The sequence below is a fragment of the Grus americana genome, chromosome 1 (assembly GCF_028858705.1).
Source record: "Grus americana isolate bGruAme1 chromosome 1, bGruAme1.mat, whole genome shotgun sequence".
Classification (NCBI taxonomy): domain Eukaryota; kingdom Metazoa; phylum Chordata; class Aves; order Gruiformes; family Gruidae; genus Grus; species Grus americana.
Window position 1 is genome coordinate 41,165,544 of NC_072852.1, and position 72,089 is coordinate 41,237,632.

At 38.8% G+C, this 72,089-nt stretch overlaps 1 protein-coding gene and 1 long non-coding RNA gene across 13 annotated transcripts; one reads left to right on the forward strand and one right to left on the reverse strand.

The window, feature by feature from the left end:
* Positions 1-986: 986 nt before the first annotated feature.
* On the reverse strand, positions 987-49,430 carry ZFC3H1 (zinc finger C3H1-type containing). Of its 12 annotated transcripts, none has more exons than XM_054801733.1 (35): positions 48,705-49,403; positions 44,422-44,838; positions 41,390-41,448; positions 40,390-40,588; positions 39,948-40,174; positions 38,240-38,363; positions 36,580-36,677; positions 35,344-35,547; positions 34,506-34,670; positions 29,408-29,545; positions 28,880-28,998; positions 28,403-28,549; positions 26,116-26,290; positions 25,797-25,928; positions 24,540-25,088; positions 24,353-24,462; positions 22,943-23,074; positions 21,687-21,808; positions 20,994-21,095; positions 20,544-20,660; positions 17,791-17,974; positions 15,888-16,074; positions 15,221-15,412; positions 13,090-13,327; positions 11,841-11,946; positions 11,565-11,763; positions 11,023-11,117; positions 9,481-9,591; positions 7,169-7,273; positions 6,911-7,076; positions 6,121-6,221; positions 4,908-5,009; positions 4,272-4,311; positions 2,047-2,109; positions 987-1,921 (listed from the first exon to the last, which is right to left on the reverse strand). In XM_054801733.1, exons 1-35 carry the CDS (start codon positions 49,306-49,308, stop codon positions 1,784-1,786), a joined length of 5,967 nt encoding a protein of 1,988 aa, XP_054657708.1. In that variant the 5' UTR covers positions 49,309-49,403; the 3' UTR covers positions 987-1,783. The 12 variants fall into 12 exon arrangements, 7 of the variants coding, with proteins under 7 accessions (XP_054657708.1, XP_054657793.1, XP_054657627.1 ...); XM_054801818.1 differs by having other exon boundaries at positions 989-1,921; positions 40,390-40,585; positions 48,705-49,397; XM_054801652.1 differs by having other exon boundaries at positions 989-1,921; positions 40,390-40,585; positions 41,390-41,454; positions 48,705-49,397.
* A 4,886-nt stretch (positions 49,431-54,316) lies between these two features.
* On the forward strand, positions 54,317-56,157 carry LOC129196205 (uncharacterized). The gene is made up of 2 exons (XR_008574098.1): positions 54,317-54,729; positions 54,965-56,157. It is a non-coding gene; the product is annotated as an uncharacterized LOC129196205 (long non-coding RNA).
* The last annotated feature ends 15,932 nt before the right edge of the window (positions 56,158-72,089 follow it).

The following is a 72,089-nucleotide window of genomic DNA, read 5'->3' on the forward strand; positions in this document are numbered from 1 at the left end:
ATCCTTGATGAAAATTTGAAGCTTAAGGTCTCCTTAGAAAGGGACACTAGGCCTTTTGTTATCAAGTCACTGTACAGCCAGGCAAGAAAGGTAACAAAGTAACAGTCCTAAACATAAGACAAGCCTAAGCTAAGGAACATATAAGACAGCATTGGAAGTGCTGCAACTCCTGACAGGGTTAAGCTTTTCTAACAGCAGAATGGGTAAAATGGTGTCACACTAGAATAAACACCGCAGCCATTTAGGTGTTGCTACAGAAAGTTAAACTGTTTATCAGCAGAGTTTTAAAGACAAATTTTGAAAAGTTGAGCAACATGTCAAGTATGGTAAATGCTGGCTCACACATGTTTTTAATAAAAGTAGTAAATACTGCACTTAAATGGTCTATGACTTCTTAATTCTGATCCGTACCACAAGTCTGCAGAAATCAGGATACCACTCTACTACCATGAAGAATGGGTTTGAGTCAGCTTGTCTGACACCGGTTGTGTAGTCTGCAGGAAAAGCAGGCCTTTAAAAGGGGTAGTTGAAGTTTTACTTAAAATTCATGCTTAAATATAGTTGTCTACTTAAGGTGCAGAATCACCCTCCATCCCCCTGGATAAAACCCAGCATTTCCCACTTTCCTTCAAGAGGGCTGCTTCATGCGTAACTTCAGATGAAGTGTTTTGAAAGTTCCTGGAAGTTACATGTCACAAACCACCACTGTTTCAGTGGGCTGACAGTATCGTTCTGCAATGTACATGTAGTGACTTTGGAAAGTGGGCCTCATCCCATTAAAGGTGAAAAGGACAACACAGAAAATGTACTTTCCATTACTGAAGTGGTATTATTGACAGGAATAGTTGTTATGGGACAGACTTCTGTGTACCTGAGGCAAAAGGAAGAAAAAACCCATTGAGATGTAGTTATTCTACATCCACAACAGGTAGCTTAACCACATTTGCCTACCTTTTGATCAAAGTAACAAAAAGACAACACTTTTTTTAAAAAAAGGGCAGCTTGTATTGAAAATATCTCTGTAAAAACACCTGTAATGCTACAAGGTAGTACCAATACAAAACAGATCAATATTAACTTTCTTTAAATTGTTAAACTTTATTATAAATTAAAATTTCTTTACAAAAAATTGCACATAATTGACCACTCTTAGGTTCTGATGCACTGGCATTTGCAATAGTTTCTTTAATCTTCAAGTTTAATAGTCTCTGCCGTGAGTCCAATGCAGAAAAGGGCAGTAAGCAACCCTCTTAGAGCCTTCAAGTGCAAGAAGCATACTTGTGGCCACGGCAGTTACATTTTCCTTAAGAGCGGCTGCTTTTGTTTTAAATCCTGTAATGAAAAAGTCTCAAAAAAGGTTTAAAAAAGGAAAAACCCAAAATGGACTACTTGCTTTTTACTGTAAACACAGCCCAGTAAATTAATCCCAAACACAGATCTCTCAGGCATCAGTGAGAGTGTCAAGTGAATCAGGAACAGCAAAACAAAGAAAACAGAAAATAAAAACATAAAAAAATAATGTCTGTCATTTTGATTAACTATACTTACGTACATGACGTTATGAGAATCTGGCAGGGCCCAGAAGCAAGGCCAGACAGGGAGTTCATTTTTCCAGAGGAGGGTCATGTTAATTGTTTCCAGGTTCAAGGAAAGCAGATTGGAGACTCGATACGCTCAGCAATACTCATCTGCCTTACACAGATCTTAGGCATGGATCAGCCTGAAGAATCATTCAACTGATTTTGGCATTTAATAGGACTTATTGGCTGACCGTACCCAGCGTTCAGTGATTCTTGCTTTCTGTTCTGTAAGTGTTTAAATTTAAAAGCTCATCTAGGCTGACTCCAACCTCTTGGCACTTGGAAACTAGTTTTCTCAGGTTATCAGTTTTACCTCCTCCTGATGCTTCAAACAAGAGTTGCTGTAAGAGATGGGGAAGCAGATATAAGATTTAGCCAGAGCTTGAGCATCACCACATCTATGGATATGGGATATGCAGAAAATTTATATGAAACCTCAAACTGAATCATAAGGAGAAAACATTACATCTTTCCACAGTGTTGCACATAGAGGTAACTTCTGAAGGGCTCTCTGATATAAATGATGGACCTGTAAAATAAAAACAAGTATTAGAAGTCACCACAATTTCATGCACTCAAAAACGAGCGATGTGAAGCACAAATATTTTGCAATAATTTCTAAAATGTTTTTTTAAAAAGTTTCAAAGTTAAGCATTAAATTGCTACTAAATGCCAAGGCAAGTTAACATCTGACCTTAATTCTGACCCTTGTATGCACATGATTAACTACATGAGGACATTCTATTTTGCTTCACAAGACTCTTGCCTCATTCACTGCACAGGATGGAACTCTCAGGGAATGAAGCGGCTTACTGAATATTTCTCTTTAACCACTGAATATGTAGTCTCAAGGTCTTGCTTATTGCATACCATCCCAGCCCTGCAATGAAAATAACTTTCACAGGTTTTTCTTCTTCATCATCTAGCTGTGCTTTAATAATCAGTATGCATCTTTGCAACTCTCTAAAAAGAAAAAATGGGGGGTTTTATGGGTAGAAATAGAGGACCAAAATGTTTAATCCAAATATTTACTCAAGTCTCCTTCAGCCACTGGTATCTAAAGTACCAACTTCAATCAGAGAGTCATTAGGGGAGGTATGTGTTGGCATTTTAAATACTCATACTCATTTTTATATTCCTTTAGCAAACCTTTACATGACCTCTGAAGGGAATAAATGACAGGTTCTCCAGGAACAGGATATCCAGAATCTGAATCACAATTCAATTTTAAAACAATATCCTACTAGAAAATCCAGTTATCTGGAACAGTCACTGATTTGCATAAACAGTTTTAAGTGCTCACTACATCCCAAACTAAGCTGCCCTCACAAACACACACACAAACCCAACTACACTGTGTGTGCCTACCCAAGTGATTTTACTCCACACGATATAGTCAGGTGGTTGCAGAAGAAAACCGCAAGATTTCTTCTGGGTGTAATCCAGCTACGGTGTTTTACATATGCCTTCATTTTAATTGGTTCATTTTCTTTAAGGACCCTTTTTGATTCATTTGAGATATATTTTTTTAACTTTCTAACCAAACAAAGCAGCTATCTTTTAAGTCACCAGCCTCACTATAGGCAGTGCCTTAAAATGTAGTCCATCTAATACAACGACTGAAGCAGGGATCTGTGACTAATTACAGATTACACCAAACCATCAACACAGAGACAGAATTAAGGTTGAATAGGCAACCATGCCTTTGATATCTCCTGACTTTGAACCATTTGATCTTACAAACCAAATAACTGTCTGTTTGGGGGTGCATGTGTTCCCTTTAAACATTCTAGGAGACAGTAAAAAAGGAAAGAAAAGATTTCATATGTGAGTCTAACAATAGCCATGCTACCATTATGGATCAGTTAAAGCTTTAATATCATTTCAAAAGAAAGACCACTGACAGAAGAGAAGGATGCTGAGAATCAGCCACTACAAGAATGACACAAAACAAGATACAGCAGAGAAGTGGCTCAGAAACACCACAAACAAGTGGTGAGTCAAATCCAGGGCCTCATGATCCCCGCCAATGCACAGCATGTTTCCACATATTTTGAAGGTGACAGCTACAATACCAGTAAGATCCATTCTGTTTGAACTGAAAAGTGACTCAGTTGCTGTGCTGAAAACCTCTTGTATAGAGTGTGATAGAAATATTTCCCTCTCCAAAGTACCAATGAGTAAACTTGTTATTTTTGGAGAAAAAAAAACACTGATGTCTTTGGTGGGGTCAGGAGCTACTCAAACTCTACATGCATTGACTTGGCAGACCCACCCTTCCAACAACTTGTAAAGATAGTTGTTAGTGCCTTCCAGAAGAGCAATCCTTTCTTCCCTCTACTGTATTTTAAGTGCTAGCAATCCCCTCTAGGTTAAACAAAAAACCAAACCACCCCAAAAAACCCAAACCAAGAAAGTACCCCACCAAAAGTAGGAGAAGAATACAGTCCCCCTGGTAAGGGAAAGATACACACAACCAGTATGCACAAGTACTCATGATATAATCCATTCTACCTTGATTACCAAAGATATTTTTCACACTTGAGGCAAATGCTTCGCTGTTTGTTCATAGAGTATTTCAACTCTAGAAATCTTCGGTTTAAGAGATGACCATTGGTTTGGATAAAGCCAAGGTATGCAAGTTTTACAGAATGTTATAATTACTCATTTTAGTAAGCTGTATTGACTTACTTCTCTTTGTCCCATTAGAAAGCATTCGGCAGCAATGGCTCTGAGGAAAAGAAATATATACAAATATTTATTCTTGAATGACTTTAAATGCCATTAATGGCAGAATACTGACTGTGGAATGGAATTACAAATTCCTTGAGAAGAAACTGACTAACTTCCAATGATGTTACTCTACAGTGAAAAGATAAAATAGCCATTTTTTAAAAACAACCTTACATGAGCAAGACATTTCAGTGGTTCCCCATTATGAACAAACACTGAAGAAAAAGATCAGTTCAGCATCACTGGATAATGGAGATTACTGCTATTGTGATATATAAAGGGGAGGGTAGAGAGGGGGAGACAGAAGTCAATAATTGAATTAAAAAGACAACTTGTAAATACATCATTCATATTTATCTGCATAATATCCATCCACATAAGTTTCCCCAAGAGGGAAATTCCATTTCTCATTTTAAAGAAGTGACAGTACCTCTGTCTGTTGTAATGAACAGTTACCATTTAAATAATAAACTAACAAAAAAGAGACTTCCAGTACAAGCCCAATTGGAAGGACGTTTAAGATTTACCTTTGTGATGTAAACCTTATAAACAAAAGCAATATCTATGAAAACAGATGTATGACTGTTGCATTACATTTTCCAGATGGCCAGGCATGTTGGGATATTATATGTAAACATCTTGGCTTGCAGTTTCAGAATTTGAACATTGCTCTCCTCCCAGTATTGCAGAAGCAGTCTGTAAAAGGCATTCATGAGAAACACTGCTCTAATCACTGGGAACAGAAAAGCAATCCAAAGATACAAACACGTTAAACAAAATACATTCTACCTAAACTGAGCCAAGACTTGCAAGTAGGAAAAAACCCAAGCCACCATATACAATAATTGACTGAACACAGATACACTTTCACAAGAACAACTAAGTGTGAAATCAGAGAGAAAAGATGATCCATTTTTAGCATGCAAAAGGTAACAGTATATTTGAAAGGAGGCTAATTATAGTCATGTGGTTAGAAGATACTGTTCAGTCAGTTCTGCTCACCCATTTCATGTAGTATCAACATTGTCTAAGGAAGCTGCAAGTTCCATCTAGACAGAATCGCAACTTGGTTTAAGATGCAGCAATTCAACTTCATGTGCCAAAGGCAGGTGTGTCATACTCTCCCCTCGCCCCCAACCACACACACTTATTTCAAATCTTGCTTTGAATTCTTTGGGGTCACTGTTGATGATGAACAGTAAGTGTTTGGGGACTTTTCAAAATTACTCAATCAAATGTTCATGAGTTCACTGCAGCTGAATACAGTAAAACACGGACTCTCTAATCCTGAAAGAGTACATTTTGAAATACTGTTCAAGTAAGAATCAGTGTGATACTTACATTAACCGTTTTTGTTTCCAGTAAGATTTTTTTCAAAAACTAAGAATGGTTTATCTTTGCTAAATAAATGTCAAGTTAAGCCTTAAGGTAGCACTGTTATACACTGGTGTATCCATTTTTATTTGTTCTATGCTGGAACTATACTTTTAATACACCGTTAAGTAACAAGATTTTAATATATATTGACATTTGTCTACACACTTGAAATTTTGACCATTTGTACTCATCATTTACAATGCAGAGTTAATTCCTGTATAATTATAACCTTTCTGTAGATAGAACAGAACCCTGTCAAATACAAGAAAGATTGAGATTATGTCAGAAGGCACAATATGCCTCAAGCAACATGCAATAATAGAAGAAAAGTTTTACTTTTGTAGTAGAAAGCAAGTCATGCATGTCTTGCATAAAACCCAATAGTTTTGTTAACCAGCTATTTGTCTTGATTACCAGTATTTTTACATACCTCAGTGCAAGTCCAGGATTAGCAGGCATGGTAGAACAAAACCGTTCCAAGGTTTTGGAATGTTGAGATTTTGGAATGCAGCTCAAATAAAAAAGAATTACCTGTAGAATTTGAATTATAAACATTAATCCACTTTATAGCTGTCTAATTTTTCTAAGAATAATGGAATGACAAACTATGAACATTATGACTAAAGTGAGTTACCACCTACAAACCTTATCAACTATAAACCCTGTCCCTCAAGGGTACAGAAATCAATCTGTATAATAAAAAGTTAGTGTCAAGTTTCTAACACCACATATTTTAGTCCTTCTAGCCTGCATTTAATGAGTAAGGAGAAATGCACTGTCTACATAAGTGCTCAACTTGTTTTTAATCCTACTTCTACTTTATTTCTTCTGTTTCTCAACCACTGTAATTTCTATGATCAAAATTGACAGCTTAAATACAGTTTCCACCTGCCAGTGTTACAGCACTGCAGACCCCTCTTGCTCATTTTCTCTCTTCTCTAGGAAAGAACAGTTTGTTATTAACAGCTGTATTTACAGTATTAAGGATATTGTACTAAGTTTCTCTTTTCCTTACACACCCTTTCTTCAAAAGGTCACTGCTAGACAGTCTTCTGCTCAGAACACTACTGTTCTCAGATACTTGTTTCTTTTCCTATGAATTCCTAGCTCTCAGTGTTCCTACACTACTGGTGCATATTTGAACAAGTAAATTACAGGTACCTGCTAAAAGGTCATCCATCTCTCTGCTTAATTAATACTATCCACAGACACATTTTTACCTTATTATGAAACTCATAATTGGTCCAATAATCAGCAGTACTAAAAGGAATTGGGTATCGTGTGGGGACTGTAACCAGACATCTGTTCACTAGGTCAGTAAAAAGCTTGAATTCTTGAACTTTGTTGTTGGATCCAACAACTTTGCTATTGATAAAAACAAGGTAACTGGAAGAAAAAAAAAAAGAAAAAAAGATGGTTCTGGTAGCCTTCACTTAATAGTTTTGAGATTAATTTACTTTCCTCCCTTAAGAACTTACTCCAGCCAGATGTTCTGAACAGTTTCCTGCTGCATCACTGCCCCCAGAGCTGCTTCATAAGCATCCAGTGCTTCCCCAAAACTCGCATGAAGAGACTGGCACAAACTGTTTATATTAAAAGTTAAAAAGTTTTGCATGTCATAAACAATGCATGTTCTTACACATTAGGAGTAAGAAACAATGAAGAATTTCCCATTCTAAGATGCAAGAAAAAACAGTGGTTTCAGTTTAGCAGCATTATGGACTAATTTACCAGGTAATAAGGAATAATGCAGAAACCATGCAGTTTAAAATGCAACTCAAATAGAAATGAAATATTATGAATTGTCTTCTACTTTTGTAAAGTACCCTTTTACTAATCCTTTTAATAGGGATGCTCTGACTGCTACAGAATGGAGACAAGCCTTGAGTTTCCATTTGGAAAGCTCCAGAACAATAAATTTCAAAGTCAGATTACAACCACTTGAGAAATGGTATCAGACTGTAGCAACAAAATTAGTGTTCTGAAACAAATGCTACTGGGGATCTAGGGCAGAAATACGCTGATTATGTCAGGGGAAAAAAAATAGTAAAAAAAACCCTTAATGTTATTCCACAGGTCCTCAAAGAAACACATGGTCAGACCAATATATAGGACCTCGCCAAAGACAGAAGCAGACACATTTTTTGACTAAGATTCAGTGAACAATCCCTATTTCAAAGTGTAAGGTAACAGTGAAAAAATGGCAAAGTTTTCAGTAAGTAATAAGAGGGGGAAAAAAAGAAAAACCTCACGAAGAGGAACACTACAGAAATGCAAAATAAGGCAGGGCTGATGTTGCCACCTTACTACAGAATCCTTACACAGAGTGCCTGATTTTACCCCTGCTTTCCCCAAGAACTACAAACTAAATCACCGATTTGCTATTCTAAAAAACTGTGTATACATTTGTGCTCACACATACACATGTGTACACACACACAATGATCTTTCCAAGAAAACATTGTTCCTGAGCTTTGAGGCTTTGCTGATTTCAACCTGATGATTTTTACTTGGTAAAGGTGAACTTTTATGTCTTTTGTCCTCTGTACCGAAAAAAACCAGACAGATACATAGGCCCAAATACCTCTGCACTTAGTGTAACAAAACTCAACGACAGAAACACTCAATTATTAGCTCTGAAAGTAATTTTGGCCCTTATTTCAAGAGCACCAATTTTCTTCTTAGAAGCAGGTGCTAAAATACAGGTGCATCTGAGCTTAAGGTCCCTAACGTGTGACCTCAAGTGCCTTTCTAACAGTGTTTCTACTGTGCAAGTACCAAACTTAAAATTGAACTTTGAAAGAGTTATTTTCTAAAAAAAAAATTAAAAAATTAAATTCGTATTAATGGACAACATAAAAAGAAAACATTAGGATAACTTATCTAAACCTTATATAAAGATTTTCTTGAAAACCATACATTTTACCTGCTTATAAGTTGTCCACCAATTAAAAACTATAATCAACAGTGTTGGAGGAGTTCTGAGGAGTCCTCACTCAGTATCTGAAGCATTATCATCTTTGCCCCTTTACTTATCTGAAAGGCCAAATAGCTACTTGTGAAGATTGACAAACCCAGACCACAAAGTGGTAAACTTCTTAAACAGCTTAAATCAACATCTCAGTAACACAGTTATACTAGTATAAATTACAGATGACTAATACTTTGGTGCTTCCCAACCCTGGATATTGCTGCTATCAAAAGAAACAAAAAAAAAGGTGGAAGAAACAAAACAAAAAATATGTGTATACATGACAAGGATCTGTCACCTTTGCAATCTCTTGCAGAGCAAAAGGTCACTTTGCTGTATTACTTTGCTATGGAGGGGCATCTGTAGCTCGTTTCAACTTTTATAGTCTGTTGATGGTAGCTCCATAAACAGCTGAAACAGTGGGTCAAGAAAGGTGGGGGGACCAGGGCTAAACAAAGTTAAACACAGTGGGGGAAACTATCGTAAAATAAATGGGAGACAACTGAAAGCCAGAAGAAAGCAACCTAAAACAAAACAAAAAAATAATTTCTGAGATGAACACACCTGTTACTGTTCCCATAGGACAGAATTTCTGAAAGATTTCTCAAGTGGAGAATTTAAGTTGATGTGCAATTCACAGTTCCATGAAATTGTCTCTGTTGTGCAGCAGGCAGGTAGGTTCTCTAAGGACTGGCAGATCATTTATTGAAAGAACCCAAAGTGATATACCCTTAGGCAAATAATGAATGTTCTGCTGTTGAAAATGCAATTTACTCTGACCCAATAGCTGTTTCTCAGAAATACTTTAGAAAGTCTCACCAGTAGATCTGCCACAGATAAGGGATTTGCTGGTTTACAATATCATCTGTAAGATGTTCTTTATAGAGAGGTGATGTAAATTCAATTGGCATTGGAAAATTCAAGAGATATCTACAAGAAAAAAAGTATAATAAACGAGAATATCTCTCTACATGGAAAAGTGCTATGTGGATGTAACATTTACTTATGAAATTCAGTTTGTGGGATGTATTAAAAGGAGACACACTTTTCTTAGATCTTAGTTTAACTCTATCCAGACAGAATTTATACAGAAACCATTACATGTAACTATAGAGATAGTTAATATAGAAACCATTTACTCCGTTATGTACAAAGTTAAATGTTGCTTTGTATCTCAGACTTCCACCTCCCCACATAAAATACATTGAGTAAGGTACAGTCTATACAGTCAGCTAAGCTACATTGCCAGTACTAAATTTAATGTAAACAGCAATAAAACGTAGCACCTAACTTGGAGATAAAAGCATTTCAAAGTCTCATCTGCACAAGCATCAGCACAGAAAGTCTTCCTTTGAAGGCCTTGAGAGACATCTATTTTAACTTTTGTTGGAGTGAGCCTAAAGGAGGGCCACGAAGATGATCAGAGGGCTGGAGCACCTCTCCTATGAGGACAGGCTCAGAGAGTTGGGGTGGTTCAGCCTGGAGAAGAGAAGGCTCCGGAGAGACCTTACAGCAGCCTTCCAGTACCTAAATGGGGCCTACACGAAAGCTGGACAGGGACTGTTTACAAGGGCATATAGTGACAGGACAAGGAGTAATGGCCTTAAACTGAAGGAGGGTAGATTTAGATTAGATATCAAGAAGAAATTCTTCTCTGCGAGGGTGGTGAGACACCGGAACAGGCTGCCCAGAAGAGTTGTGGAGGCCCCCTCCCTAGAAGTTCAAGGCCAGGCTGGATCAGGCTTTGGGCAACCTGGTCTACTGGAGGGTGTCCCTGCCCATGGAACTAGATGGTCTTTGAGGCCCCTTCCAACCCAAACCAGTCTATGATTCTAAGACTATAGGGAACTTGTATATTTCAAAACTTCAATAAGTCTCTCAATTAGGTGCTAAAATTCAAGTGGAAAAATCAGCAGGTTAGATAGAAACCTGAGCCTTTTCAGCAATAATAATCTGCTGATTAATAGCATGCTGGACCTCTGGATTTAGGGCTTTTGCAAGTGCTTAAATGTAGTACTTTAGGTATGCAATTTTAGGCTCCTAGCTTTGAAAAAAAAAAACAGAAAACCAACAAAATCCACACCAATTTTGGCATACACGTGATTTGATTTTCATTCCCCAAATCCAGATGTTAAACTTGTTGGCTGTTTCATCTTTAAGTGCTCATGGTTTTACAATTTAGTGTATATGCACAAACAACAAGTACAAGCCTTTATAAACCACCAAATTATAATCCACTGAAGATTCAGCAAAACACTCCAAGCTAAAAATAGATGAGTTCAAAAGTTCTGGACTGTCTTGTTTTTTCAAGAAAATACCAGTATTACCAAAGTTTAAATAGAAAAAATATTCTAAATGTACCTTAAGAGATCCATAGGACCATGCTCTTGGCATGTATTCTCAAAGAAAGCTGCCACAAAATCTTGCAACAGTGGAAGAATACTGCTTGACCTTTCCTGTTTTGGTATTTTTTAAAAAGAAAAATATTAGACATCAATCTGAAAATGACAAGAACAATTTAAGCACAATAACTAGCAAGTGGCATGTCTATCTCTGCAATGCTCTTAACTCTCTCAAGAATGAAGTCTAACTGGGTCAGCAAGTAGCAGAAAAAAGCTGAAAACATTACAGGGTTTACTGTTAATGTCTATTTTCCTGCCTAAGGATATTAACACTGGATTAGAACAATCTGAACTGTAAGTTTATGATTTTATGTAATTTCTTTGACTATCTTTGACCACAGCACTAATCTTGCCAATTTATTTTTCCCATCTATATAAAGCAGTACTAGATGTTACAAAAATATCATGAGGATCACTTAATATGGTAAGTGTTTGAAACACCACACAAAACCGAAACTCTATTAAGCCAGCAGACCAACAAAATGAGTCGTGGACTATTACCTGTGAAACAAGGAATTTACACAACTGATAAAAGATTTCTGCATTCTGAGGATTCCTCTCAAAAGCTCCAATCCACACTTTGTAGGCATTGTCACTCTGATCCATCTGCAAATACAAGGTGGCCAAACTCTCCAAGAGCTGGCAGTTGTCAGGGCAGATCTCCAATAAAGATCTACAGAGTTCTGCAGCAGACTCCCACCTTAAAGAAAAGTAAAGGTAAGTTTTCAAAAGAACAGAGTTGAGTACTCCAATTAAAAATGTCTTGAAACAACTTACCTTTCAAGAAGTTTCAGCAAAGCTATCATGTTTCTATAGAGAGGAAAGCAGATAGCTATTCTTTTGTCAGCCTCAAGGCTTTCATCGGTACATGTTTTGACTGCATCTTCAAAACAGAAGTATAGAATCAAGCCTTTAGACCTCAAGCAATGTCAAAGTTATTTGAAGCCTTAACATAATAAAAAGTCTCATTTAACATACTAGAAATACTTAAGTGTGGAAAGATATTTCTGAGTGTGCTGCTTTTGCAAATTATTAAAAAAAGGAAGATGACCATCTTTGGAAAAGCTTTCTTAACACTTATCACCGCAGTGCAAAGACAAAAGTCTTTCAGAAGTTCCATCCCTCATTCGTTTAAAAAACAGGAAACATCCTACCAATTAAACATTCAAGCCACATTATAGGTAACAGTTATTACTATATTTAAAACTACATTCCAGGATTTCCAGCATAGCTGAAAGCTATTGAGACAAAAGCTAATACACGATATTATTTTTCTTCTTAGCCTAATAAAAAGTTACTCAACAATGAACACCTCACTATCATGGCTAGACTGCCTTCACTCCCACAACTGGGCTACTCAATTTATCTTTGATTACTTCCATACTGCATTACTACTTGCAGCACAGATATATTCTCAGTGGCAATTCAACATTGCTGCTAGCTAACACTGACATTTATACAATGCTATTATAAAGTCCACCTCTGGCAGCACAAGAATTCAATTTCTTCTAGTATCTTCATTTTACATCTTTTAAAAAATTAATCAGTTTACTTAAACTTTGAACGAAGACAAACACATGCATTGCTCTGCCTCTTCTAAGGCAACACACTAATCTTCCAGGAAAGTAATTTTCCAGTAGACACATCCCATTGCAGGGATGGAGGGTTAAGAGACAACTCCAACAGAAATTTGGCTTTACGCCTGCATAAGCCCAAGAAAACTAGCAGTGTCATACTGTCACAAGCCACCAGTCTTTATCTTGATAGAATATCCTATTTCAGAGAAAAAGCTATGGCTTTGAACCATAGATGAAAAACGTCAGTGTGTGTGTGTTGAGTACCCGAGAACACAGACTTTCCTTACTGCTCTGTTCAAATCCAGATGAAATATTCACTGGATTAATCCCAATGGCTTAACATAGTCATCAGCAATATTGCACTGCCTTGAAAATCCAAAAGTTGGATAATATTGCTTGACTTACAACACCTGAGTAATGTATTAAGTAGTTTACCTCCTTAATCTTACCTTCAAACATAGCTAATAGCATATCAGGATCAGTCTTCACATCTTGAACCGTTTGCCATGGTATCAAAAATGGCTCTTTATTCATGATCCTTGAAGGACTGACATTAGCTGGATCATAGAACTTGACTGGGAGAATGCCGAATTCAGTTAGATGTATGTAAGCCAGCCAAGCCAAGCAACGGTCACTTACAGTAAGGTGTTCTGATATTACCTTTTCATTTGCTGTTTTTAAAGCATTCTGTAAAGGTTAGAAGAAATATAATGTGTTTCAACCATAAAAATCTTTCAGACTTAAGAATGAAAAAAAGGAAACAGGAAAAATAAGTTTTAATATTCTCAAATCTTTTCCATAGAAAAGACAGGAACTAATTGTTACGTGAATCATGATTATATTTGGCTTACGTAAAAGTGTGACGGTATTCAAATTGCATGCATAATTTCTAGTAACAGGTTTAGAAAAACTGTAGAAGATTGTTATTTTGAAAAGTGAACAGAGATAGACTTTGATAGTGTCCCCCAACATGTGTTCCATTTTTCTACTTAATTCTTAGACAGTTACTTCTAGTTGCACAAGAATAATATGTTAGGCTTTAGAGACAACTCATCTACAAGTTGGATTCAGTGTGCTATGTCCTACTGGGTTTTAGGGGTCGGGGGTTTTTTTGTGTTTTGTTGTTGTTGTTGAGTTGGTTTTTATTGAGTTCTAGTTATCCAGCTACCAAGTTACAACTATCCAAGTTTACTGAAAGCACCACCATCTCTAGACATATTGTTTAAAAAAAAGTGTTGGAAATGTTACTGAGAATAAAGATATTGCTTCAAATTTTCCTACCAGTCATATACAAAACTAGAATAGCCCACTTAAATTGGCAGATCCCAAATAAAATCATTATAGCATACAATTAGACAAAGTCTAAACACAATTGCTCGTAAACCAGAACAGAATTTCATGGCTAGCGATGTGCCAACATTTTTCTGGATAAATGCAGTACTATCAAAGAATGTACTTTCAAGGGAACAAAAGTATTTGCAAATTTGGGCAAAATTCAGCAGGACGTTTGTCCCGTAGTAGGTGAAAACTGAACTGTCAAAAACATTGATTTACCCTTCAAAATATTTACTTCAGAAAATTTGCTTTCAAGTTTTCAAAGAGACACATTGCTACTTACTCTGAAGTAGCATTTACTTAGAAATTATATTCCTTAAATACGGTTAAATCTCTCCCCAAGACATTCTTTTCAACTACACATTTCAGACAAATATAAAAAACCTGGAACAGTCTGATTTTGTGATGATGCTCTAGAGAAAGGTAAGGGAAACCAGCCCATGTTATTCTCCCATATACACTGGATTTCCACATCAATTCGACACAAATTGAGTTTTTTCTCCCTCTGTTCTTTTTGTTTGCTCACTCAAGCATTCAGAGTTCCATTTATCAGTACTTCTGTGTTAAGAATAGCTTTTGGAGGAAGTCAACAGAGCATTACACTTTTTTATTTAAACTGGAGCTAGTAAAAAGCATTACAGCCTTAAAGCACACAACTGGGAAAAGTGTTTCAGGGTGTAGCAAGCAACAGGTGCCACCTGCTGGTAGGAATGAAAAAAACTTGCAGTTGAAACTACAGTAGCTCCCACTTTTAGTAGGAGCTGATGTCAGCACTTGATTTCTCACCCTCATCCACCACTTCTATTGCCTACAGACCTGTAACAGTAACCTAAATTCTTTCTACAGTCACAACAAAAGCCTGAGAACTCCATGACTTTGGAGCTGACGGAATCAATAAAGCCTGATTTAACAGTCTTCAAATTTCGGAGCAGGGCAATACTGTTAAATAACATCATACTATGCTCTTTCCCAAGGACTACTGGTTTGATAATTTCTGTAACAATAAACATTTGAGTATCTGAGGCAATACATTACTCAGAGGCCCTTGACTGCAGAAAAGCATTCTATGGCTTACCAGAAATCAAGTAAAGCAATTCCCTGGGAATTTAGAAACTTAGTAGTCTAGACTATTAGCTACAAAAGTAACACAGAACAGGTAACAAAAACCCCAAAGGTATATCCAACTTTTATAATGGCATCACATCTCAAAACAGAAGTCTCCTGGGGTGGTAACCTGGAAGTTACCTGCAGCAGAACAAGAGCATTCTGATGTCTTCCTGTAAACAGGCTTAAGTGAACCCTGTACAGGAGAGTCTCCAGCAGCTGAAAGGACACAAGATTTGGATTTCCTTCTCTCCCACTCGCTTCCATCAGGAACTGGAGCACCCTCCCACATACGTAGTCTTTTCCCTCAAAGGAATTCTCCAAATTCAAAAACTAGAGAAAAATAATTCATATTAATAATAATAATAATAACAACAACAACCAGAATACTAGTAAAGCTTCTAAGTTAAAGTTTAAAATCACATGAAACACAAACTTTGGATAATGTCTTTCAACACATTATGAACTGTATTTCCCTCCCTCACACCAAATTTTCACATTAAGCCTCAAAAACCCCTCTGTTTAAATACTAAAGATCAAATAGTCAAAGTTACTTTTTGTTACACTTAAATTTTGCAAGCTTAAGTAACATCTTGATTTTAAGTAACTTTTATTACCTGAGAAAAAATGATGATTTCTACAAATATCCTGCAAATAGAACTTTGAATCACTTCATTTTCTGAACAACTTTTGAGTTTTCAAAAAGCTGTAGTATTTTTCATTTCACACTTCCCCTGTCATACGTACTGGTCTCCTATAGTAGAAAATGCACACTTACATGAACATTTCATATATACTTTTAACTTACTGTCCACCAGATCTGATAAGAAGGAGCATATTCCACTGCTGTTTCACACATTTCCTGTATCTCCTCCTTGGTTCCTCTTTTTGAGAAGAGTCTGAGGTAATGACACCAAATTTCAGGATTTTCTTTGTTGTTCTCAAGGGCTCGAGCCAAAACATTTAAAGTAGAATCTAAACACTCAGATGATGAGCTGTAAAAATGAAAAAAGCACATCAACTGTGTTAGTATTATGACTTACACAATAACGAATATGAAAATGGCTGCTGACACAGTCAGCCATCTTTATTTTTTAACATGCACTGTCCTTTACTATGAAAATTTCAAAGTTCCAGTAAGTTTTCATCCTTCAAAGGTTATTAGGTGCAATTACCATAGTGCATGGAAAAATGTTTTCTAGGAAAAGAGCACCAATTCAAATAAGAATCTGATTTAATTGAAAAGGGTGAGGTTCACCTGTAAGCAGAAGTGTCAAGGTGTAATCACATGAAGGCATTTACATCATACAGACTTAAATAGAAATTTCAAAGGCTTCATAAAGTAACTTAGAATATTTGTGTTACATATTTAATTTACTTTCTACAGTCAAATACAAGCCTTTAGTTCAGGTTTCTATGTATGCCATACAGGTTTTCTCTGCCTTTAAACCATTAAAAAAGAAGATTTTACTTTTTGATATAACTATCATGAGATGATACCAGCAAAGTAATACAAGATTATATCAAATAACTGACCATAACCACAGAGCTGAGCTTTAATTCATAAACAAACTTCCATAAAACCACAGAAAGCTTCTGAGGTCACATTTATTCTGAAAACATCTTTAGAGATTACTTTGTATAGACATTTATGAGACAAAAAACACACATCCCAAAATAAAACTAACATAGTTAGCCATGTATAAATCTGAAGCTTTCCCAACCCCTTCTATCACCACAGCCACCTACTAAACCACTCAGTATCTCTGGCAGGGCGGAAGGCAGCTGCTTTAAGAAAAGGATGTACTGTCTTTCATTAGGTTTTCTCCCTTCTTTTCCTGATCTTTTTCCAAGTACACTTATTTGGATTTCCTTTAGAAAATGTGCTCTTCTCACCCTGCCATTTACTGGCAGTATTTTCTTTGAGTGTTGGCCTTTCCAGTTGTATCCCTTTTAGTGTTCAGGCAGGTGTTGATAAAGCTGAACTGATCTGCTGCTGCATTTTCCACTATCCACAGTTTACACAAGGCTTTCAAAAGAGATCTGCTCCTCTCCACATTCCTCCTCCTCCCTGCTGCCACTGCTTAAGCCAGTACCTCACTATTAAAAAAGTCAATCTCTAGAATGAAACCATCATGACAGAATTGCTACTGAATTCCCTGCAGAATAACTGAAACAGAAACTAGAGAAACTTATAAATCCCAAAGTTAAAAAACTACAAAATAAGAAACTGAGTGTTCAACTGGACCATTTCTACAGGGATAAAACCATAAAAACAGTTATGCTATATAACAAAGCTTTCTGATGAAAGTAATTTCAAACATTCTTCTAACCATTCACTCTGTAGAGGAGAAACTGATTTGAGTTTATTGGTCCACTACTTTATCACTGGATGTACAACATTCCACTGTAATCTTGGTAATACATTACGTTGCGCACTTTTCAAACACAAGAAATTATTCCTCCCACACTATTTTCCATCAATGTCCATTCTGAATCAGAACCTACCTAAAGATAAATCATCAGTGTAATTTATTACTTGCATACTATACTGCATATAGCAGAAAATCCAATCTATTTTATACACCTACTTTTAAATAATTTATTAATTTGTGGCATTGTTAAAGAAAGTTCTTTAACATCAGAAAGGAAACTTGATCGTAGCAGCACAGGTAAAGTACAAAATCAAGTCTAAAATGTAGCAGACTTACCCTTCATTTTGATTCAAGTATTTGTATGCAAGTTTAATCCAAAGCTGTACGTCACAGGGGTTTTCTTGAACACTTGCCTCCAAGTTGGAAATGTCATCAGTCTCACTTGTGAAATAACGGACATCATCGGGAGTCACTACGGTATCAAGAGCTGGAACTCTTTTTTTATGCTCTGTGGGATGAGCTGCAAATAAAAAAAAAATTAAAAAGATGTTTCTTTTCAAAACAGAAGTGACATGTAAGATTAGAACTCACACAAGGGGTGGCATTTATTCAAGCACAGCCATTGACCAGAGTAAAATCATTATTTCAACATCCTCTAATGCTTTAAACTGTGTAGCCTCATGCTGGTTTTTGTTGGGATAGAGTTAATTTTCTTCATAGTAAGTAGTATGGGGCTATGTTTTGGATTTATGCTGAAAACAGCATTGATAATATAGAGATGTTTTTGTTATTGCTGAGTAGTGCTCACACAGAGTCAAGTACCCCACCAGCGAGCAGACTGGGACTGCACAAGGAGTTGGGAGAGGACACAGCCAGGACAGCTGACCCCAACTGACCAAGGGGATATCCCATACCATATGATGTCATGCTCAGCATACACAGCTGAGGGAAGGGGGGGCAGGGAGCACATTTGGAGTGACAACCTTTGTCTCCCCAAGAAACCGTTACGCATGATGGAACCCCACTTTCCTGGAGATGGCTGAACACCTGCCTGCGATGGGAAGCGGTGAATTAATTCCTTGTTTTGCTTTGCTTGCATGAGCGGTTTTTCCTTTACTTATTAAACTGTCGTTATCTCAACCCACGAGTTTTCTCACTTTCACTCTTCCGATTCTCTTCCCCATCCCGCCAAGGATGGATTGAGCAGGCAGCTGCGTGGTGCTGAGCTGCCAACCGGGATTAAAGCACAACAGTCCTTTCTGGCGCCCAGCGTGGGGCTCAAAGGGTTTGAGATAACGACAGGTTTGATTGGAATGTGCTAGATCAAATTTATAGCTGTTATTGCTATTAATTGGCAGGCTCCTGTGCTTGCCGTGGGGCTTGTTTGCCTTACTGTACAGTAGAGTCTAGAGCTCATTAGTGGCTGCTCTTTGCTTTCATTGCTTGCCGTAGTGCTGTACTGCTGATCATCTTACTGTGCTGTGCCTGGGAACATTCTGATAACAGCGATGGTGATGCGCCTGGGCCGGCAGATGGCCAGGGCATCGCTGCTGTTCCTGTGCTGCTGTACTGGACAGGCTGGGACTCCTGTGTGAGCTCGAGTCAAAAGGGACTGTGACCTGTGGATGAGTCCACGTGGGAGCAGGACACCCCGAAGCATCTGTGGCCGTGAATAAGTCCACACCAGAGCAGGTACACCTCAAAGCGTCTGTGGCCGTGGTTATGCCTGTGCCACAGCAGGTATAGCTCTGAAGGGATTGTGGCCCAGGGATAAGTCCATGCTGGAGAAGGTACACCTTGAAGCATCTGCAGCTGTGGGTAAGTCCATGCTTCAACAGGTATACCCTGAAACATCAGTGGCTGCGCATGAGGTCATGCTGGAGCACCTCAAAGCATGTGGCCATTGATGAGCCCATGACAGAGCAGGTACACTCCTGGAGGGACTGCAGCTATGGGTAAGGCCATGTTGGAGCAGGTATATCTCTGAAGGCATTGTGGCCCATGGAGAAGGCCATGCTAGAACAGGTGCACCTCAAAGCACCTGTGGATAAGTCTGTGCTGCAGCAGGTGTACCCCTGGAGAGACTGTGGCTCATAGATAAGGCTCCTCTTGGAGCAGGTACACCCCTAAGGCACTGCAGCCTGCGGATAAGCCCCAGCTGGAGCAGGGGCAAGGGGAGGAGCTCATTGCAATGTTAAACCTGATGGTCTGGTCCAAAGGGACCAGGGGTGGAGACTGTAATGGTAATACCTTTAAATTGTTGTAACCCATGATTTGAGTTGCATGTTATGGGAATTACTGTAGCAGGAACCATCTGAACCAATGGAGGACAAGCCTTACAAGAAGCAGTGCAAGTGCAGCAATGACCTGACCTGGCTTTGGTTGCCAGTAACAAAGAAAACTGATTATAGTTCATATGTGAAGGCAAGAACTAAATAGCAGTAAAAGTAAAATAGATCTGCTTTGATCAACAGACACCAATTAAGGCAGTTCACTAGGCAGCATTAGGAAATAGCCACATCTGACAAGGAAAAAATTTGTCTCAATTCTAAAATTTGCTAACCAATCCTAAAGCTTCCACCTGCACGAGTCACATGTGAAACACTGTTGGGTTAGTGACACTCTAGCAAGATTCCAAGTCTCAAATGCCATTTCACAGCAGCTTTTAACTCCTGACCTCAACAACAAATTATAACTCTGTACAAATTTAAGACAACTGAACACATGAAGTTTTACTACTTATAGTTATGGGAGGGAAAAATAAAAACAAAAAACAATCCTAATGGTCTATGGGCAAAGCTGAAACATTCTAGAGAAATAGTTCCTTATACTCCTTTTAAGAACAGGTAAGTAGAAATTCCACCTTAACTTCCAGTCATACATTATACTAGATTATTTTTTTCCTTAAATACAACAAATTCAGGCCAAATTTTACCCAAAAATTTATGCAAAATGAAATTTGCAGGAAATAACAAGTCAAGAGAGCTATCAAAAGCATTGTTTTTCTTAGGAACCACTTCAAAAATTAGGTGTTGGTAGGTATTTCCCCCCCACACTCTTTTTTAATGGGTGCCACACATCCAGATTACCATATTTAATGGGTCCAACAGACTGTTCCTCTTCACTGCTGCTACTATCTAACAGAGGTTTTCTCCAGTACTTCGGTCTCCATTTCCTTTTATCTTTCCATGTTGTAAATGGAGGTGCTGTAAACAAGCAAAGTAGTAGTAGTAGTTGTTTTCTGTATTCAAGATTAAAACATCGTTACTAAAAAAGAATTTACATAAAAACATTCTGTAAGTAAGTTTCAACACTACTTATATTTTTTTAAAATAAGTCACTTTTCCAAATTGGACTCAAACTATTATATTGTTGCCTTAAAACAAACTCTGCTGCCTTTATTTTACCTTAAGTAGAATTTATAATACTGAGACAAATAAACTAAGCAACAACAAAAAATATTTTTTGTTTACAAAATCATGCAGGTACTAATATAATTAAAAAAGGTTGTATTGTATTTAATCTACCAAGTTACTTACTGTGACTTTTACTCTCATTGACATTGCTGGCCAGAAGAACAGCCATCTGATCCACTGACATACGATCTCTGTTTATACCAAAAAGTTTTTCAACATATTTTTCTGAAACAAGAATATTTGTTTCTTAGGTAAAAACAGAAACAAAAATGGATAGGTAACTTAACAGCAATTTAGCACAACCTCTGCTGAATTCATGAAACATGACTGCTTCAAGAGGTATGGTAATTTAACATACTAGAAGAAATGAAAAGCTGAGAAAGTTGTGTTTGGCAGCTTGCCTATATGGCAACAGCATTGTTACAAAATTCCAGCTCCACTGAAACAGATTGGTCCAGTAATTACAAAAAGTAGTGAGAAAGGGGAGAGGAAATGATTCCATGCCTATTGCTCCTCAATCCCCTAAATCCCAGCAATAGTTTGTTTTTATTTGGGTTTTTTGGAGGTTTTTTACTTGTTTGGGTTTGAGTAAGTGTTCCACAGATCAATCATTTTTTTCTTCCTGTAAAGACACCAAGGTAAACTACTCACTACAAAAGACTGAACTGGACAACAACAGAAATGTATTTTTTTCTTATAGCTGTATCTTATACATTGCTTTACATCAAAGACCTTGCACCCAGAGCTTTTAGTGACAGCCATTCTGTTCAGAAATGAATCTTCACATACAAAAGTGAACAAAAGACTCTTAAAAACCTGTGGCAGTGTTGATTTCCTCATCAGTGCTTTTTTCTGAACAGCCAATCAGTTCTAAATTGTAAGACAGAATATCCTGAAACAGCTGGTTACGGCTAAGAGTGCAGTCTTTCATGTGCTGCCTAAAACAAACAAACAAGCAATTAATCTATTTATCACAGCAACAATTTAATAAGGCTTGTAACTTGAAAGTTGGTTTTAGTACATACTAGGGTGAGGCATAAAGGAAATCATACACACAGAAAACACTATAGCCTGCTTCAAAATTTCCGCCAAATGTGTCTAGGTCTTCTCAAAACTTAATCCTACATCAGTAACTTAATTCTAGTTTTCATTATTTCACTATAGCCTTACTCTTTAAAATAAAATTCTACACACTTGCTTCATACTAACACAAAAACATAGTTTTTAGAACTTTCCAGTTCAAACAAGGTAGTTAAGAATTAGGTATCACTTTGTATTTAAAAGATTCAAACTACGGTTTGATGGTAACAGCTAAAAGCTGACCGCCACCAAAAAGGGCAAAAAAAGAGCTTAAGTCCACTCCTATTACAAGTTTCCAGTAATTAAAAATTTCCAAGTTGAGTTTATTCCTGACGAATTCATATCCATTTCCTCTTGTACCAACTTTTTAACTATATTGTACAACATTGTTTAACAAACTATTTTTAATGTAGTTTAACACCAGGCTTCAAAGAAACAAACTTAACCAGTATTTTCCCAGAAAACTAGAATTCCACTGCTACAATAGTTGTGGGGTTTTGGGTGTTGTTTTTTGTTTGATTGGTTTGGGGTTTTTTGCTTATTTATTTTTTACATAATCACATAATATCTGGTATATGCTTTATTGTGGTTAGCAGCACGATTCATCTCGAGCATGCTTAACAGTATCAACCACAACCTGAGATTCCATGATTGTCTGAAGTTATGCTGAAGTTATAAAGCAAGAGGAATCCTGTTCGAATTACAAGGCAACGAAAAAGTGAAGTATTCTTTAACAGTCTATATTGCTTTTCTAAATTTACATCTAAAGAGCCTCCTTTCTTCATGGCTTAGATGAAATGTGTTGGTTTTTTTCCTGCCAACCGAGTATCTGCAATCAGGTATTAAAAATAGCTTTGCTTTCTAGAACCTATGCATAGAATCATAAATCTTTTTAAAGAAATGAAACCTTTTTAAAGAAGTGAAAAACATGCCTATTTTGGTCTTTGAGACCAAAGAGAGGTTTAGTTCAAACAAAATTAAAGAGAACTCACCACTGACAGTCATCATCATTACATGTGCCTGTTAAATCAAAACGGCAGAAACACTGTTTTGGCTCAATCATATTGCTGTATGTTACTGAACTGAGGTACAGTTTTTCCTTGGTTCGAAAATACGGACTAAACCTAAAATGAAACAGTGAACTACTGTGACAAAGCATAGAAGGCAAGATATCTGTTTTACTAAACAAAACATTTTAAAAAATAATCACTTTCTTCTGTATTAAATATCATTATTTCCAAAACCCTACTGCTAACCAAAAGCATCGCTAGCTAACCTATGAGTTAAGAAGGTGAAAACGGTGAGAGAGAGGGAACAAAACTACTTCTCAATCTAAACAGATTCTGTTCTAGCATGTTCTGTACCTAAAACAGAAGAGATTCATTCATATAAAAGCACGAAGTTTAGCAGTGACCCAGTAGGGAAAGCAAACTACTGAAATGGATCTAATGCTGACTACAACATGAGTGCAGTTTTTCTAGAACTAAACTGAAATTTAGTGTCAGAGAGAAATATAAAGAGAACCATTAAAGGATAACCTGAAAAAAGTGAGAAAATCCACATCAGATTTTAGATTATATAAACAAGCAAAAACTGATCGGAGCTGAGCAGACTAATGCTTGTTTTAAATATTTTTAGCTAAAATTTGACTATATCAATTTTGGGATTTCTAGCTCCTCAAGGAATTGAAGCCATAACCTACAAGAAGTTAAAATGAATACTCCTGTGAACATAACATCCTCCATCTTTTGCTACTTAAGATTATAGAAATAAAAAACCTGAAGCACATGGTAGGATTCAACTGTTCATTTAAATTCCAGACTTTTGTTTTCTAAAATTTAATGTGTAGGAACAAAGTTCTCTTTAGTCAAAAAGCCAGATGCGTCAAATTGATTACACTTGCAGGTGCCTACTTTAAATCAAGATGAATCACTGCAGTCATGCCTCTTTCCACTGAGCAGGAATCCAAAAATAGGTGATTGGCTCAATCTTGACTCAATGTAAATCCTAGCCAAGTTTAAAGACTGCATTATTGAAATACAGTTCTGTTAATTTTTCCTGGATTTTAGCTTGCTTCATATTGGATGTAAAATCCTGTTTTCAAATGCTTAACTATTATTTTTTTAATTTGATTATACCAAACAACAATCCAGTTGCAGGGAACAGGATGCCATACAACGTAAAAGCAGCATACTGCACAAAAGCAAGGGACTCCTGCGTACCAGAAAAAGTAACTAAAATCATTAGGTTCCCTAAACTAGACAAAATTGTTTCAGGATAGTCAAGTTTCTCACTGCAACTTGTCTTCCTGTACACATCTGGGTATCAAGGAAAAGCAGTGAAGAATACTTGAACAAGCACACATACACACAGAAGTCAGAGAGCTACTACAGCCTTCATACCTGTAGGATTTAAACAGTAGAAGAGGACTATGATACGGTCCAAATGGAAATGGTTTTGTTTCGGTTTGTTTACTTTGCGATGTAACAAGATCTGCATCCACTGAAATTTCCTAGGAAACAGATAAACAGATATACAGCAATTGCAGTACCACCTAATAAAGACAACCTTCATATTTAAAGCATTTACCTGACCACACAGCAGATCTTCCTTCAGTACTATAAAGGCAGTGCTTTTCACTAGCAGCTCTTTCAAGCTGTCAGCTTTAGCATAAAGTTTTTTCAGTTCATCAATATTCAACCCAAGGAACAGCTCAGGCTCCTCTGATGCCTTTTTAGAAAGTTTGTTTATAGTTTCTTGTTTCGGTGTGTCCATATGTTTAAGATTTGGTTTAGTGAAAGAATTAGATTCTCTGAAAGATCTCCTTCGTTCTCGGTTTGAATTAGACAGAACTTCATCATCAAAGTAGTTTTCTCCACTGTCCAAAGACAATTTATCCTGTGTAAGATCATGAAGCGATGGCTGAGGTAACGCAAATTCAGATTCCTCTTCTGCATGAGGTGCAATGTTTGATTGTTCCTTGGTTTGAAGCGCACGGGCCTCTTTCAATTTCTGAATCTTTAGAGCATATTCATACTCTAGTTGCTGTAGTCGTTTTTTCTCTAGTGCAATCAATTCTGCTGAATGTTTTTTTGGACTTGATGCAGGGGAGTTCTCCAATTTCAACATTTTGCTTGGCTGAAAAGGAAAAAATTCCCTTTATTTCATTTTCACATTCACTGATCTATTTACAGGACGTAAATGAAACATGGGCAGGATATTTAATTCAGAGTTTATAAAAACATATTTTAAACTCTTGCCAGAAAGTTTGAGCAAACAGCAGGAAAACCACAAAAGAGTTTGCCACAATTCACCTGGCAGGTTTGTAGGTTTTTTGATAAAATTTACCCTACATCATGTATGGGGCTTCAACAGAAGTTCTGGCCACATTTAAAAGGTAAGCTATAAAACAGGTATACAGTGGTGTTGGAGGGGGTGGGGGGGAACACAACAAGAAGAGTTTACAGAAATGTTTTGAAAAATGAAATATAGAAAAAAGTGAACAAGATCAGATCCCCCCTTCAGCATCTTTGCTAGACAGTTTTAACAAGATCACTGATGTCCATAGACAGTAAAATATTTCCTTCATAGGCATATAGCTCCTCTTATTATTTATCCATTAATGACATTCCCCTGGCACAGACATGTAAGGCTTTGAACAATTTTTTAAATCATTAATGTTTTTTCTGTTGATTTCTCAGAAATACAGGAAACCAATAGGAAGATTCCTGCAGTGCTTTTGAAGTGTTTTCCTATTCTCCTGAAATCTCATTTGAACTAAAGTTTCCTGATCAAAATTGCTACTGCTTTTCAAGTACAGTATGGTTTAAAAGCATGCAGACTTACTCCAAGATGATCTTGCTCCAGTTTTCGTTTCCCAATTTCCTTACTCGCTACTGCTTTTGCTCGAGCAAGTTCTTCCCCATATTTTAATGCCAGAGCTTTTTTTACTGTAACTCGTTGTTGAACTTTATGAATCTGAAAAAGAAAAAAAAGATAGTAAGATGCAAATTTTCAGATATGACGACATAATAAAATATAATCAGAAAAGACATGGGAATTAATTATTAGTTAGCTGAAAGAAAGCCTACTGCCTCCAAAGATCAGGCTTCTCATTTCAAGATTTCAGCTCTAGGAAACAGAAACATTTCAAAATTCAAGTTACTTGTTCCTGAAGCTTCTTGAGAAATATTTTATTAGCATTCAAGATCTTCTCTGTTGCTTGTAGCTGTTCAGCCAGTTTGTTAATTTTATTTTCAGCAATTCGAACATTCTCTCTCCTCTTGGCCTCTTGTTGCAACAAATGTTTCAAGACAGATTCATCCTTCATCAACAGAAATCTAAAAGTAGAAAAGCCACATAAATTTTTTTTCCAAAGGGAAGTTTCTCAGAGCTATCACTGCTCCTCTGAAACTCTAGTTATTTAAGAACCCAGCTCTTTTTCCACTTATCAAGCAACATTCTACGTTTCTTCAGATAGTCTTAATATCCATGAGACAGTAAATACTGGTAGTTCATACAGATTTCAGTATCCCAAGTTCAGCATGTCAGTATAAACCAGATGAAAACATTCTAGTTATGAGGACTGGGGAAGGTAAGCAAGCAGCATATCTTTAATACTGCTTTTACATTGAGACATCCAAACCACACACGTTCTTGCTTTTTGTTAAGTAACAGCCCAATTCTTCCTTATGGTGCGTGCATACAGGAGCAGACTACAAGATGTAGTATTATGGCACAATAGCAGCGTAGTTAAATATAAAAAGCTATACATTAAAGGAAGCAAGATAGATGGGTGTGAATAAAGAGAGGGGGGAAGAATGTCCTTCAATTGATGTCTGACCACCAACCAGTTTGTTCACAAGACCACACAGAAATAATCAAGTGGCAATAGAAGCCGAGAAGAAGGATGTAAAGCACTTATTTTCCACAGTGACTTGGAAAAAGACTGAGAAACATGGAAGTGGCATGCTAAAAAGAGAACAGGCATACAGGAAAAGCTTCAAACAGCATACCTATTCTGCAGAAACATTCATTCATTTATATCGTATATATATACCAGGCATATCCCATTGAAACATGCCACCCTCAAAGTTTATCGAGTAATGAAGAAATGAGTGTGCTTTTCACGTTTCAGTTATTAGGTGGCACAGATGATATTCTAGTCACTGAACATAAACACTGCTGAAAATAGCTCGCATGACAAATCATACTGCGGTGGGTTGACCCTGGCTGAAGGCCAGGTGCCCACCAGAGCCGCTCTCTCACTCCCCTCATTCACTAAACAGGGGAGAAAAGGCATAACGAAATGCTTGCAGGTCGAGATAAGGACAGGGAGAGATCACTCACTAATTGTTGTCACGAGCAAAACAGACTGAACTTAGAGAGGGAATTCATCTAATTTATTACTAGGCAAAACAGAGTAGAGGAATGAGAAATAAAATCAACTCTTAAAACACCTCCCCCCACCCCTCCCATCTTCCCGGGCTCAACTTCACTCCCGGCTTCAACCTCCTCCCCCTCAGCGGCACAGGGGGACGGGGAGTGGGGATTACGGTCAGTTCATCTCACGGTGTTTCTGCCGCTTCTTCATCCTCAGGGGGAGGACTCCTCTCATCGTTCCCCTGCTCCAGCATGGAGTCCCTCTCACGGGGTGCAGACCTTCAGGAGCAAACTGCTCCAGCGTGGGGTCCCCCACGGGGTCACAAGTCCTGCCAGCAAACCTGCCCTGGCGTGGGCTCCCCTCTTCACGGGTCCACCGGTCCTGCCTGGAACTTGCTCCAACATGGGCTTCCCACGGGCCGCAGCCTCCTTCAGGTGCCTCCACCTGCTCCGGCGTGGGGTCCTCCATGGGCTGCAGGTGGAATCGCTATACCCCCTCATCCTTCCTCCATGAGCTGCAGGGGGACAGCCTGCTTCACCATGGCCTTCACCATGGGCTGCAGGGGGATCTCTGCTCTGGCACCTGGAGCTCCTCCTCCCCCTCCATCTGCACTGACCTTGGTGTCTGCAGAGTTTCTTACATCTTCTCACTCCTCTCTCCGGCTGCAAAAGCTCTCTCTAAGTGTTTTTCTACTTCTTAAATATGTTATCACAGAGGCGCTGATTGGCTTGGCCTTGGCCAGCGGCGGGCCCGTCTTAGAGCCGGCTGGCATTGGCTCCATCAGACACAGGGGGAGCTTCTAGCAGCTTCTCACAGAAGCCACCCCTGTAGCCCCCCCGCTACCAAAACCTTGCCACGCAAACCCAACACACATACTTAAAAGTTACCAAACACCACACTGGCACTACAACACAATTCCTTCTGTACAGCAATAGAATCCAAGACTGAATAGTTCAAGACAGAAAACCAATTGTTTGCTGTACTTCAAATGTTATATGCTCAAAAAAGTTATTTATATTTTCATCTTGCTAAGCAAACAAGCTAGGACTTACAACAGTGAAATACCTACCTGTTTTTCTTAAGCTTTGCTTCTGCTTCTGTAACTTGTTTTGTCACTACTGCTATTCTCCCAATTCCATCAACTTCAGCATCAGAATTTGCAGGGGACGAGTTGTTCCTCAGTGGATCAGATTTAATTAAACGCTGCTTCTCACGACTAAAACATAGATGTTGAAAGCAAAGATGTTCAGTAACTACAACATTCATTCTGTTGTGCACTCCCCATAGTTTTAAAATCTTCCAAGAAGCAGCAGGACAAGATTTCAAATTAAAAGAAAAAGAACTTTCCACAACTGCAATCAACTACTGTCAGTTCAAATCCAAGGACTCTTAGACTGCTACGTTGTCTTACTAAAAATTGAGTGGGGGGGGAAAACCTGAATGACAAATGTTTTCAAACTCGGATTTTCCTTCCAGTTACAAAAATAGACTAGTAAAGGACTACAAAGAATATATATTTTACTTTAATTGTTAAATTTAGTTGTACCTGGCAATCTCTTCTTTTAAGAGTCTGTATTCTATCTTCTTATCTTCTGGTAGAGCCTCTGGAGTTCTCATTGGATCATTTTCTTTTTCTGATTTTGGAGGGGCTTTGATTTTTGAGGCCTGTTACAACAAGGTTCAAGTCAATACTAGTCACACTAATTTAAAATACAGCTAATAAACACTATTTTTAGGAGGCATTTCAGCACAAACTTAAAGCTGTTCAAGGCTAATAAGATCTTTTAAGCCAAATTTTTTGGCTAGTAATTAAATACACATTGAATTTTAATTGAAAAAAATGGAACCAAAATACATTACAAATTCTATCTTCCGGATGCCATCTTAACCAAAAAATCATTTTGATTAGCTTGTGCAATCCCAATTACAACATAATGGTAAACAGGAGTAATGTACTCACTCTTGCCTGTTTCTGATGTAATACAGTATTTCTTGACCAAATTCTAAAGTTTAAATTCCATATACAAAGCAAAATCTTCACAAAATAAACCTATTAAATGCTGATAATGTTTACCTCAACATTTCTCCTTGCTTCTTTTATCATAGATTCTAGTCCTCCAAATACACTGTTAGTTGAGTTAGATGGCTCTCCATCAGACTCACTATCATCCGAATCATTTAATGTAACCACAACAGACTTATGTTTTGGAAGCTGTGGAGAGAACGAAAAAAGTTTATAGCAATAAGAAAAAGTTACAGAGACTGATAAAACTGAGCATATATTTACTGGAAGAGAAAAAGGAAATTAACTCCTTTTGTTATCATGGCATATCAATTCCACATTGCAAGAAAAAAATCTAAGCATTTGTGCATCTCCACTATAGACAGAAATATGGTACTCATTCATGATACAGTAACATGAAAGGAACTCCAACATTTTCAACCTATTCCCAAGTATCTGCAGCGTATTTACATCTCCATGGTCATTGTATATGAATCTCAAACCTTTGGCTCCTATAGTTCATGAATTATTTCAATTGTAATGAAAAGTATCATCTGCCATTTGCAAGCAGTTTTAAGTAACTGAGAGGTAACAATCAATCAAGTCTGCATTAGAAATGCTATAGCAGACATACCAGAACTCCTTCACCTTTCTGCCACACAGTTGCAATGCCTCTTGTCCCACAGTTATACTCAGCTGACCTTACAGTGAGCTGCTCAGGCAGTTAAACTGGCAGAACACAAATGGGACATAAAGAACAAATGAAACAAGATTAATCACTTTTTGCCAACATCACTAACTGAAACAGCTCACTGAAGATCAGATGACTGCCAATTCCAGCACAAAAAGATGGAGAAACAAGCAAACAATTTAGATTAACCCCAAATGTTCTGGAGTTACAGCCTGGAAAAAAAGCAACTTAGTTCACATTTCCAGGACTGCTCTTCCCATCTCCCAGTGTAGGTCTCGACAATTACAGTCATACATTTAACCTCTACTTCAGGACAGGACCTCTTCAAAGCTTTAAGTGTCTTTTAAAACACACACCCCACAGACACCCCTATACTTTTTAAAGTAAAAAATACCCAATTTCCAAATAATTTCTTTTTGATATTCTCTTTCTTAAAATAAGGACTGTCTCTACTACTTCTGAATGCTGCATCATTTTTGCACCACCACAGCACAGCTAAGTGAAATTCCAATGTACATTGGTACAAGAAAACAGAATAAGGCACTGGTCCTCTCCTCAAAAATATTCTCTGGCTGTAGCTCCATGGAAACCTGGATTAATCCGGCAAGGTACCCCACTCTCCTCCTTATCTTCAGATGCCCAATACACCCCTTCCCTATCACTGGCTCTCAGTATTAAAAGGCAATAGCTGCCAAGCTGCTTTTGGAACAGTTCTGCAGGCTAAACTGTCTCTAACTGCCTTCCCCATTTTTCTTCTAGGAAAAAGCTGATAGTGGGGAGGGTCAAAGTCAGCTTTTCTCCAGGTGTTTTTTCCAAGGTGTTATTTTTTGATGTGGTTCAGCAAAATGTTTAACAATCAGTAAAGTAACACCAAGCAACTACCATCACAGTGCCTTCAGTAAGATTAGCTGCTACTGCAGGGGAATCACAGCCCCAGCAGGATCTCCCCATAATGCTCTAAGACATATTTTCTATCTGTGGTGAACAGACCCCTCTGTGTCCATGACTACTTTGAAAAAGGGTTACAAGATGTCATTGAATGGGCAAACCATGTGTGTAAGCTATTTCACTATGCAGAGGTCCTCAACTCCACAGAAGAAATCCCAAGGTTTTTACATTTATAACCTCTTCTGAAGAATGGAACAGCATATTCAAACAGTCAAAAGCTACCACACCCTCAACACTATGAAATTAGATTTTTAAAAACTGAACAATTTGCATTTTATATACCTTTGATTTTTTTTTAATTTCTGGATATATCCAATAATGCTCACAAAAACCTATTAGTTCAAAATTAAATTCTCAAGAGTTCACTTTTTTTAGGCTCTAGTAAGAAATATCAAATACTACAAAAGTTAAAAAATAAGCATTCAATACGAATTATTTCTAAAAGCTTAAACTAACAGGAGTAATTGATATTGTTTTCACATCAAATTGTTTTTACAGAGGACAGAAATACCTTGTGACTGGTCTCCTGTGAGAATTATTTGGCAATAAGTTCTTTAAAACTGTCCTGGTTTCAGTTGAGATAGAGTTAATTTTCTTTCTAGTAGCTGGTATAGTGTTGGATTTTGGATTTAGCATGAGAATAATGTTGATAACACACATATTTTAGTTGTTGCTGGGTAGTTGCAGCATCTGCACCAAGTCAAGGACTTTTCAGCTTCCCACGCCCTGCCAGGTGCACAAGAAGCTGGGAAAGCACAGCCAGGACAGCTGACCCAGACTGGCCAGAGGGATATTCCCCAGCGTAGAATTTCATGCTCCATACGTAACTGGGGAAGCGAGCTGGGAGGTGAAATCACTGCTCAGAAACAGACTGGGCATCAGGTTGTTTTCATATCACATGTCATAAGCAATTTGTGCATCACTTGTTTTATATGCATTATTATTATTCTCTTCATTTGTTATGCTATTAAACTGTCTTTATCTTAACCTACGAGTTTGGGGTTTTTTCCATTCTCCTCCCCATCACCTTTGGCGAGGGGGCAGGGAGAGGTGAGCAAGCAGCTGTGTGGTGCTTAGTTACCCATTGGGGTTAAACCATGACAAAAACACACGTCTATTTTATACATAAATACTCTATATCCCAAGCTATTTAAAAAAAATTAACAAATGCAAAATGCTTTGTTTCCATAATAATTTTTGTAAAAAAGACACTAGCCAAGCTAGCTGATTCAAATGCAAGATATTAATCTGTCAGCTTTAACTAAGATAGCCATCATTAGCAACAGGCACTGAATTTCAGTTGCAGGTTTTAATATTTACATAATGCCTTTCAACAGCACAGCTGATAAGAGACATTTATTATGTTACTAAAACAAACCAACAGCTGCCTAGTAACATGTGTTCTCCCTCATTTATGCAACAGCAGTGAATGAAGTCTCAGAACAATAGAATATGTGGTAATTTAATTTTTCCAAATAGGTTTAGTATTTAAACATAAGAACACTTAAATGTAAGTAAACATGTAATAATTATAGAAAGGATATAAGCATGCCCAAATTGAACAATTATTTCTACCTATATCTAGAATTTAAAGTAGATTGTGAAGATGGGTATAGACAAATAACCATATCTACCTCAAACTTAACAGCACAATTTTCCTTCAGAAAGGAAAGCAGGCCTTAGAATGACCAAAAAAGGAACTTTTAGGTCTCTATCATCTTAAGCTTTTTTTTTCCATTATGGCATCAGGTGGCCAAGTGATCATACAGTCCATATTTATGAGCAAGAAAGCTGTTGGCCAGCTACAGCTAGATTGATAGTGATATGATAGTCTCAAAGATACTGTATATTCCTCCAAATATAGTAAAAAAATTAGTTTAGTAGAGACAGCATTCACTGACAGAAAGGCAAAGCAATGGATTGAAAGCAGCCCTGAGGAGAAGGACTTGGGGGTATTGATTGATGAGTAGCTCAACATGAGCCGGCAGTGTGCACTTGCAGCCCAGAAAGCCAACCGTGTCCTGGGCTGCATCAAAAGAGGCGTGACCAGCAGGTCGAGGGAGGTGATCCTGCCCCTCTACTCCGCTCTTGTGAGACCCCACCTGGAGTACTGCATCCAGCTCTGGGGGCCCCAGTACAGGAGAGACATGGAGCTGTTGGAGAGTCCAGAGGAGGGCCACAAAGCTGATCAGAGGGCTGGAGCACCTCTCTTATGAGGACAGGCTGAGAGAGTTGGGATTGTTCAGCCTGGAGAAAAAAAAGGATCTGGGGAGATCTAATTGCGGCTTACCAGTACCTGAAGGGGCCTACAGGAAAGATGGTGAGGGACTGTTTATCAGGGAGTGTAGTGACAGGACAAGGGGTAATGGGTTCAAGCTGAAGGAGGGTTAATTTAGATTAGATGTTAGGAAGAAATTCTTTACTGTTAGAGTGGTGAGGCACTGGAACAGGTTGCCCAGAGAGGTTGTAGAGGCCCCATCCCTGGAAGTGTTTAAGACAAGGTTGGATGGGGCTTTGGGCAATGTGGTCTAGTGGAGGGTGTCCCCGCCCATGGCAGGGAGGTTGGAACTAGATGATCTTTGAGTTCCCTTCCAACCCAAACCATTCTATGATTCAATCATACTGTTCGTTAGAGAATCCACTTGGTAAAGAGCTACAACAAACCAAGCTTTGTAAGATGTGTTGTTAAAATAATTGCAAACTATCCACTATATATGGTTCACTGCCATAAACAGTAGATCACATGGGCTTCCAGTCTGATATAACACAGGCAAATACGTTCTTATAACACGTTTCCAACAATCCAAGGAGACTGCAGACTTCACAAATCAAATGTTAGCTGCACATGACCATTCAAACAAAGGTCAAGTTACTGAATATGGCTTGAGCTAATGCAACGAAGTCTGTTGGCTGCCTGAAGAGAATACTCTTCTCTGTCTTCCACCTGCACTCACAGACATGCCATCTGCCACCACTTCTGTGCTAGCTCTGATGCTCACACACTGTTCACTGAAAAAAATTTAACTCCCCCCTAGAAGGAAAAGTACTTTTCCCCCCCCCAAGGCTGGTTTTCTAACCAGTTCAGCATGTTAAATAAGTTAAGCAACAGGACTGATACTCCAGACCCCAGTTTAAAAGGGAGACACCATTTGGCCAGGAGCAGGAGAAAGAGCAAGACCACCTCTTTTTTTGCAATGCACAGTTATTAGATTGGCTCAGCTACCACAGAACAGAACCCTTTAGTCTGTGCTAATCCGGAAAAGAGATTAATTCAATTATATCTACAGTCTCTTTTAGTTCAGATGAGTGCTGGTATATTTTAACCCTCTCTTAAGCCATAAATACTTACTTCAGTGTCAAATTCTTTCTAGAAGAGCATATGGATTATCAAAGTTACTAATAATTCAAATGTTTAATTGAAGCTCCACCGTTCTGTGCTGTGTCACTAGAAAGCCTTAAGCCTGCTATTCACTTGAACTGAGGAAAACTTCAACTCAGTCTTATTAATAGAAAGCACCAATATTTCCTTACTGTGATCACTGCTCGTGGAAGCCTCGGTACTCTAACAAACTTTGTATTTTGTACCCGTGGCTGAGACACAGTATTAATACTGACAGCGGACAGATTGCTTCTTGGCACAGATTGCAAATTATCTGGAACAGGAGGAGAAGGTGGACCACTGTTACTTGAAGTTTCCTAACAAAATAAAACAAAAATACGGTCATAAAAATACACACTACATACAGCTATTTTAAAAGACGTAAGCATAAATCAGATTGTTCAATGTGTGTCTGGGCACATGGAATTGTGATTTAGGCAGACTATCCAAATGTATTAGATCTTACAATTCCGCAATAGTATCAAAAAGGCACACAAGAATATGCCAGTTATTCACAGGTCAACTGCTAAAGATTTGTGACCTTTTAATAAGGTCAAAGACAATCTAAAACCATAAACTTCATTTCTCACCAAAAAACCAAAAAAAGTTAACCTCTAACTCCTTTTCCTAGAAGGCTGAAACAAAGTTTACTGTCTTGTTTTCTAACTGACAGCTAATAAACATTTTTTTCCAGAAAATAAAATCCCCATTGCCCTGAACATACTCAGTTTTCAGCACCTTGAAGTTTCATAATTTCTTCAGAAATAAAAGACAAGCTGCAAATTATAATTCAAGGAGGTGGCTTTTGCTTCAGTTTCTTTTGGGGGATAGAGGGTGATGGAAATTCAGGTTTTTTTTTTAAATACTGTTTTTTAAAGTCATTAGAAAGGCAGCATAAAAAAAGCCTGTAATGCTCACTTAGCAAGTCACATTTAAGTTTTGGTCAAGATTGCCATCTACAGGTTTACATTCAAAAAACCAATGGAGTACCTCAGATCTGAAAGCTCGTTTGTTGGCTAGAGACTTAAGTAATTCTTCTCTTAAGAGCATCTCCTCTTCTTCTTCCTCATCGGCAAATGGAGGTTTTGGTGGTTGTTCAGGCTCTTCAGGGGGAAGAGGTGGAAGAGGTGGAGGTGGCTCAAGAGAAACACAAGAAATACCCTCCACATAAAGATGGCTCAAAGATGGTACAGGCTGAGATAAAAAGGAAAACAAGGATTTGAAATGTGACAATTACTACTTTATGATTATTTCGCAGAGGTTGAGATCTAAATTGTTTCATGGCTTAAAACTAATTCAAACTGCAGTGGATTTAGATCACTGTCAAAAGCTGCTGCTAAATGGGTAGTAATTAATCAAAGAAGATAATGAAAACAACAAGGTTACATTTGGATAGTAAAGTAGTACAGACATACAAACTAAACATAAATGACAATTCAGAACCAGAGATAGTGTAGCCACAAAAATATGGCTGACCAGACAGGTTCACATTGCTTGGAGGAAAAACAATCAACCCCATCACACAACAACAAAGAAACCCCACCACACACACCCCCCACACCAAAAACTGTTCTTGAACAGTTTTATGAGTTTATCTTAGCCGAGACCATTACAATTTCCCTTTGCCAACAATTCAGAAGCTGTCATGGCAGGGAATGACAACTTTCTACTGCTTTATTAAGAAGGGTAACAATCATTCAGTGAAATGGTGGGAAAAAGCCACACAATTTCCACATGGACTCTCAGGTGAGAGGATAGACAGCATATAGTCAAAATACACAAAGTTTGAAAGAAGGACTGATGAGCTACATTTTTGGTTGTTTTTTCCCCTCTAGGTAACAAGTCAGAGAGTAAGCTTATCTGCACACATGGCCTAGAAATAAGAGGCAAAGTTGCCTTGTGCTAAGAATTCCAATTCATTACTTTTCTTTATGTGCTTCAGGCAATTTTTCTTTCTGTTATGAAACAGCATGGCTCTAACAGAAAAGAGAAAATTTTAGTTTGATAGGAAGAACCTCAGTTAAACATGAATTGGATCAGCCAAAAACCAGCTGAAATAGACTTTTAAAAAAGCAACCACAAGTTTATCAGATAGTTCCAGGGAATCACCAAATAGAGAATTTTATCAAAAGCAGAACCTAAATTTAACTTTAGCTTTAACATTAGAAGATACAAAGTGAGAATTATCAACATTTTCAAAAACTCACTCCTTCCAAGGTTACTTACTGGAATTGGAGGTGGCAGTGGCAAGGAAATTGGTGGGACTGGAGGCGGATAATATCCTATTGGACACTCAAAGAAAGGAGGCTGCACTGGAGAAGAAGCTGTAATTAAAAAAATTATCGAGTGTAAGAAATCTGGCAGGTAATTACTAAACACCAACTCATGCTTATACTTCAAATGATTTAATGCAGCAGGAGATGACAAATGTTTTTACTATGCACCAATTTGAAAGGTAACACCAAACATAGCACAGTGAATTTATTTCTTACTTATATGTTTATAAAGAGAACAGTTACCTGTCCTTTTTCTATTTTACATACAAAATGCAAGTACAGTCAAACAATACTACTAAGGTAATGATTCTGCCCTCATATTTGCTTTAACTTGCAAGAATCTACCTAGTTTAAGAAGGTATCTCAGAGACTTCTGATTACTGGCTACCACAAATACAATACGAATTAAGACAGAAGCAGACCAAATGCACAGCTGATTCAGAATTCTGAAACATAAGACTAGAGCTTGAGGTGCTTCATCAAGAGAAAATTCATGTAGCTTACATGTCCAAAACAGGAGGTGCAGTATTTTAGCAAACTAATGTATAAGGTAGGCTTACAAGAAAGAATAAAAAAGAAAAAGATGGAAGATGAAAAGCAAGAGAATAAAAATGGCCAATAAAGTAGGATGCTTAATGAAGCTTTCTCAACACTCCACAAATGGAGATGAAGCAAGAAAACCTGAATATCTTAAACACACCTCAAATTCAGAGTCAATAAATTATTTAAGCTGGAAGAGACCTCTGGAAGGCACATACCCCAGCACAGGTGCTCAAAGCAGAGCTGCTTCCAAAGTCAGGTTGCTAAGGGCCTTGTGCAACTCAAGTTGCAAGTTCCAAGTATATTTGAGGATGGGAATTCCACAACATTTCCATTTAACCTGTTCTAGTGTTTGACCATGTTCTGTGACAGTTTTCCCTTATACCTAACTACAATTTATTCTATTGTAATTTAAGTGTTGCACCTTGTCCTTCTGTTGCAAACTCCACAGAAGAGTTTGGGTCTGTCTTCCCTGTAAGTGCCCACTAGGCAGTTCAAGACAGCAGCAAAAGCCTTTCTTAGCCTTCTCAACAGAAACTCAGCTCTCCCAGCCTCTTTCCATAAATCAAGCGCTCCGGTCCCCAATGAACTTTATGAAAAACAGGCCTCGGTTTCCTTAAAAAAGGAACTTTATGAAAAACAGGCCTTAGTCAAAAAGGTCCTTTGCTGGATTCCTTCTAGCAGGTCACTACCTCTCTCCTACCATGAAACCAGAAAACTGATGAAGTCTCATCAGTGTTTAACCACCCCCTCCAAACACCCACCCATTGTAGTCACAGTGCTACAATCCAGGCTGCAGTTTGCCTTTACCACCCAAAGCCACACAGCTGGCTCACATTTCACTTAATGTCCATTGGGGCCCCCAGGCCCTTTTTTGCAAAGCTGCTGTCTGGCCAGTCAACACCCTGGGGCTCTTACTTTCTACACAGCTGCTTGGGAACATGAAAGAATAAACTCTACAGTACTGCAGTGACAACAGTGTAACCTTGAAGACTGTCAAGATACCACTACAGCAGAGATAGAGAGGCAAGAGTCAGCATTAAAACAAGAAAACTGTAAGTAAGTCTTACCTGGAGAGTTAGTTTCACTATCTGTATCCATAGCAACTTCATCATAATTATCATACTGATATATGCCTCCTGCACTATCTGTAGACTGCTTATCCAAAGACCATCTCAAGTCCATGTCTGAAGACTAAACACATAGAAAAGTATTTTATTTAGCTGGTCTTATGTTACCCTTTTAGAGCAAACCAACTAACAGTAAATTTTAGAAACAGGCCCTTATAATTTTGTCTTCTAATTATTTCATAAATACAATTTACTTAGCTTGTACAAAAAGAGCAAACTGAAGATTACCTTTTAACCACATCTACTGCAGGTAGTGACTTGACAAATTAACAGGCAGTTTTAAAACTGATCTCTTTGAGGAGGGAGGGCTGGAGGACTGTCATGATACACAGAAGCAATTTTTAAATACCTATTAGGTCATAATGTATCTGGTAAATTGCCATGGTTATATATTTCTGAAACACTGAAAGAAAATTAAATGCTTTATTACTTCTCTTAATCTGTCATGGCAACTACCAAGAGCACTTGAACTACTCGTTACAAAACGCAGTTTCACAAGGATCACCTTCACTATGACAAAGTTTGCATGTTTAGGTGAAACATGCTTTGAATTGTTCTAAGACTGATGTCTCAGGTGGAAAATCCTTTTATTGTCCCAGAAGGGACCACATACCACACTGAAACATGTCCAGAGACTGCCAACTAATAAATAAGATTGTTTAAAGAATGTCTAACACTGTATGGATCCCAATCAATGTTCAGTGAACACTGGAAATACACAGAACAACTAAGCATGAGTCCTTAGAGGCATACAGTAGACATTCTGGCAGCTTTTAGAATTTCTACTGTTTACTGTTAAACACTTCTAGCCTAAATTTTCCACTCATTATTACAAATGGGACTCTTCTATACCATGACCTCAAATAGGGAGTCCCAGTTCCCTTAGCTGCACTTTCATTTCTCCTTACAGCATCAGTAGCTCCAAGCATTTGAAGCTTCTAGCTGCAGCAGCAGTACTGCTTCCACGAAGAAAGTATTAAAGCTGAAGAAACACTGTCATTTTTTCTGTAACGAACCAATGTTTTAGAGACAACAATAGCAATTCAAGTGCCTTTTGCTAATCTCAAGATGAGAGAATGAAGACAGCCTGCAAGTGCAACATGACAACCACTGCAGTAATTCTATTCGTTCATAAATTTGACACAATTATGTCATCCTGTAATCAGGATAAAGTAAATTAATTATCTTTTGTGTCTGGGCATATTTTGTACCTTGACAAATGAACAAATACTACAAAGAAAACAAACCTCAGATGACGCTTTGAAAGAAGCAGGCCACTGAAGTGGTATAGACACAAAAAGTTTGAAAGTATGGAAATAACACTGCAATCCAAGAGAAAAAAGCCCAAAAAAGCTTGGTTGATTGGTTTGTGTTAAGTTACAGACTGCTCTTTGATCATCACATTCAAAATATCTTTAGGAGGAAAATGCTTTACCACTGACTTGCAAATGTACAACTCATACAGATCTGATCTTACTAAACCCAAAGGCAATGCTTGCCTAGCATGGGAGTAAACCACTGTAAACACTGAAATACTTTGAGCTTTTCTTTTTTTTTTTAAGGGGAAAAAGGGGGGGAAAGGAAGGACAAGACAGAAATCACTCAAACCCCAAATATAACACCTGAACACATATAACAAATTTGTTACCCTGTTTCTCGATCTCCTCTTTCCTCCAACTAGCTTCATAAATCGATTGTACTGCTCTTCTTGATTTGAGAGGTCCCTAATTTTTCTGATTTCTTCTTCTCTCTTTCTTCTCTCCTCTTCCTCTTCTTGTTTCCTCTGGTCTTCCTCTTTCTGACGCCTGTCTTGTTCCTTTTGCTGCTGCATCTTCTTTGATGTCTTTGTCGGTTGTTTCCTCAAAGCTTGCTTGGCTTTAAGTAAAAAAAAAAAAAAAATATGTGATTAACTCTACCTTACCTAAATGGCTCCCCCTAATTCTAGATTCTTCAAGAGTTTTTAGTAGATGTATGGGGTTTTAGAAGGTTTAAGGGTCATTGCCCAACATTTCACATAACATACTATGGGGGGTTTTTTGTTTCAGAGATTATACCATTGATAGCTAGTTCAGTAACATTAAACTTATTACCTGTAGCACTTGGCTTTTTTGTTGAATATGCTTTTGTACTGGCTTTGACTTTCTGTGTCACACTTCTTGTTTTTGTTAATTTTTCCTTGCTTTCCTTCATCACCTGTTGTTCCTTTTGCTGCCATTTTTTACTAGCAGACTGAAGTGCAAGAAGCCTAAGCTGCAATTCAGACATCTCCTCCTCATCATCAAGCAGCTTCTTGAGAAGAAAAAAGAAGAAAGGATATGACAAAAAGTCATTAAGAAACATCATTTAATAACTAAATTTTTTTCAAAAAAGTCTCTTGAAGTCTGTCCTAAAAGCTTGAAAAACCTACTATACTGGAAAGTGTATTCCTTACACATGGACTGTTTCTATTACTGAAACATTTCTGCACTGCAATTTGGAAAAAGCCAGAGTATCGCAATGCAATTATGCCTCATTGTCCTGTTTTTGGCTGGGATAGAGTTAATTTTCTTCCTAGCAGCTGGTACAGTGATATGTTTCAGATTTAGGATGAGAATAACGTTGATAACACACCGGTATTTTAGTTGTTACCAAGCAGTCAAGAATTTTTCAGCTTCTTTTACTGCCCTGCCAATGAGAAGCTGAGGGAGGTGGGCGGGGGTGCCCAAGAAGCTGGGAAGGGACACGGCCAGGACAGCTGATCCACACTGGCCAAAGGGATATTCCATACCACATTATGTCATGCTCAGTATATAAGTTTGGGGAGTTGGCTGGGAGGCGGTGCAGCTCAGGAACTAGCTGAGCATCGGTTCCAGGTAGTGAGCAACAGTGCTGTGCATCGCTTCATACATTCTTTTATCATTGTTATTATTCTCTTCCTTTTCTGTCGTATTAAACTGCCTTTACCTCAACCTACACATTTTACTTTTTTTCTTCTCAATTCTCTCCCCCATCCCACTTAGGGGGCAGGAATTGAATGAACAGCTGTGTGGTTGTTTTAACTGCTAGCAGAGTTAAACCATGATGCTCATCGACAGAGGAATACTTTCTTACCTTTTCAGATGTAACTTCTGAACCGCTAAGCTTTCGCACTGATGTTGGTTCTTTGTCTTCTGTACCTTCCGAAAGAAAAATACAATACCTTTGAGCGAACTGTTTCTCATAAGACAGAGCTACATTAAAATGATGTGCAGAATTTAATCCAAACATTTTTTATCAGTATCGTTGGTACACAGTATAACACAGAATAGCAGTTGTATGTATAAGATCACGTTAACAAATATTAATATAAGCTTGGCATGTCTGATAAAATCCACATCACCATGATGCCATAAGCCTAAGACTAGATTTGTCATTTTTTAATAATTCTCTGTCTTAAGGTTGACACGTACTTCCTCAAGAAGCAGAGAAAAACAGATTTGGAGACAAGGGGAAAAAACAACTTCTTGCCATCTGTTTTATGCTACCATCTCATATCAGCTGCTGTCCTGAGCATCTCGGATTCCAGTGGCAGCTATTTTGAGTAACTGGTCAGTCTTTTGCAGAATTAAATATAAAGGCCCAAAGCTGCAGTAAGAACACACTTGCTCCATTTCATGCCGAAGGAAAACAGAAGAGAGTTATCCTATGAAGAGTAAATAATAATGCTTTCCTGCTACTTAAGATGTTGACACATTGTTAGACTGACCAAAAGCCATATATACATCTAATTATTATATAATGTATGTGTAAAATATACATTACTGTGTATAAATAATATACATAATGCTGTATATACAAGTACACAATTTAATTATATCTAATAATGTTATTGATAGCAAAATTATAATGATATAATTTCTATATAACTACACATGTATATGTTTATCTGCATCAGAGGAAGGAAATAAACATTAAGAGTGAAGCTTGGAGATCTTTTCCTGTATCAGCCTTTCTTCAAAGACAGATTCATTCCCACAATTCAGATTGGTAGAAAATAAATTTGCACTCCATACATCTTTTACTCTTCCTAGCATTTTATAAGAAGTCACATGCAGAAAGGCGCTGTTTAAAATATCCCAAGACCTTATATCTACACAAAAATGGTACATAGCAACTGTTGAAGGTCTTCCTGCTTGCACATGCCCGCATTTTCTAAAAGCACACATACAAGAAGAAAAAACTAACATGTAATACCCATATGTATTCTCAAAGAAAAATAAAAAGTTATTACACTGTGCAAAGTTCCTAACCACACAGTCCATAGGATGAAAGTAGGGAGACACAGCTAGTACAGTAGTTTCTGTGATGCGGACAGACATATGCAGGGATATACCACACAAACTAAAACACTCTTTCAAACCAGAAGGGGACAACACAGGCAGAACAGACTAATGGTCAACAAGGGAAGGAAAGCAGGGAATACTGTAAAGCCTTTATCAGAGTAGTTGAACCATAGGGAATTCATTCTACCAAGACACACAAACTTCCCTGAGTTTTAAGCCAAGCTCTTCAATTTGAACAGGTCTGAAGAAACATCTAGTACACCACTTAAATATTATGGAAAAAACAATTTTTTCTTGTTTCCTAATATATGTATAATCACATAGTATACACTCACTTGATAAATATAAATCTGCAATAACTGAAATCAGCTGGGTTTTTCTACTTTGGAAGCCTGTATTACACTGTCATAAACGGTCTCTCATGCATAATCTGTCAGCTTTCTGATCATTTTTATGTCATGCATTTAAGAACATCCTAATCTTTGCACACCACTCAATGTGCATTCTATAGCATCTATTTCCACTAGCATATGAACTATATCTTCAGTTCTTCCAAGTTTTGAAGCAAGAATTTTTTTTGAGACTGTTTTGCTTTTTAAATAACCTTCCTATGTTCTCTTCCTGCGGATTACTGATTCTATGGTCAAGACCTGTTGTTTTTCCTCGTGTCTCCCATTAAAAGCTACACTACCTCTTAAAGAATACCAGAACTTTTTTTTAATTACTATTATTATTAATAGGAAAGACAAGGGGGGGGAATCTTAGAACGAGGTAGTTTGACTACTAATTATCAATTTTCTCTGTTTCTTTACAGGCTTTATCTTCTAAATTCTCATTCTGAAGTTACATAAGTCATTATCACTTCCACTGTTCTAGTCCTACCTTTCTTCATGTTCCTACTAATTACTCACCTGTGTTCTTAATCCATTCATTTACTACTTTGCCTCTTCCCACTCAAATTGATAGTTTACACACATTAACAAATTAGCTAACATAAGATGACAAGTGATATCCATGAGCACACCCTCAGCCACAGCAAACACTTATTAGAACTAGATGAAGCCTCAGAATAGGAAGTTTAAGCCAGCTGCCTTATTTTGCTGCACACTTAAAAGTGAGCTCAAGGACTTTTACCCCAAGTCAGCTGAACACAATAACTTGTTTCTCACTAACTGCTTCATGCATCTGAGCAATTATGCTCTTTGGCCCACAGTCCAGAACCACCTGGACAAGATACTTATTATACTCTTCAGCTACATTTCTTCTACAAATCCTTTCTATTTCTGGCCCATGATCTCTTCACGATTCATGAATATTAATTATGACCAAAATAACTCTGGTGAAAATCTCATACAGGCTTGTTACACTGAAGAAACACGTAACAAAGATGAAATGCAGAAAGAGATGTCACTAAATGTTATCTTTTCAGCTAAAAAACACCCCCACATTTTACTTCTGCGAAAAAGAACAAGAGAAAAAAAGAAGGAAGACTAAGTGAAAGCCAGTAATTTCTGCTGTCAACAGCAATTAAAACCTTCAAGTCTTGTCCTTGCACTTTCTGGCAAACTATCAGTTAGTCTAAGAAAATACATTAGTTAAAAAAACCCAAACTAAACATACTTGGAAGCATGTTTTTATGTAATTCCTTGAATTACATAAAACAGGAATTAAGTACATTAAATCTACAACTTAACAAGTCTAATTTGAATGCTAATTTTAATTAAAATGTTAAAGTAAAGTTTTCCCCACACCTAATAAATGTGACAGATAATGGCAAGCAAAAAGAGCTTTACAAGCTAGAACAACTTTACAATTATTTACCTTGGCCGGATTCTGTGACTTCAGATTTTTGTGATGACTGTTTCGTTCCTTCTTTGCCTTTTTTTAATCTGCTCCTCTCAGCTGGTGTAGGTAGTTTTTGTCTGAGAGGTTTCAGTTCAAATGCCTGAAAGGCTATAACCGGATTTTTCTCCTCAGGAGATACTTCTTTTATAGCATCCGTTGTAATACTGTTATTTTCTACAGTTATTTGGTCCTCAGTGTCCACTGTTTTATCATCTTGGTGTTCGTTTTCTTCCCTGTTGCTCAAAGCCAGTCTTTCATCTTTATTTATGTATTCAAGCTCTAACTGTATCTGCTTATACTTCAAGAGCAGATCCTCAAAACTTTCTTCCACAGAGTTTTCGTTTTTTGAAGAGTAGTTCTGCTTTCTAGATGGGGACTTTCCAAAAGTTTTGGCTGAATTACTGGTCAAGAAAACTGAGACAAGAACACGTACACCCTTAAAACAGTGGCGATATTACCACTGAAGACTACATTATGACAAACAGAACAAAAACAAACAAACATTCTCATATATTTTACCTTAAGGCTAGCTTGAAAAATATCCCTTATAAATATGAATAGCATGCAAAAGATTTATCCATTATTATATACTGACAGCTTAAATAAACATTTCCTCAAATCAACAATTTAAAATATCCTACTTATGACAAGAATTTCATGAATTACTGAGAAGTCTTGTCCCTTGCTCCCACCATCCTCCCAGAAACAACAGCTGTAATGCTGAGAAGGTTCCCTATCACAAAGGGTAAGTCAGACCTGCAAAGTTCTCAAGTATTGACTCTCCATTTGACATTCTGGAAAAAAAACAGGTTAAATTCATCCTCACTCATTTTATCCTTTCATAAAATGCTAAGTCTAGCCACGCCACAATTACACACTGAAGTAGCTGTAGCTCAACAATTGAGGTAAGGCACACAATAATCAGCAACTGAAGGAAATAAAAAAAAGTGGCTAAAGACTTGTAATCAAAACATTCAAAAATGCTCAAAGAGGATTGGGAATTACTAATTACTCAGAAAAGGCTGTCTAGGCATGCCCAAGGGATAGATTTTCTTGACAACATGTTGTCTAAGGCAGGCAATGGAAATATTCTTAGGCAACTATATCCAGAATAAAAGTTCTCACAATTACAGATTCACTTCCTCTTACGTTAACCTGACACTTGAAAAGTTAAACTATCCTGTAAAACAATCATGCTTGAGGGGAAATCTTTTAGGACACCGAGTCAGGTTTGACTCATTCGACTTTCAGTATCAATCCCGCTGTGCTAACAGCTGACTCACACCCAATTATGTGAAATGCTTTTTCATCAACATCATCTCTTAAAACAACAAATGGAGTAAAACTAAAAGCTAAAATAGGTGTCCTTTGAATGCAGACACACTGAATCCAGAGGAAGATAACTTCTTATTTGTCTTCTGCTCACAACAGGCATCAACAACTTGGATGTTTTGCTATAGCAGCTTCTAACATAAGTATGAAGAATCTTGGTAAGTATCCTACAAAATCAACCTCAGTAATATGAGGAAATGTTTTGCTATACAATGCTTGCTTTAAGCTTCAGCACAAAAAGCAGAAACTATTAAACTAGATAAAATCCAGAAGGTAATCAAACAAGCTATAAATACGCTGAAAATACCAAGAGCTGTGTGCAGTACACCATCAAATTATGTAATAAGCGTATTTGCCAAATTCACTTCCAACACATTTTGACTTCCAAAAAGACAACCACATTAGCAATTTTGTGAGTCACAGAAAAGTGTGAAGCTAAGTGATTTAACATCATTTATAAAAATAATCAACTATTATTTGATACTGAAATACCTCTATAGCTTCTGGAGTTGGGTAACAAGACAAAGCTTTGAGATGTTTTTTGTGTTCAGGATAAAAAAATTGCTAGAGCTCCCACAATGAGAATTAGTTAGAAATTCTGTTTTTCACATATGTAGAAATTGTTTTTATATGTGGTTCTACACACAGAATCCAAGACTTAACGGAGTGCTAGGAAAGGCAGACAGGCACATATACATTAAAAATTATATCAATTGAAGAGAAACTTCAACCTACAACCAAAAAAAGAGACCAACTGAAGAAACTGGGAGGGCTTAAAAGTGAAGAAAAATGTACAAGGAAAGAGTTTAGCATTCAATGGAAACAAAGTCACATTTTGGTCCCATATTTCAGACTCAAAATTCCACAATTCTCTATGCAAGAATTCCTGCAGAATGACTATCCAACAGCTACGTTGGATACTACGTATTAAGAGAGAAAAGTCTATTAAAAGCTAATACCCAAAGTAACAAGAATTCTTGAACGGTTCCACTGCATTATTTACTCCATTTATACATACACTTCTACACAACACTGTGCAAAGTACTAGTTCTAATGATAAAGAAAAAACCCGTCTCACTCTCTTAGCAGACACTTAAACATTTCACTTTCCTGGGGGAATTCCAAATACCACTCCAGGCCACAAGCCTCCTTGTAGGAGCTAATGTGAAGGTCTCTTCTGAAGTCACATGCCCGTGAACTACGCCCCAACTCCATTAATATTAGCAACATTAGGAATACTATAATAATGACCCCTTTTGGTGGCAAGGAGATGAAAAATACAGAAAAGAACTTACATTGAGAGAAAATTGTGGGCCTTTCTTAACTATATGATCCATAAACAATTGAATGGCACTTACTAAAGAGCAATAGTATTCAAACCTCTACCATGTTTAAACAGAAGAGTGCATCTTAAGTATCAGGGAAATAAAAAATTCCTCATGTTCTGCTTTTGTTTTGAAATAGAATTATCAGTTTCTGAATGCTCTTTTAATTAAAAGCAAGAAGGAGACACTCTCTCTCTCAATATTAAGAAGCATGGCAAGGTCTGTTTAGGATGACTGATGTTTGCCCTGCAAATTCCTCATTACACAGAAAGTAACCATTTTCTGGTACTCAGAGTAACACTGCAAATTAAGAGATTTAAAACCCATTTTCAGCACTACAGAACCATCTTACTGTGCAACCTTGGGCAAATCACATCTTCACTTGCTGCCTCTCAAGATAAAATCCTTGAATCAAGAGTTCTTATGAAGACTTCAGTAATGCTGTGATGTTACCAGATGAGATTAAAATGAAAGCATCTCTTTATCAGTAGCTTACATATTCAATCCACATTAAAAAAAAAAAATAATTGCATGGATAAATAATCTTGTAGTTAAATAACACAAGGACCCAGTGAGTACCTTTCAAAGTTTTAAGTTTTGGCACAAGCAGGAAAACTTCCTGTTCCTAGGATCAACCAACACAGTGAAACAAATGCACATCCTTTGACTACTGGTACAGAGGACAATAAAACACTAAGATTCTGGAGAATAGGTTTTAACCACTAGTTCTCTTGCTCAGTGTTTTGGGGTTTTTCACACTTGTCTCAGTTACATCAATTTTCAGTACCAGGCTTACACTTGGCATCAGTTCTTTCATGTTTTTTTTCTATATCAAACCTAGAAAATGTAAGGAGCTTTTTCCATCACTTTTGCAGCTCCTATTCCAAGAAGGAGGAAATATTAGAACTCTACTAAAAGTCACTTAACTCTAAGAGCAGCAGAGAACATCCTACCAGGAATGCTGGGTATGGCTTTATAGAGAAGTAGAGCTTTCCTATGTTACTCAAACTCCCATATAAACCACCCTCTGTGCGTACGGTCCCAGTTCAACTTAGGTTTAGCTTTAACAGATGTGTTAGCTGTGTGCAATAGCCTCTGAAGGGCTGGAAGCAAAAATGAAAAAAACAGTGGATCCTTCATTGCCCAATAAGGGAAATTAACAAGCTTAGGGTTTTAGTTTTACAACAGTGACACTTTTAATTATATACATTAAAACTGCCGCACCAAAGACTGACCCCACTTCACAATATTCACACTTGAGGCTAGAAAAGCAGCCACCTACGATCCAACAGACTAAGGCTTTGTTTCAGGCTACACTTTTCCCCTACACGGGACTGATGGGCCAGGTTGCAAACCAGGTCACGGCAGTAATCCGGCTTCCCAGTAGCCTCTCCTTGAGAAGCAGGACCCGCTGCCCCAGCCAAGCCGGGAGACTGGCAGGGGAGCCTCCCTCTCCGTTAGCCCTACGGGAGCCCTGGTGCCCTGGCGGGAGGGCAAAGCGCCCCTTCCCAGGGCTTTCGGCCACGTAACGCGGCTCTGACACACTCAGGCCCACCCCAGCAGTACGGCCTCCCCACCTCCGCTCCCACGTCTCAAGGATACATTTCCGAGGCGATGGCTCCCTCCAGCCCTGGCTGCTACTGAATCCGGCACCGCCTCCCCCTCCGGGCGGCCGCCCCGGAGGGCTGCCTCCCCGATCACCGCCGCCGCGGCTCCTACCCCAGCGCCCTCCGCCCCTGTAGGGCCAACCACGGAAGCGGAATCGGTCCAGGGCATTGTGGCTGCGCTCCCAGAAGGAGAGCCGGGGACCCGTCTCGGAGTGCGACCCCGACGGCATCCGCGGCGCCGGCATGGGCGGCGGATGGGAGCGGAACGAGTCCTTGGGCCGATACCCGCCGTGGCCGTGCAGGTGCCCCATCTCCGGCGGGGGCTGGTGCCGCGAGCGGGGGAAGCGCCGACCGGAGGAGGAGAGGGAGGTACCCCCGCGGAGGCCGGGAGGCGACCTGCGCCTCGAGTAGGGCCTGCTGCTGACGAGGCCGCCGCCGGGCTCGGAGCCGCCGCCGCCGCCACAGGGCCCGAAGCCGTTGTTGTCATCGTCGCTGATTTCGCTGTCTTCCAGCTCCCCTTCTTCCTTCGGAGAGAGCCCGCTAGGATCCAGCGCCGCCTCCACAGGCGCGGCCGCGGCCACCGCCTCCGCGGCCGCCATAGGGCCCAAGCCAACGGTCTCGGCGAGGCACAGCGCGGCCCGCCCCGGCCACTCGAGCGGTTTCGTTTCCTGCGCAGGGCGGCCCCGCCTCGCCCCCTCCCCGCCGCCCGCCCGGCTCTGCCCCACCCCGCACAGGGTCTCGCGAGACCACACCCCACTCCCTCCGTGCTCGGGAGGGGCGTTACATAAGAAAAAAGGGAAAAAGGGGGGGAAGGGGGCCGCCCCGAGCGCGGGGTATCCTGGGTAATGTAGTTCTCAGCTCGGGGCGAGGCCGCGTAAGGCAGTGGGCGGGGAAAGTCGATGGCTCAGCCTATAGAGGGGCGGTGGAGGGGGGCGGGCGCCAATGAGGGTTCGACCCGCCATGTTGGTAGAGGAGGTCAGTGGGAAGGCCGCCATCTTGTTGACGGGACGGAGTGTGGTGAAGCGATGCTGAGCCGCTGCATGGCGGCGGGCTGCCCTGCTTTCAACTACAAAAGTATCAATGGCAACTGCCCTTCGCACCGCCCGGGGCAGCGCCAACCACGGCCCTTCTGGGCCTCTCTGGGGCGCGATGTTGGGGGCTTGTTCTTCTGAGCCACAGACTTGTTTCTTTTGGTGGGGCCTGTGTCCTGCCACCCCCCAAATGCTGCACAAGCTTCTAAAGAAGGAAAAGCAGTGGGTGTCCTGGCAGCGCCCAGCACCACCGTAGACATTGTTACCCCATATTAAGAGGGAGGTTTCTGGGAAACTCTCCCAACCTGTAATTGCTTTGGAGTTCAGATTGGCCCTAATGACTTCTGTGACAGGAGTGAAAAGCATTGGAGAGGGTAAAGCAATTACATAAACTCCTTAAATAATTTGGTTTCATTTCTTTGAGTATTCTGGTGCTACCTTGTCTGTTTCAGGGACTTGGCTTCCTACTGAAGTGGTGTCAGGGAAGCGGTGATGGCTTTCTTAGGTAGAAGAAACCTGATTTTAATTAAAGCATTTCAGCCTTTCTGAGACAAATTGGTGTCTCCTGGAAAACTCAGAAAACTTGACTTTTAAAACTTACAACACAGTCCCTGAGAATTTATTCACAGTGATCATGCATCTTTAATGTCATTGCAGACTTGCCCTGGTTCTAAAACTTGGAGAAAAACTGCTGCCTTTTTGTGTTTTTCCTGACAGTGAATTATGAAGGGGTTCTTAATCAGTGAAAAATATGCTATGAAAGCACATGTTTATGGCGAGGTTGGGTGGGGCTTTGAGCAACCCGGTCTAGTGAAGGGTGTCCCTGCCCATGGCAGGGGGGTTGGAACCAGATGGTCCTTGAGGTCCCCAAACCACTCTGTGATTCTAAGTACCAAAAATAAAACTCAGTATTGTGTCTAGTGGGTTGACCCTGGCTGGTGGACAGGTGCCCCCCAAAGCCGCTCTATCACTCCCCTCCTCAGCTGGACAGGGGAGAGAAAATACAATGAAAGGCTCATGGGTCAAGATAAGGACAGGGAGAGATCATTCACCAATTACTGTCATGGGCAAAACAAATGCAACGTGGGGAAATCAATTTAATTAATTTTTTCCCCTTCTTATCCCCGAGGCACTACCACTGTCACTGATGGGCTCAGCCTTGCCCATGAGTGGGTCCATCTTGGAGCCAGCTGGCATTGGCTCTATTGGACATGGGGGAAGCTCCTAGCACCTTCTCACAAAAGCCACCTCTGTAGCCCCACCACCACCAAAACCTTGCCACATAAACTCAATACAATCATGTTGCTATTTATTTTTCTTCTTTGCCTTTCCAGGTTTTCTTTAGATCCAACAAGGATAGGAGAGCAGATAATGGATATGCTTTGTAAAGTCCAAAATGTTGTGCCAACCAAATTACTTTTTTTTGCTCAAAATACTTTGCATCTTCTTGTTTGGACCTAACTGGACAAACAACATGACTTAGAATAGATACTGTTCTGATTACTTGACTTCATTGAAAATCAGGGTAGAGTAATGGAATGTGTATATCATGTCCTAAATTTCTCTAATTTCTTCTATTTAAACCAGTGTGGATTCTATTAAGATATTTACAAGGAAGAATGAAGCAAGTTAAAAGTTTGTTGCTTTTTTTTTTTTTAACAGGTATCCATCATACTACAGTAATGCATTATTTGTTTCAGTTCTTCTATTCAAATAGATGTTGCCTCTAGAAATTGTGCTTTATCGATGGCTTATACTACTTTATGTATCCCACAGTACTAAAAACATCCACAAAGGACCTGCAGATATGACACAGGACCTACTGAAAACTTTCTGAAGTAGCAGCTGGAGGTCAGGCAGGTTTCTTAAACGGTGCTAGGTGCCTATGTCCGTGTCTGAAATCTGATCTGCTGTAGTTACAAAGAAGTTTGAATACCACTACATGTCAGCTGCAGAAATTTCCCTCCCAGCAGTCGTTTGCTTACTCAGGTATCTCAGAGCTTTGCATATATTTGATTTCCGTTTCCTTTGTACAATTATCTTTCTTTCTAAGTGTTTTCCCACACCAGTAGGAAATTAGGATCTTTTAGAGTGGGAAGTAAAATGTTCATAGAACTGTGAGGTATTGGCAAAGAAGCAGCAGCTCTGTGGGAAATTAATCTGATGTGGCTATTCCCACTCTGTTAATTGTTACTGTATGTTTGCCTGCAGTTCATCCAACAAGTGTGCTGAATTTATTCAACAATGCTATATGATCTGTATTATAAATTTCTAGCTGAGATACTTAATCACCTGAAAAAGAAGATCCTGAGAACCTTCCAGTGGTTTTGCGCATCATATGTCCCTTCTTTTATTTCAGTCATCTGATACTGCCTGCTTTTTTCTCTTGTCTAGGGTTATCAGACAAGTAATTTCATGTCTGAATTTTCAGGTGGAAGTGAATTCATCAACTGTATTCATCACTTAATAAACAGGCAAATTGATAGTGTTAAATTCTAGTCTGTAAAGGGAGGAAAATGGCATGTGTAAAAAGAATGTTTTGATTTGGTCTGGTGGTTTTGGTATCTACACATTTGAACAAGAGGCTGTAAACATTTGAAAACTGTGGGGAAGCTGCCATTCAGAGAGAACACATTACAAAACTTCCTTGTTTATGGCATGAATAATAGATGAAGAAATTTTTTTTGCGAGGTTTCATTTCAATTTGTAAATTTAAGATAAAATCCTAAGTACAGAGATGTTTTTAGCTGCATTTGACTTCATTGCTCTTTGAAAAAAATCTGATATTGCTGCTGGAGCACAAATTTTTGTGTTAAATACTGATTATGTTTTCAGTAAAATACAAATTGAATAATTTAAAATATAGGAAAGCATACATCTTAATACTGGCACACAGAAATTGATTTATTCTTTATCATATTCCCTGAATATTATCTACATCTCTAGACATGGGCAAAAAAGCACTGGAGAAATAGCCTGTTTGTGAAGATGTACTTGAATTACTGAAATTTGTGTACATAAACAGCTAAGACTCACTGATTTAAAAGATATCTTCAAGATCTCTTCCTGTGACTCAGCTCATGCAGTTGGTAACAAGTTCTGTATTTAAAGGTAAATAGCAAAGGTCACAGGATGGTTACACAGGTTTACTGCAACTAAGATTCATTTGCGTATTTTACAAATGTGAACTATGACCATTAGTGCAGCTATCCTAATCCTAGCAGTATTATTTCTGTTGAAGTTTTAAATATTGCTGGTATAAAAAATTACCATGTTCTCATTTTCTCAAGATATGTGTCTCAAGCTCTCTATCCAGGGCTGAAAACCAATACTGGAGTTAGTGGTCTCAGTAATGTTTTTGCTTTAAGTGCCCTCATTTCTGGTCCACAAAACATTAAAAAAGTGAAATTTTCAAAGTGTGAGTCAGAAAATTAGTAACATGTTTACCACATAAATTAAATGATTACAAGTAAAGTGGAATCTTGTTTTTCAGAAGCACAATCTGAGCTTTAAGGACCGGGCCACAATTTCAGAATACAGAAGACATTCGGTATCTTTTGGTACTATAATGCTTGGCTGAGGCTAATTACATGATTATTTTTGTTCCATTCCTGCTTTGTAAGCATCAATTACAATTGTCTGATACCAACACAAGACTTAAGTAATCAATTGAAACTTGTATTGTTGTATTTGGTCTGGCTGGAATGGAGTTTCTTCATTGCAGCCTGTATGGTGCTGTGTTTTGGGTCTGTGGCTAAAACAGCGTAGCTCACACCCGGGTGTTGGGGCTGTGCTGCACCCTGCCTGCACAGCCTCAAGGCTCTTCTTTCCGCTCTGCCCGTGCCCCCACTAGTCGGCTAGGGTGGGCAGGAGATGGGAAGGGGACACAGCCAGGACAGCTGAACCAAACCAGCCAAAGGGATATTTCACACCATCTAACCTTGTGCTCAGCAATAAAAACCAGTCGAGGAAGAAGAAGGGTGGTGGGGGACTTGTCTTCCAAGTTGATGGCTGCTCAAAGACTGGCTGGGCATCAGTCTGCTTGTGGGAGGTGGCAAGTGATTCCCTTTCTGGTGCTTGGGGTTTTTTTCTCTTTACCTCACCTTTTAAACTGTTTTTTATCTCAGACCATGAATTCTCTTGCTTTTGTTCTTCCTATGAACTCCCCCATCTCGCTGGTGGGGGGAAGTGAGCAGCTGTGTGGATACTTAGCTGCTGGCAAGGGTCAGCACAGCACAGCTGGATACATCAACTATGTGCTGCTAGTTAGTGCTTATTCATACTCATTGGTTTTTCCCACCCAAACTTCTGAGAGGTTGAACTGTAATAACTTTTATATGATTCTACAATAAACCTTTCTGGAACTATGAAACTTCAATGCTGTTTGTTTATTTGTTTTCTTCTTGGTATTCAAACAACTATAATTTTAAATACAATGGACTCTAAATAATGTGATTTTTTTTTTTTTTTCTATTCAAGAAAACATGAAGAGGTTAAAAGTTGAATGTGGAGAAACGATGAGGACAAAGCATGGGACTGTGAAATGCTGCTTCATAGGTTCAGCGGGGGTGTCAAATTTTATGATGAAGGCATTCTACAGCAATAGTTGAACACTGTGAGAAAATAACAGAAGATTGGCAAGGAGGAATCTAAACATGCTCAAGTGACTTGCAGCTGGGGTGTAGCAAGACACATCTATCATACTAATTGTTGTTTAGCCTTGTGTATTGGAGGAGTAGAACATCTGTGTTTAGATAACACAGGCCTGTGACAGACTGAGAGGCACGCTATTGAACATGCTTGAGATTCCTGCCCTGCTGTGGGAAAGATCAAAGCACAGCAGTGACCTATGCCTGTGCGGATCCTTGGGGTACAGGCAAAACCAGCAGGTTCGGTGATCCTCCAGCAAGGACCAAGCTCCACGGTGCCTGCGTCCCTGCTGGCATGCCTCTGCCCAGGTGCTGCTCCAGGGATCCCCTGGCTGGCGAGGTAATGAAAATAAATTTACTCTTTGCATTTCATCCGTGGGTTTGTGGTTGTTCCTGCATCCTGCCTGTGCTGGCTCATACAAGCACTGTATAGATTGTATTTGAATTTCTGAGAATTATGTTCAATTAATACATAATTTGACAGTATGCAAGTTACACAATTTCACATAATTTGCTTTTCTGTTTCCTAACTAATTTCTTCTGTGGTTTTTTGTCTTTTTTTTTTTTTTTAACAGAAATGTGTGTGAAATCTTCCTAGGAAGAAAGAGGTTTCTATCCAGGAAGGAACATCCAACTTCAAAATAAACAATAAGTGCAAACAAATTCTTACTGAACACAGTTAATGCCTTCAGAAGACATGTGAAAGTAAAAAGTAGAGGAGACAGTAAGATTGAGAAAAAGAATGAAGAATCGCATTCAAACAGAAGGCAGAGCTGCAGTATTTGATAGATCAAAATACTTGCCTCATCAGAGGCTTAAAATCAAATAATATTTCACCAAGAGAGGGATCTGAGCAAATTACATTAAATGCCTTAAGGAATCTTCCCTTGGATGAGTTAAAAATACAAGATAAAAATACGAGATATTTGTATGAGATTAAAAGGAGATATTTTGCAGAAGATGATTTAGAAAAGCTTTTCGAATCAAAAAGTCTCTGTAATCTTTACTTTGGTATTTATGCTGAGTTAATGCTAATATATGAATCAGTCACATTGCTATGCTCTCAGACATTCACTCAGTGATGAGAAAAATCTCCTTTTTATGACCGTTTAATTATTCAATACCTGTCAGTTACTAGTGACAAATTTTAAAATCTGGAAGATGTTAAAATGTGATTTTAGATTTTCACCTCAGGTAATAATAGCATCTGATGGAAGAGCTGGTTCTGTGAGTTCTGTCTTTCCCAAAGTGGATACAAGAAGCTTTTTTCTTTTGGAAGACACTCTGTTTTTAGGAACATAAAATAATAGCTGCAGATAACTTCAGGTAGAAGACACTTACTCAAGTAGCAGTTAACTTCCTCCTGTCAGATGTTCCTAAAAAAGAATTGCAGTTTCCTCTAGGCAGCCTCAGCGCCCTTTCCTTTATTCCCTGAGATTTACAGCTGAGGGTCCTGTATCAGTACGTGAGACTTCACACAAGCCTTTCTGTAAGGACCCATAGAAATGAACGGCATGTTGAGAAGTAAGCAAGCAAGGTCAGAAACTGAACCATGGAACTCATGCCCTCTTTAAGGCAAAGAAAACTGCAGGCTTTTTCTGTTGAGTTTGTATTGTACTTGGCTTGTACTTGTGCATCTAGCTCAAGGTTAACCCCAAAGGCTGTGGCAAGTGTATAATGCTTTTTTTTTGCCCTTTGATGGGATGATTGGTGTTCCTTAATTCTTCAGATTGTTTACATGGTTGGTCAATATAAAGAACTAGAAGATCTTGTAGTCTTCTTCTTTCACTTCCCTTTCTACCACATGTATGTATTTTTACTAAGCAAAATTATATTGGAGTTTAATTCCTCTTCAGTTTCCCATGTGGTCTGAAACAAGACATGTGCTAATATTCTTACCCTCCCTGTCCTGGTTTCAGCTGGGATAGAGTTCTTTTTCTTCCTACCAGCTGGTATAGTGCTGTGTTTTGGATTTAGGATGAGGATAACGTTGATAACACACTGATTGTTGCTAGGCAATGTTTACACCAAGTCAAGCACTTTTCGCCTTCTCATACTGCCCTACCAGCGAGGAGGCTGGAGGTGCACAAGAAGCTGGGAGGAGACACAGCCAGGGCAGCTGAACCCAACTGACCAAAGGGATATTCCATGCCATAAGACATCATGCTCCATATATGACTTGGGGGAAACTGGCCAGGGATTTAGACCATGGCTCAGGAACTAGCTGGGCATCAGTGATCTGCAGGTGGTGAGCAAGTGTGCTGCTGTTGTTGTTGTTGATGATGATGATATGATGATGATGATTATTAATATTAATCTTCCTTTTCTGTCTTATTAAACTGTCTTTATCTCAACCCACGAGTTTTACTTTTTTTTTCCCAATTCTGTCCTCCATCTTACTGCAGCAGGGCAGGGAGGAGGAGTGACTGGATTGTTGTGTGGTTGTTTTAGCTGCCATCCAGATTAAACCACAAGGATTAAAATAGTCATTATTTATAGTATGTGGATGCTACAGTCAATTTAATGTTAGAGATTTTTAACAGATTAAATGTCTGTGGTCACTTTTTACACTTTAATAGGTATGCAAGTATATAAGTAGATTATTAAGTGGAACAATTTCCATTATTTTGGTATTTTCATGTTTTTCCTACATGCTTTTTAAATACTTCAAATATTCCTTGAAACCGAAAATCTGAAACTAAGGGCTCAAATTAGCATGATTTAAAATAATATAAGCAATTGTACCTTTTCTGTTTGACAGGTAAATACTGCTATGGGTTGGGTTGCACACAGAATGTTGGAAGGAGAAAGAAGTGAAAAAAATAAACCTCACATTAACTTCACGAGACCTTTTTTTTTCCTGATGAGGTGGGTGAAACTCTACTATAGCATTTTCATCTATATCAAGGTACAATATCTTTTTTTTTGTTAAAAGCACTTTAGAAACATATAGAAGCAATACTCACTATGCCCTGCAGTTTTCCTCAGTTCTTAAAATTCCTCAATATAAACATTTTTAAAGTAGAATTTCCTACAGCATATACTCAAAGCAGAGGACAGCGAAATTGGTCTTGGACACAAGTCACAAGTTAGTTGTTGCAACAATAAAAGCAGCCTTTATTAAACATCTTTTTGGATGTATGGAATGAAAGGTAACAAGACGATACTTGTTTATTTGTATTTGTCACAAGTGAAGATTTGTAGCTGTTGGAGACACAGAGGATAAGAGTAGTAACTCCTCCTTTTTGACCAAGAAAGAAAGTTTTCTTCATCTTAACCTGTCCTTCAGAATTGTGAGTATTTCTGGATGACTGAGACTGCATTTTTTTTTTTAGCTAGAAAATAAATGACTTTTCATTTCACTTTACATGAATTCTACATATTACTTAAATAGTAATTCCTCAGGTGCAAACACTGCAGAATGTATTACCCCACTTCTTGTGTATTTTGACAAAATGCTTTTCAAGTAAACCAGTTTCACTGGTGTTGTGTTGTATTGGGTTGTGTGGCAAGGTTTTGGTAGTGGGTGGGAGGCTGCTGGGGTGGCTTCTGTGAGAAGATACCAGAAGCCATCCCTGTGTCAAACAGAGCCAGTTCCAGCCAGCTCCAAGATGGACCTACCACTGGCCAAAACTGAGCAATGTTGGTAGCACCTCTGTGATAGCATATTTAAGAAAGGGTTCCAGTTATTTGGTTGTTTTGTTTGGCTGCCTCTTTTTTAATGTGTTCACTCAAATCACGAATGGTTTCAGAATTGTCAGGGATAGAGATAAAACATTATTTTCCAATTAAGGTGGATATTTTACCCTTATGAGCCAGCATAAAGTCAAGTGTTAGCCTGTTTTGAAGGGTGACTGTCCAGATAGTGGTCATTTCAGTTGTTTTTTCATAAGAAAAATCTGCAGTGTTATTACCAATTTGCTTTAAATAATAGCTAATAAACAATACTTTAATGTTTCTTGCCACCTCATACATGGGAAGCATAATAGTCCCAAATTTTTCAGGCTCTGGGATAGCTTGCTTTTTCTGAGAATATTCAGAAGGGAGCAACAACAAATATTGAACAGCTGGGGTTATATACCTGATATAAAATGATCCAAAACAGTCCAGTCGGAGCCACAGGTATGCTAATGTACCATGAATGAAATAGGCTCCCAAGGAAGTATATATAGAAGATGATGCCAACTCACAGTTTTGAGAGTTATCAAATGTCTAGTATCATTCTGACAATTAATAGTTTTAGTGCAATTACTCTGTCCCATGTAGCATGTTGCATTTGCTTTCAAGTAACAAGTGTTCCCTGAGGCAACTAATCCCAGGTGGTGGGTAGGAGTTGGAGCTTCATGCACACCTGTATTGGATCAGCTTGGACCACTTCCCACTTACTGTCACTGGGTTGATCTTGGACAAGGAATTTCTGCCTTCTGGGGATTCCAGACTGGTCTTTTTACTGATGAATTACATGCTGTAGGAAGCATGGTGACACCTTCACTAGAGTGAGGAGGGATATGGAAACACACCCAACGTTTTGAAACATGTAAGTCTTTAGCATAATGGTAGACCAACTGAAGAAAGGTATTTTAATAGTTTATGTGAAGATATAAACTTTCAACTCTTGGAGGACAGAGTGTCTTTGTGGTTTCCATTCTGTTGATATTGAGTCATCTGTTGTGGTGTAGACCCAAGCCTACAGGTTACAAAGAGTGTCATGTTCAGAGGCAGGTTCTGGAAGGACTTCTTTTACCTGTGAGTGAATAGTGCTCACACATTTCATTAGAGCCTTGCAGTAATTCAACATCATTAGTCATCTGTAGCTTGAATCTATGTGGTGGCTTAGGTGGGGTATGCAGTAACCTTATGGGTTACAACTTCATATGGGGATAGTGTGTGTTTTTTATTTGTGGTGCTCTTGATGTATATTAGGGCCAATGGTAAAGCATTTGGCCATTTAAGGCCAGTTTCTTCACAAATTTTGGCCAGTATATTTCTTAAACAGAATTCCTCCTTTTGACAGCTCCACAGTGTAAATGCTGTTGCATTCCTAGGGCTTACAGACCAGCTGAACAACTTGTCCTGTGAAATTAGTTCCCTGGTTGCTGTGTAATACAAGGGGTATTCCAAAATGAAGCATTCTCTCAAAAGTTTCTTGGTGACAGTAACAGCATCTGCGTTTCTACATGGGCAGGCCTATACCCACCCTGAGGACATGTTTATGATTAAAAAGATGTATTTGCAGTTACAGCACTTGGGCATCTGTTTAACATCCACTTACAAATTTACGAAGGAAACCCATGGGATTGGGTGTGCCACAGTTTTGGTTTTGACCCTTCATCTGAGTTGTTTTTCAAGTTGCGCACAGTTGTGCACAAGCCCAAAGGTGTATCAAGAATTGATGTAAACGGTGGCTGATTGCCCTTGTGCAAGTACAGAGGCACGAGTCAGGACAACAAGTTCCGCAATTTGAGCCGAAGAGATGGTTGGCAATGAATAAGCTTCCAGCCCATTGGTGGAAGCACAGACAGCACACCCTGCAGCTGGATGTCTTGTGGAGCCGTGGGGACAGGACTCATCTACAAAACGGATTATGTCTGGCTTCTGTAGGGGAACATCTCTGAAGGTTGTGGAGAGGTGCCAGGGGCTGTTCTGTGACAGAAAGACGGTTGTGGCAGTCTCCATAGGCAGAAGCAGGACACAGTGCTGCAGGGTTAAGGACAGAACAGCAAGAGAAATGTTGGCTGCTGACAAGAGTCATTTTCGCTGGAAAATACGCTTGTGCAAGTTGGAAATATGCTGTGTTTTCCCTTTCAAAAGCAAGACTGGAACCGGGTGGGGAACAGCAGCAGTTAGGGGATCACCCAGGACCAGAGTATCTGGCAGGGAGTTTCAATCAAAAAAACACAGCAGTGACTTTCTGTGATTTCTTTTGTTTGGATTTTGGTTTGGTTTTTTCCACTGGATGTCTTTTCATACCAGCTGAAAAAGATATCCCATTGGACCTGGGCCACCAGGCTGCCTGAATATTTATACTAGTAAACATACCAACAAGGGAGCCAGACTTTCAAAAATGAATGCCTTATGGAAGTTATTTTTTTAAAAAAAGGAGTATGCATGTTACTTCTCAGTTGGTAGCTGTGAAAAATGTTGGGATTGCAGTCTTGGAGAATTAAACTGATATGTAAAGAGGTGTGACAGGACCCTCTGTGCCAGGACAATTTTTTCAGCTTTTCTTGCAGCACTTTACTGTTATTCTTCAACCTACTCTGAACTATGAATATGTAGGAAAATTAAAGAATTTGAAGTGTTTTGTCCAGCTCCAAGCATCTTTTCTTTACACTATCTTCAGGAAAGCTCAGGAACCTTAACTTGGCAAGAAAACAGAAGTGGAAGGGACAATATTCACAAAGGCCTCAATTTAAAGCACAGAAGGCTAATATTTGACTTTGTGCTGCTGAATAAGTGGGCTTGGGTCCAATCCCTGACCTCAAGGCCAACTGGTGCTTAGGACTAGCCCACTCTCTAGGGACCTCCTGGAAACAGCTCGTTGGAGCAGTCCAAATACAGTTGGAGAGTAAGTTTACAATTAAGCAGTGTCGATTACAGAGAGGTCAGTGCTTGAGCTACACCCAGGTGCTATTTATTTATTTAGCAGTATAAATTTATTGTCAAAGTCTCTTCTCTTAGTTAATGGAGAAAGAAAAATTTCTTTAGTGGTTGTTTCAATTCATCTTATGTCAAGTGATCTCAGAGGAGGGACATAACTTTTATATATAAAACAGAAGTGTCCTAAGACAACGAATCCTTTAACAACATACCATGAGCCATTTCTGCAAAAGTTTTGGTCAGCCAGCAGCTACTAGCGTTCTGATTATAGAATCGTAGAATCATAGAATGGTTTGGGTTGGAAGGGACCTCAAAGATCATCTAGTTCCAACCCCCCTGCCATGGGCAGGGACACCCTCCACTAGACCACATTGCCCAAAGCCTCATCCAACCTGGCCTTGAACACTTCCAGGGATGGGGCATCCACAACCTCTCTGGGCAACCTGTTCCAGTGCCTCACCACTCTAACAGTAAAGAATTTCTTCCTAAGATCTAATCTAAATTGACCCTCCTTCAGCTTAAACCCATTACCCCTTGTCCTGTCACTACACTCCCTCATAAACAGTCCCTCTCCATCTTTCCTGTAGGCCCCTTCAGGTACTGGTAAGCTGCAATTAGATCTCCCCGGAGCCTTCTTTTCTCCAGGCTGAACAGCCCCAACTCTCTCAGCCTGTCCTCATAGGAGAGGTGCTCCATCCCTCCGATCACCTTCATGGCCCTGCTCTGGACTCGCTGCAACAGCTCCAGAGCCTGACGAACACCACTCGTCACTGATCTCCACTTGGACATTGCGCCGTTGACCACAACTCTTTGAGTGCGACCACCCAGCCAATTCCTTATCCACTGAGTGGTCCATCCATTGAATCCGTGTCTCTCCAATTTAGAGACAAGGATGTCACGCGGGACAGTGTCAAATGCTTTGCACAAGTCCACGTAGGTGACGCCTGTCGCTCTTCCCTTGTCCACCAATGCTGTAACCCCATCATTATACAGAACTTTTCATTACTAGTTGTATTTTGGATGTGAGCATTTTTCAGTGAAACTGTAAGATCAGTTTTCAGGAAAAAAAATAAATTCAGGTCTCTGTGTGGCAGTACTGACTCTGGAAGAGTTCTTATGTTCCTTGTTTGCCAGATGCAAATCTAAAGCCTTTGACAAAAGCTCTTTTGGGTTTAAATCTCTAGGCAAAAAAGGTGGGCTTTTTTATGCAAGTACTTTGCTTACAAAGACTGGAACAGTTCCAGTGTGCCCAAGGCTTACAACTAAATCAGTGGCTGACATAAGAGAAATTAAACATATAAGATGAATCCCAGATAGCTGAACAGACTATCAGGTGGGAGGATCAAATAATTATCATAAAAGTAGGCTGAGTGAAGTCTCAATACAGAAGAATGCAAAATATATAAAAAAATCATGATCCGTTCTACTAAAATAATCACGGATGTTAAAAATATTCACTTTTTATTTATGTCTTCAGTTTTCTCCTGAGAAGATTTTGTTTGAATCCCAGTAATTCTCTTTTCTGCATTCATATTACCCAACATCTATGTCATCAGGATAAAAAATATGAAATGTAGCAAGACTTGGCAGCCATGAGATAACCTCCTGTTGTTATGGTGATGTCCTAGACTTCCCAAAACTGAAGTATCTCAGATTAATGTGGAAAAGCAGAGCACCAAGTTTTGTTTATTTTTGTTATGACCGTGCTAGGGAATAAATACAGACTCCTTTCATAGATTAAGAATGTGGAGTTTTTTCACAGCTAGTAAAAAATACAATCTTTTCTGAGATTAAAACAGTGGTACCTTAGAGTGTTGTGTACAGTGATAGGGCGCTCTGCAACTTCAATACCAATTTATGACACTGGGTGGATCTCTGAAGTCAGGACAAGAAGAAAAGAAATCTTTAATTGACACTGTCCTGGCATAAGAAGAGTGAATTGAGCTCCACCCTGTTTGTTAGCGTCTTGATTTCTCCATTTTTCATCTGCTTCATGACAGGATGATTTGCTGTGGCATCACTTTACTGTTTGTGACTGAAAGAATGGGAATAAATTATCACGGCAAAGCAGCAGAATATTCTTTCTGATGAGAAACCTCGGTCGCTGAAAATGTTGGGAATCTGCAATTCTTTGTCATAGGACTTAAAGCCATCTTGCTTTGAAATACTTTTTCTGCACCAGTCCTACTGAATCTGGACTGAACAGACGGCTTGAAAGGTAAGGGATATTGCTGCTTAACTTTTGAGCAGACATTGGTATAGCCAGCTCTTTTAGGGAAAACTTTCTTTCCTCTGTCTGTAGTTTTAGTTTTCCAGGATGTCTTCACATTTCTTACATAATTATCCAGTTTCTGAAGTGGAAAAGTCTTCAGCTCCTTAACAGTGTTGAAAGTTAAATGTGCAAGTGTTTGTCCTGGGTGAACCAGGACTAAAATTCTGTACTGACAAAATCAAAAGTATTGTATTTGCATGAGTATTTAATGATACAAAAATTGTTTTTTATTAAAAAAAATCTGCTGAAATCCAGTATGTTGGCCAGAGAGAACTTGCTGCTTTTGTCTATCTGCAAAATGTAGCTAAGTGTAGCGTGCTTAACTTGGATGTTATCTTCTAATATATGTCTCTCCAAGGAAGTAATATTTATCTAGTTTAACAGAAAACTAAACATCTGACCAGGTACTACATAACATACAATTTTTCAGATACAATCTTACAAGTACATATTTACAATCTACTGTAAATCTAAGAATTATGGTGTGGTGGTGTTGGGGTTTAACCCCAGCCGGTACCTAAGCACCACGTGGCTGCTTGCTCACCCCTCCCCGCCTAAGGGGATGGGGAGGAGAATGGAAAAAAAGCCTCATGGGTTGAGATAAAGACAGTTTAATAGGATAGCAAAGGAAGATAGTAATAGTAACAGTAACAGTAACAGTAACAGTAACAGCAATAGCAATAGTAATAATGATGCACAAATGCATTTGCTGACCACATGTGATATGAAAACAACCCGATGCCCAGTCTGTTTCCGAACAGCGATCTCACCTCTCAGCTCACTTCCCCATTTCTATCTGGAGCATGATGTCATATGGTAGGGAATATCTCTCTGGCCAGTCTGGGCCAGCTGCCCTGGCTGTGCCCCCTCCCAGCTTCTTGTGCACCTGGCAGGGCACAGGGAGAAGGTGAAAAGTCCTTGACTTGGTGCAGATGCTGCAACTACCCAGCAACAACTAAAACATCAGTGTGTTATCAACATTATTCTCATCGTAAATCCAAACCCCAGCACTATACCAGCTACTAGAAAGAAAATTAACTCTATCCCAGCCAAACCTAGGACATACAGGTTTTAATTTATATTATAAACTTTATATCTGTATAATAATGCTGCAATGTAGGCAAGAAAAATAACCCTCTTTAAAAACACATCAGACACCACTGCTGTCTGTAGTAGTTTTTAATAGGCTACTACTAATGTGTAGAGGTTTCTGTATCCTGAGACCAAATCAATACAAGGCTTCTACAATGTATGAAATGTGTGGAAGGTCCCATAATGCTGTAGATTTGACTTCAGGTACACCCCTCAGCTGATAATTCCTGCATGAGCTTTCCTTACAGTTTCTTTGGTAGCTATTGAGGTAAGCGTTGAAGGATGATTTTATCATTTATTTTATTACAGGATCCAGAGACTCTGCTTAGGGCTTACAGCATCTTTTACAAATGTTTAATAAAATGTTTAATAAAATGTTTAATAAAATGTTTCATTGTGTATGAAAGAACTGACATCATCTGATTTTATGTTGTTCTTGATTCAGTTTCCCATGTTGTATGGAACAAGATGTTTACCAATATTATTTCCCTTCCTGTCCTGGTTTCAGCTGAGATAGAGTTAACTTTCTTCCTAGTAGCTGATACAGTGCTGTGTTTTGGATTTGAGATGAGAATGGTGTTGATAACACACTGATGTTTTCGTTGTTGCTAAGCAGTTTTTACACCAAGTCAAGGACTTCTCAGCTTCTCTATGCCAGTGAGGAAGCTGAGGGTGCACAAGAAGCTGGGAGGAGACACAGCCAGGGCAGCCGACCCCAACTGACCAAAGGGATGACATCATGCTCAATATATAAACTTGGGGGAAGCTGGCCAGGTTCAGGATCACTGCTGAGGGATGGACTGGGCATCAGTCAATGGGTGGTGAGGAATTGCATTGTGCATCACTCATTTAGTATATTCTTTTATCACTATTATTATTATTTTCTCTTCCTTTGCTGTTCTATTAAACTGTCTTATTCTCAACCCATGAGTTTCACTTTTTTTTTTTTTTTCAATTCTCTTCCCCATCCCACTGGGGAGGGAGGAGCAAGTGAGCAGCTGCGTGGTACTTAGTTGCTGGCTGGGGTTAAACCACGACATTCCCTTAAACTTTGCCAAAATGTAATGTTTGTGAAGTTTTTTAACCTCTTATGATTGAACTGCTATAGAATTGCAAAGTACGTGTTACTACTTCAAAGAGACAGAATACCCTCAGTACTTAAGCTATGCCTTCATAATTGATGCTCCTGCCTCTCAGATGCATGTAACATCCAGCCATAATGTCACACTAATAGTGCCTTCATACCGTAATTCATTCAGTTCAAAATTCAGGTATCTTTTGATACTTCACTTTCAGCTAACCCATGTTTTTAGTAATCTAAAAAAGTGAAATAAAGTTGCTTTGAAGTTGATTTAAGAGGCATTTTACATGCTTCGCTAGATTTTATATAATGGCTTATAAATTTAAGCTAAGAATATAGAACTGCAGAAAAGAGTTGTGAAAGCTATTTTTCTATAGTTCCGTAGTCAGACTTGAATTTAGTACATATGCAGTAACCTCTGTTGTGCCCCTAATCTTAATCAACTGAAACAAATACAAATGAAGACTACATTCAATAATGGATAAAGTGAAGGGATGACTACTTTATTTCTTCTATCAGAAATACCAGAAGCACATTGGTATTCATCATATGATTCAACTGAAATGAACACACTTATCACTGGAAATATGGATTGTATCACTTTCATTCATGCGTCTAATATCAGTCCAAACTGTAATGGCTTAGGCAAAAAAAGCAAAATATACTAGCAGGGACAGTGCCATCATCATCAGTTCTTCGCTGTCATCTGTCTCTATCAGCTCAGCAAAGGCTGGCTTTGTGGCCCATAGCTTTGCTGTCTAATAAGTACTTCAGCACAATTCTTCCTCTGGTTTAAAGGAGATGTATCTACACGGTAGAGGTAACCCAAAACCCAGGCATTTTGTGATTTACTACTCTGAAAACATTTGTCACTAATAAAAAAAACCACTTCCCATGTTTATTTCTCAGAAGCAATTAAAAAAAAAGGTCAATTGGAAATTTAATAAGGAACAAGCAGCAAAACGTAGAGACAAGAAAATAAATGCATTTAAGTGGTGTTTGAGAACCACACTCTCCTTTAATAAAAAGCAATTCTCACAGCAAGTCTACTTTTAAAATAATAATTAGTGAACAAATACATTCGTTTGATGGTGTTAACAGCATTTGCCTTGAGTTTTTGGTTCAGATCTGCACATTGTGTAACACACCACATCTTCCCTTACTTGCGTGGCATTGCAGCAGTGTACAGGCACAAAGGGTTCATCCCAGAATTTACGTAAGTCTCTGTTTTGTTACAAAAGCATCCTTCCCTCCTTCACATTGAAAAGGCAGAGAACTCGACTCACCATAGCTTAGAGCAACTGAAAAAATGTTGGAAAAAGGGAGTAGGAAGAGATATGAAGTCATGTCCTGATTGGAGACCTGGCAGGTGAAACGTCACCACCTGCTGATTACCCCTGCAAACAGCCATTTGTGTAGTATTTCAGATGCAGATAAAGACATGATGAGCAACTGCTTGAAAAGTCTTAGTTAAAAGCTATTCATGCAGACACTGCATGAGCCACTGCTCAAGGAAAGCATAGTTTACCATCCTATTAAGGAGATTATTTTTGAAATGTGAGTCACGTATTTCCCTGCTGCTCTTCATCTTCCAATGGCTTGTAGAGTGGTCTACTTTCTGAACCTCTACAGTGAAACAATTCAACAAATAGTTGGACTTAATAGCCTGTTGGTGTGGTTTCTCTATCAGGAAGAAATGTTTAGGAATTTTACAAACTTTTTTTTTCCTTTTGGGAAATGTTGTTGTGCTAAAATCAAAACCTATCAGTTTTGACTAATTTTGTTGTTGGGAAGCTCCTAAAGTCAGGACAGAATGTGGACAAAACTCTTATAATAGGGACAGCCCTTAGAAAAGCCAGTAGTCTGATGGTTGGAGTAGTCAGTTAAAAATAGTAAACCCAATTTCAATCCTTGTTCTGCTTAGTTCTGTGAAGACAAGTAAAGACCAGTAAACATTAGTCTTCTACATGCCCAAGCCATTAAATCATTTGAAGGTGAATGCGCTCAATTTAATTTTTTTGATGAAACTGTCATGTCTGCAGCCAAAATCTCTTTCCAAGCTCAGTTCATTTGATCTTGCTGACAAGACAACAACAAAAAAAAAGGATCTCTATGTGATCTCTGTTCACATTTAAGTCTTAAAATTGGTGTCGAGGTGTGCTGGAGCATCCACTTTGCATTTGAGCATCCACTCATTATGTTACCACTTCTACCTTCCTACCTATGTGTTTCATCTTGCTGGTGTCATTCAGCAAAGCTTTTTCTACCTCTTGTTCTGCCTAAGGGTTCTTCCCATGTTCCAGCCTATCTCCACCAGTGTTTCCCAAGCATTCTGCCTGCCTTTCTTTTCTTTGCAATCCTCATTTCTGCCCTACGTTTTTTATTAATTATTTTTTTCTTCTACCTGAAGCCACCAATCTTCTTTTATATGAAGCCCCAGCTCAACAATTTCATGGCTCCCATCTGCCCTTCCTCTGGACTGCATTTCCAAGTATTTTCCTTTTGTAGGACTACAGCTTATGTCTTCACAAATATTTGGGCACCTATTTCCAACTAAGATCACTGGGAGTTTGGCAAACCTGTAAGAATCCAGGCCAAGTCACTAATAACCTAGGGGACAATATTTTTTATTAAGACTTTATTCTATATGTAGATTTAGCTTTGGTTCACACACACCCCCCCCCACCCCATATCTCTTACAAATTATTTTAAAACACAGTAAAAAGTCAGTCATCTTAACTCTGAGCAGTATTTACCAGAATTCTCTAATTCTGCTAAATACCCTAGAGATAAATGTGATGTAGTTCTTTTGCTGAAAATCTTAAATCTATCAGTTTCATCTATGTAGAAAAAAAAATACATGTGTGTGTGGTTCCATCACTTCTGCACAGTCTGCCTAAACAGGTCAAACTGCTGATTTGAACCATTATGAATGACAAGTTACACCCACTTGCATTGAGGCAGACGTGGAAGGGTATGTGTTTTCACAAGCTAAAAATGTATGTAACTTAATGATTCTGAATCATTTAAAAGTTATCTAAATCTAAAAGCCAGCCAATCCTGTTCCCTTGCAAAGCTATTATTCTGTCAACAGACACTATGCTCTACCTAGCACAGTGATACAGAACAACGACGCAGCTTTGATGCCAGTCCTGTGGTTGTTCTCATCCACCATATGCTAGTATTCACTTCTCAAAGCAGTTTTGGTGTACATGAGCTAGATTCCTCCTGGAGGAGCCTAACTTCCCAGTCTCCCTCCAGATACACTCAAAGGCCTGAGGGGTCTGACCCCTCAAGAGGACCACGCCATCGCGAAGTCCTGCAGCATGTACCTAACGAGTGCCAACAGAAGCTCCTTAAGCAGGGCAGAGCTCTCAAACACCCTGGATCCATCTGATGCTCTAGAAAGCCAGATGCTGTGGGAGCAATTGCCTCAGCTGCCAGCTCTCAACTGCTGATCCTTCCTCAATCACCCACATTCCTTGTGCATAGTCCTCTTCCATCTTTACCTGCCTTACTTCCTGTTACTATTCCCCATTGCTGAACTCTTTATTTTTTATTACCTTATTTTTAGAGTCAAGTTCAATCTCTTCAGCTTTCCTGCTGTGTAAAATGCCTTCCACCTCTCAGAAATCCATTAACAATGTTACTTGTTCAAAGGTATCAGGAAAACAACAGGCTAACTCAGTGACAGTGCAGGAAGTTGCTAAGATCAGGACTGCTACCAAATACGAGAGGATCAGTGAGCCATAATTTATTAAATTTAAAGCAGGTGGTCTTCTCAAAGAACTGAACACTCCAGGGGCATGTGTCTTCGGCTGGGCACTGGATGGTAATGTGGATCCCCTTAACACTTACTTTTGGGGAACTCAAAAGAACTGAGTAAGTTCACTGATATAACACAGAACCATTATTAAACAAAGAGTGTTTCATGGATACCATTGAGGACTTCCATCACTGTTTCGCCCACAGTGGACTTGTCTATGCAAAGCTGGTTAGCCACTGAGTAGTAGAAGTCGGGGGTTGCAGGAGTCTACAAGGCAGTGGGTACTCTTTTGAACACAAGTTTGGATTCCAAAATATTGTGCAAGAATGGTAAAGGAATGCAGCCAGCTCAGGGACACCCTCAAGAGGTGCCCCTCCACATCTGACAATTTCACACCCATTGTTGATTATCCCATATGTTATGATTACGCAGTTCCACAAGTATGATGTTACCTCCCATCATCCCCATGAACTTGCAGTCAACCATGGGGAAAGCAGCTGGGGCAGCAAGGTCTTCAGAAGCACATTCTTCCACTGCTACCTCAGTGAAAAGTCATGCCAGAGGACTGGAGGCCACTTTGTTCATGGTGTCTTCCTAGCATTGCTGCTGCAGGTGCTGCATTAAGTCTCCTATTCTTCCCTACGTCTTCCTTGCAGTGTGTGTTGTTCCAACTTGGACAGAAGAGGCAGATCAGACAGCACAAGCCCTTGTGTCACTTGGAAATGGTAGAAATAATAACACTAAAAGGGCTCTTAAATGCAATTTTTTATACTAGTGATAATAATATGGGCACTGGTATGTTAATGTCATTGGTGTGAATTAAATGAATGAAGAGGTTGGTGTTTGCAGAGGGACCCACAGAAAGGTTTGTAGGCTATCTTCCTTTCAGATAATTTCAAATTACAAGTGTAATAGAGATGTGCAGCACTGGGCCAAATTCTATCTCATCCAAAATAAACTCTCCAGATCAAATATACTGGAGGTATTGGAAGCCTGAACACCCACTACTTTCAATATATCGATCCTTTCCTGTTTCACTGAATAACTTGCTAAAGTAGATAAATACAGAGTAAACACATAGTAAAAAAGTAGGTCATGTGTAATAAATGTTTCCACCACTAGAGAAAGGTAATTTTGCTGCATCAGAAAGCTATCCTGCAATATAAGGCAGTCTCTGGACATACAATCCAATCATAAAGTGTGTCCAATTGAGGAAATGGGAGAACAGAGGGGATGGACTTTCATCTCTGAAAGTAGCCCAGAATCTGCAAGGGAAAACAGTATAGATTTGATTTCATCTAATCAAAGGAACTGAAATAAATAGGTCACTAATAATCAAGTGTGAGTTTTCAAACAATAAAAAAATCTCACAGTATCATTATCAGTTTGGGAACATTTGTTATACTCGTTAGGGACATGCGCTAAAAGAAGCGTAAGAAAATCCTTTGTTAAGGTTCACAGACCATCAGTGATCAAGACAGGGAATAGAACTGATTCAGCAAAGCATTTTATCATAAACCAACAGGACGAGTATGTTTAAAGTCAGGTGCTTGCAGAAGTTTGCTAAACTGGGATAACCAATATAGTTTCGTGAAGCATTCCTCTGTACCACACCTTCTAACAGTTTTTTCCAGTAGTACTCAAATGTGTTCACAAGCTTTATGAAAAACGTTCCTGGTCCTGGTTCTGAAGTTACAGGTGGGGAAGGAAGATGATAGTTCTATCTGGTATAAGCTCAGTTTTGCACAGCATGCAAAGTGTACAAAATGCTTAATTTGAAATAAAAATTACTTTTTTTTAATAAATTTGACATGCCCTGTGAAATGCCAAATCAATCTTGAAAGCTTAAAGTAATACTTTGGATGAATAAATTTAATATTTAAAGCATCATTCTGTGTTCTGTTCTTTGCAGTGAGACAGCTGGATATTTAGTTTACTATTCATCATTTGTTGCTATATAGTCCACAATCCAAATCCTGCTGTGATTTTTTTTCCACAGTATTCATCACTAGCATTTTTCACTACCGCAAAAATGTTATGAATCCATATGTGTAGCAACTTCTGTGGTATGAAAATGATTGTTTGCAATTTGGTTGGCATTTTCACAGGTGACTACTAATTTGGGGTGCTCTACTTGAGATGGGTGTTTACCTGCAGTATTATGCTTTTCCTTCTGTTTTCTGTCTAATGATGCTATCAGCATAAAATTTTAGTGTCTTACTATTTTGTCATTTCTACAGGTACAAATATTATTCAAGGACTTTGCAAGTAGCTATACACAGAACAATGTTAACAATGTTTCCAGATTTTTAATCTCATGTATTTAATAGTATTTCATCTTTAATTAGTTTTTTGTTATTGAAAAGACAAGTTTAACAAAGAAGAATTAAAAAATTATTATTTTTCAAGCTGTATTATTCATAATGCATTCTATCAAGCACAAAAACTATAAAGGCAACTGATAAAAAGCAGCAATATTCCCTTAAGTAAATATATGTATATATAAAAATTCTTGTGGAGTCTAACGAGGAGAGTAGAGCATAGAAGTTCATGTCCAACTATGGTGGTTTCCCGTGTAATAACTAAGTAAAAGAAAGTAAAAATCAAGATTATCGAAGGGGTTTTTCTTCTTTCATTGCTGTATTAGCTATAAGACAAACAATACTTGTCTCCAAACAGAAATTTAATAATGTCATCTGTTCAACTGTTAAAAAGCAATGGCTGGCTCCCTTTATCTTTTTTCTTGCTTCTACTATAAACAATATTTCTTACCCTGTAAAAAAGACTACTGAGGGAGGTGAAATGGATTATTCCGTGGTCAGATCAGCATTTCCTATTAATGTTATACCACTAACAAAAAAGAATAGCATAATGAAAAGAGTGCCCTCA

Excerpts from the sequence above, each read along its gene's own strand:
- ZFC3H1 (XM_054801568.1), bottom strand. The coding sequence starts at position 49,308 with ATGGCGGCCGCGGAGGCGGTGGCCGCGGCCGCGCCTGTGGAGGCGGCG. Across the intron at positions 35,548-36,579 it reads CACTGCCACCTCCAATTCCA|CCTGTACCATCTTTGAGCCA; the intron begins GTAAGTAACCTT and ends TTTTTATCTCAG. Across the intron at positions 28,999-29,407 it reads AAGCAAGGAGAAATGTTGAG|GCCTCAAAAATCAAAGCCCC; the intron begins GTAAACATTATC and ends TTGTTGTAACAG.